General features: G+C 35.5%; 2 protein-coding genes across 4 annotated transcripts; both read left to right on the forward strand.

Moving 5' to 3' along the window:
- The first annotated feature begins 5841 nt into the window (after nt 1-5841).
- On the forward strand, nt 5842-33391 carry SLC2A2_1 (Solute carrier 2, facilitated glucose transporter member 2). 3 transcript variants are annotated; one of them, XM_051214497.1, is made up of 12 exons: nt 5842-6154; nt 7807-8185; nt 9308-9435; nt 9476-9633; nt 9667-9791; nt 9824-9994; nt 10027-10134; nt 10176-10363; nt 18721-19015; nt 21252-21379; nt 26548-26743; nt 32435-33391. In XM_051214497.1, exons 3-12 carry the CDS (start codon nt 9328-9330, stop codon nt 32443-32445), a joined length of 1488 nt encoding a protein of 495 aa, XP_051067682.1. In that variant the 5' UTR covers nt 5842-6154; nt 7807-8185; nt 9308-9327; the 3' UTR covers nt 32446-33391. The 3 variants fall into 3 exon arrangements, with proteins under 3 accessions (XP_051067682.1, XP_051067681.1, XP_051067683.1); XM_051214499.1 differs by lacking the exon at nt 5842-6154 and having other exon boundaries at nt 8016-8185; nt 9667-10134; XM_051214498.1 differs by lacking the exons at nt 7807-8185; nt 18721-19015; nt 21252-21379; nt 26548-26743; nt 32435-33391 and having other exon boundaries at nt 9667-9994; nt 10176-12231.
- Nucleotides 33392-46379: 12988 nt separating this feature from the next.
- On the forward strand, nt 46380-58488 carry FABP3 (Fatty acid-binding protein, heart; the record flags this gene model as incomplete). Its single annotated transcript, XM_012938856.3, has 4 exons — nt 46380-46449; nt 46500-46672; nt 51706-51810; nt 57661-58488. 4 exons carry the CDS (start codon nt 46380-46382, stop codon nt 57709-57711), a joined length of 399 nt encoding a protein of 132 aa, XP_012794310.1. The 3' UTR covers nt 57712-58488.
- Nucleotides 58489-72089: the final 13601 nt, after the last annotated feature.

Consider the following 72089-nt stretch of genomic DNA (forward strand, 5'->3'; position numbering starts at 1 on the left):
TGCCATCTTATGGAACAAAACAAAGCCAAAATTTCACACAACTAAATAAATACATAATAGTTGCAACTTAGTGGATTGATATGATGAGAACTGCAGATCCTACTGTTGACACAATAATCAACATAAGATGTGGTTGCAGTAGATTTATTACACCCAATGTACATGTGTTCAGGAACTTGACTTTAGGAAGATTGAATTCTCCTAGAATAAGGTTATTAGTGTATCTGGGACCAATAGGGCAGGATGATCCCTTCACCATACAAGTATAGTGCTCGGTGTCTGAGGTAGGCTTCCTGCATATAATTTCAACTAGACATCTCGAGGTGTTAGGCGATCTCACTGAGTACCATACAGATACATCAAGATTGACATACTCTTGAGTATGACTTAATGTGCTACTTAGCAAGATCGCAGGTACGAGGCTGTTTGCCCCCTTCCAGCGCTGCAGTTTTTCTGTCTTTTCGGTATAACCACATTTCAGGTATTGCAAGCTCCTATTCTATGATATGATAACTATGTTGCAAATATTCTCATCAGATGAACATTGATATCGTTACTTAGTTCACTAAAATCATTTATTTTGTTCCGTTTAACCGCAGGGTTCATATGTCGGGAGTCTATGCATTCGATCAGAAACACATGAGTTTTTTGTCCCGTTTATCTGAATGAGCCTTATGTGAATGAATAGGAAACTTACTTATAAAGAGTTTACCGAGTGAGCAGTCCCCATTCGTTCCATGTTTTTCCTAGTTTCTTGACAGTACAAAAGTGTGATAGTCGGTTCCAACGTTCATTCGTGCTTATACACCAGACCATGTAGCTTATCGGGATGCATATGGATTTCAGTTACACGCTGGCGCTTATTGGCACGAAGCGATTTAATAGTGGCAACTGTAATGGAGTTAGCTCCTAATCATGCGATCATCGGAGCTGGACATAAGATAACTGAAAAAATTAACACTCAACATTCAAAATAGAGAGAACGTCAAAAGTGGTGAACACAGCAACAATGAATCGAGATAGTATGTTTCGGTCATGCGGGCGTGGTTACTCTTCATAGCATCTTGTTTTTCTATCGAATATATTACTCTCTTCTTAGCTCAAATATGTTCTTTAGAATCGCTAGGTGGTAAATCATCACAGTAGGACAAGTCAGTGTAGACTATGATGTGACTTCTACGTAAAATCTTATAGATTAGGTAGTCACACAATGACAAATTTACAATTTTGGATTAGGTCTATTATTATGTTAGCAACGATAAATGTACTAATATCGAACCACACGATAATTCCACAAATTTTCCTGAATGTTGAAGATCAGTTTCTCATTTTCATGAAGTTGATCTTTTATGGGTCTAATGAGAGACATGCTATTCGGCATGAACTGTCGTTAGAAACATACCAGGCTGTTGGAAGTACGAAACTGCTTTACTGTAATCGGTTCTGGGTGGCCGCTTTCCTTTGCAGAGCACAAGTGCTTTGAGAGCTATTGGTATATCTGAGGAAATTTGTAGAGTACGTTCCAACCTGACGTTTTTTAATGCTTGTAATAATGCCGTATTTTTTGGATTCGTTGGAAAACAAGGTCCAGGTGCTGAAGATGAGCCTTTTAAGGTGGCTGCAAAATTGTGGACGTGCTACTACGAGAAACGATCAGGAACGGTTTTCATATTCCGTCGCCGATAATCACGAGTTGAACTCTCATCGTTACCGTCATTTTTAGGGACCGTTTGCAAATTAGATGCCCGTGGGCCGTTCAATGACTGAATAATTTTTAAGTCTGTCATGTGCTCGAATCCTGACTAACCTTATTTTTTCTGGAGATGGTCGGCGCGCTTTTGAAAGCACAAATGGTTTTGTAGTCGCGATGATGCGTGTAAGATTTTTGGTTACGTTTGGTACAGCTCGGGATACTTAACAAGTGTCCGTTCATGGAATCTGCCGATTACATGCTTAACAGTGACCGGAGATAACCTAAAACTAGAAGATAAAATTTCACAAACAGATAATTTGCTATGTCCGTACACTAACCTTCGTTTGCATGTGTCGATGAGTAGATTATAGTGTTGTAGCAGGTCTGTGATGTGCGCTACTTATATGCACATAAGTAGGATATGATGATAATCCGGAATAGAATGTATTTCAATAAAAGATCGAGAAGGAAAGAACGGGAACGGAAGGCAATCGGTATGGAAATGTGGGAACAATGAAAGCTGAGACGATGGACTGATATTCGCAAAAAAGGAACAGTCAAGTTTGAGACAATTGATTTATATCTTGCAAATTAGGTATTTACTGTATGGTTTTCAGATTTGAGCGAGATGTTCTGTATTTTTATGTTCAGATACATTCGATTTTCCCTACTCGTGTTCTCGTTCACTATAGGTCTATACCAACAATTTGCATGGAAACATCTGCAATGACAAAATTTCAGTGAATTTGTTTGCGTGAACTTACGTACGGATAAACATATCGCATACCATATGTAGTAATCTGTTTTCCACTAGCCATCTATAAGTTGAAGACCGTATCCTAACGACAGTGGTTAGGATTTCCGGGAAGAACTCTAACTTCTGTGCAGGTTTCAACGAGAGAGACCTTTCATCATCAAGATAGTGATATGTAACAGAAGGTTATGTCCACCAGTTACGGTTGTCATTTCTCGAAAGGTTTACTGTGTCAGAACCTTTGGAAATTAGGAGGCTCCAGGGTTTCTTGCAATTTCTAGAAAACCGACCATATTTACTTCGATACTAGAATTAATCAGGATTATCTGCTTCTCGCTGCTTTGAGATAGACCTTTTTCGTGGAAAGCTGTCTTTGAGGAGTTTCAGAGCGCCTACGATTACGATGAATATTTGGATAATGAGCGACGATATGTCAGAGTTCTGTAACGTCGTTTTGTGTTGTTTGTGGCTTTTCGTTGACAAAAAAACCTCGGCACTGGGGGTCCTGTTGATTCCCAGAATTCTATCAGCAGGTGCAGCCAGTTCGTCTACGGCGTTATTTTGAAATGAGACGAGAACCACTGGCACCTGTTGGGGAATTTTGTTGACCAATGACATCTCTCATATGTGGCAACATTCCTGTTGCAATGCCATATTAGGGAAAAGCTAGTTTGACTTTTGATGGTAGTTTAGGTTTCCACATTTAAGAATAGCCGTTTTAATATGTGTGTGCCTATTAAAATTAATGAGGTCAGGAACAAATACCGCTACACGTTCTTATGTGTAGCACCAAAATATCAAAGAAAAGGTGAGGTGTTGAAAAAGCCCGATAATACACTTCTGTTGATGACTGAACTATGATAGTCACTTCTATACTAACACGTTCTAGAGGTCGGATGTCAAACACAATTATCTCATAAAAAGTAACTGAAGGTACTGAATTCATTCTAAGTTACGTCAACCTTCATTCTAGTAAAATGTTAGTTACGTCGCATATTGGCAGTTCTGTAGGTTCGGATCGTATACGAAAGAACCAATGGAAGTCAGATAAAGTCAGGCAGACTATTCAAACCGTCATGGTGTAACGGGGTTTAAATCATCATGTATGGTGTTGTTATTAGATTCTGTTGTTCTTCCTATTACAGGGCAACCAAGAATAAATGCTTTAGAAGAAGAAGAAGAGCAAGCTCTGCGTGCACTGAACCTACAGGATGACTCATAAGACTGTTCTGTAAACTAGATCTCCCTTCTGTACATAACCCGCGAATTTTCAAATAAACGACTGGTAGTTCCCATTCCGTGTTCTCTCTCTGGTGTGAAGTGCTCGGTTAACATTGTGTGTGTTGTGGTTTTAGGTCTTCCCGCCTTTCAGTGACTGCTGACTACACGTGTTCGAACTGGTGATGGAGGTGTCTACGTAAAAACGCGACGATAATTTAGATAAACCCCCTGTGATTCCAATCAAGGCTGCACCTGGTTCAACCCCTCGCCAACCACCACTGCTCGAAACGTCGTCAACTTACGTTGTCTGGAAATTTAAAATCACAACGTATCTAAAGAGAGTTCCAATAGCCGAACATTTCAACGACCTCGTATCCTATATTGGCTACAGCCAATGACTTCGCGGCATGTAACACGCTTCCACAAAACTGGCGACTCTTAGATGACTGTCTTACCGTGCCCGTGGACACACAACAGGTGACGATCCGGTTCTTATCACGTCACCAAAAAGCAAGCGAGAGCCTAATCGCCTACCTTAATTCCTTGCAGCAAACGTGGTACAGGCACTCCCTGGTTTAGATGTCGTGGGACAAGATGAATTAGTACGTTCACGTTTTGTCAAAGGGCTGGTGCCGGGTCCGCTAAGAGAACATATTCTTCGAAGCCCACCAACTGATACATCTGAATTAAAAAGAACAACACTAAGTTTCCTGGCTGAAGACAAACTAGCGAATTTATCAGATGCACAACCACCATCAGTCATGACTGTGGAAGGAGTCACAGAATCTAGTGGCCCGGACAGTTTCCAAGGAAAAATGGCTATTGCCGACTTTTCCAGCGGTGGTGCCAGCCGCGGGCAGCCAAGTTCGAGATGGAATAGACGACCAGCATGGAACAACTACAGTGGGCGTCAAGCCGAATGTATATATTGCAAGAGGCTTGGCAGGGATGCCAGGAGATGCAGTCATAACCAGTCCCGTAAACCAGGTAAGCGGCGTCTTTGCTATTTATCTTCTTATGTTAATCATGTCAATCCGATTACGTTTAGCGGTATAGTGCAAAACGTTGAGATAGAAATACCACTAGACACAGGAGTTTCGCTATCTGTTATCAAGGAAGAGCTCTTGAAGAAAATTAACCATAAGACTCAACAAAATCGATGTCTTTCTACGTTATTCATAGCAAGTGGTGATCCGCTGAAAGTGTGTTCTAAGGCGTGGTTTGGCATCACGATAGAAAAACATCAGTTTCGTCATGAATTCTTAGTTTGTCCAGCATTAACTTGGGACATGATTCTCGGCGTTGATTTCATGTTAAAACACCAAGTCTGTATATTCATGGATAGATCGGAAGCATAAATTGGTGAGGCTACAGTACACCTGCGCCACTATGAAATGACAACTAAATCTAAAGCCCATGTGAGGATTTTAGAACTAGTGCTTCAGATACATAGCAATCAAGTAATCTCAGAGAATGATCGTTGCGCAACGATTGCAGTGCTCAAGCAGTTTAGTTCTGTGTTTGAAGAAGGTATTTCCGGAAATAGAAAAACTACATTACAATACCCTATCTCCACAGGTGACCATATGACACTTTGACAGCCACATCTCAAGAGACCAGTGCACTACCAAATGCAACTAGATGCATTGATAAAACATAGGTTGGACAATAATATTGTAGATCACCAACGTAGACGATCTATGTCGAAAATGATTGCAGGCCTACTCGAGTTAGACGTGAATGGTGTGACAAACTAGCTAACATCGAAGTCACACCTCATGGTCAGCACCTTACGTGGACTACCATATTGACGTATCAAGGTACCATAAATGCTTTGAAGACCGTACAACACAGAGGACGTTATTACAGAAATATATTAGTTAAGGTAGATACAAGCGAAAGTAAGACCATTGCCGCATGGGCCAGTCCATGGCATATGATTAACTAATGCGCGTTGCTTGTACATGACCTTGGCAGGGAGCGATGATCTGTTCGACATTCAGTGATCCAACTGCCGGGTGATTTGGCTAGGGCTCAGTGACATTTCACTGGCCCTACAATATCATAGTTCTGTAGTAAAATACTCTCACCAAGAGAACGCAATTGGTGTAATGAAAAATTATTATTATAACTAATTATACCAGGGATTGTTTTACCGTACTTGTTTGTTTAACTGTACCAAAATGTGCATGTTTCCCCTTTATGACCTTGCGTGAATTCGGTTAAGCTCAGCAACCGCACTTGTGACCTGGCACGATCTCGGTATTCTTTCGATACCACGAGGTCGCCAACAAATACAACTCGACTACAGCCATCAACTGCCTTCTGATATTCGACTTACGGGGATATTATCGGTTAACTGGTACGTAGTCATCCTGTAGTGCTGATCATAGTCAACCGCGACTCGACACCACACTACAACTGGTGAACCAAATCTAAGAATAAGTCTCAACCTCTGGTCAAATCTTCCAAAGAAGCCGATTGCGGTGAGTCTATTACTTATCTATCCACGTCTGTTGTACATTGTCATATTGATATTTTTTTCAATATATAATATTCTGGTAACAGCTTGAGATAACGGATAACGATAAGAATAGTATTAATATAATAGACTCCGATGTACGCGTACTGAATCTTATGTATCTTTCATCCGCATGACGATATGTTCCACGCTTTATTCGAGAAATTCCCCAAATATCTATTCTCACTGACCCGGCTGCTTGGTACGGAACGCATACTCACTAGCGCTTATCACCCAGCATCAAATGGTTTAGTTGAACGGTTTAGTCGCCAACTTAAAAGTGCTCTTCAGGCACACGAAAACAACAGTTGGTACGAAACCTTACCGCCCGTCATCTTAGGTATCAGAACGAGCTTAAAGGCAGATATTCAGTGTTCCGCCATTGAACTTGTATACGGCACGACATTGCGTCTGCCTGGGGAATTTTTCACAACACGGAGCAGTAACGATTTCAGTGAATCAGACTACGTCCGTTGACTGTCTGAATTTATGCGCACACCGGAGGCAGTGTTCGCGAACACTCGAATACAACGTCGACAGGTCGCTCTCCCTCGAGAGTTGTATACCTGTTCATACGAGTAAATACAGTACGCAAACCTCTGCAACAGTCTTACGAAGGACCTTTTCGCGTGATTTCTCGCCACGAAAAGACCTTCAAGGTCGATCGACATGGCCGCGTCAAGATCGTCAGCATTGATCGTCTCAAACCAGCACACGTCGATGACAGTGCCCTATGTGAATTTCAAGTGGTGCCTTTTGATTTAACAAGTGCTCTAGCTACTTTCCAAAGACTAATGCAAATAGTTTAACAAGACATATTACCCCACAAATGCTTGGCATATATTGACAACATTATTGTGTATGGTAGCACACCCGAACAACACAATACTAATCTGAAAGCAGTTCAGCGCCTTAAACAACACAATTTAAAAGTAAAACCGTCCAAATGTCGCCTGCTGCAGAAAGAAGTAATCTTCCTGGGACATCGTATCACTGCAGATGGGGTAGGCACAGATAAAGAAAAGACACGTGCGATTTTTAATTGGCCGCAACCAAAATCACCCGAAGACGTTCGTAGCTTCCTTGTGCTAGCTTCTTATTACAGACGCTTTGTTCGCGACTTCACATCACTAGCAACACCTTTGCATCGTTTAACACATAGGACGAAAATTTTTATGAACCAGCGAGTGTCAACAGGCGGACACCAAAAAGACATTTATGATCGTCAGGTGCGAGGACCGATGTATACAGTCGGAGATCGCGTCTGGCTACGCGTTAGGGAGTTGCAGTAAATTCCACCAGCCCTGGCAAGGTCCTTTCGAAATTGTCCTCATCCGATCCCCCATTACGTTTGTATTGCGTAACATACAACGACCTAAGGACGACCTGATAACGGTACACTACAACCAAATAAAACCGGATCGAATGACAATGCCCTTCGATGCTCAGTTCGCCGGCCACTAGATTTTATGAAGTACCATCAGAAGGAGGAACAGCATACCCATGCCCAAGACCAGGCACCGAGGACAGTGCTTCATTAGGGAGGGGGCAATGTAACGGGGTTTAAATCATCATGTATGGTGTTGTTATTAGATTCTGTTGTTCTTCCTATTACAGGGCAACCAAGAATAAATGCTTTAGAAGAAGAAGAAGAGCAAGCTCTGCGTGCACTGAACCTACAGGATGACTCATAAGACTGTTCTGTAAACTAGATCTCCCTTCTGTACATAACCCGCGAATTTTCAAATAAACGACTGGTAGTTCCCATTCCGTGTTCTCTCTCTGGTGTGAAGTGCTCGGTTAACATTGTGTGTGTTGTGGTTTTAGGTCTTCCCGCCTTTCACTGACTGCTGATTACATGTGTTACAATGGTTATCGACCAGTTTGACAGGTTGATCTTGAAGGGATCGGTAACCTACAACATTGGATGATACCACTGAAGCATTACCTCGACCAATCACATTGTTCATAGTCCCCATGTTTGCGTTGTGATGTGGTATGTTTCATTTATCAAACCGTTTAATGCTATTGATATACTACATGATATACAAACGTATACTGCTGTATATCTGAAAAAAGAAATGTTGCTAATAGCATAACTATCTGTTTTTAAATGCTGAATCTAGTTGTTTCGGCCGTAATTGCATACTCTAGCCCTCCTGAGGGCGTATATTTAGGCGGGAAGTAGACAATTCGGCACACATGTAGGCGAAAAGTAGATAATTCAGCAACATAGATAGGAAACTCCGTGTTATTTCCCCCGGAAAGGCAAAAAAGCAGACATTTTGGCGCGTTTCCTCTTTATTTTCTAACGCATTTTTCCCCTTATTTCTCCTTTATTGGTTGTTCGGGTCATCGAGTTCTTTGAAATAAACATTCAGATTTGTGTAGTAAAGACAGAAGGCCTATGGCCTATGTTATTCCTTTTCTAGTATGCTTCTGTGTCTCTTAGATGAGTCATTTGGAGATGCAGACACCACTACTTCGGGTAACAGATCCCAAGAATTGATGACTCGGTGTGAAAACCTGTATGCCACTGGTATTTTATTCGTTCTTGGCTTTTCTATTCGTTTATTATGTCCTTTGAGTTGTCTCGAACTAGTGAGAAGAATAAGATGACCGCATGGTCACCCCTTCCTAGAGGTGGGGGTAAAGTTACTTGACTGACATCGTCACCATGTGTGAACATTAGATCCAAGAGACGGAGAGCCTCATAAGTCAGATCCAGTAAATCTCTAATGTGTTGAGATTAAGCTAGGGCAATTGTGGTTTTGAACAATTTGCCATCAAATTATGTTGTTGATGACCCTACTTCTAAGTTTCCCCAGTTACACCGTTTTGATCAAATCATCAACAAACTATTGCTTGCTTTAGGATTTGTAAGAACAAACATCATATGTGTCATTTGTTCTGCAGTCCTTTAGTGAGAAATGGACGCGGACCTGTTTCACCTTTTCTTAATAACCATAATATTACACCAAAATGTGTAACCATCAGATGACGTTCACTTACGTCTACAGCATTCCCAGTCCCATACGAAATTTACGCTTTATCGTTTTACCTCTAATTGGATCATATTTACCTACAACTTTTCACCGTTTTGTGAATCGTTTTTCAGCTTTATGCATTTTGAATAAAATGCAATCAATGAGACGACTGAAGTTCTTTTTGCCATATTGTATCATAACATTGGGGAGTGCGTTTCCTTTTGGATATCACAGTGGAGTGATAAATGCACCTGCTGACGTAAGTTACCGTTTAATAATAAACAGAGAACTTTATTTAGCTGATCAAAAGCTTCATAAATACTACTCTGGTTGCTAGGTCAGTCACATGTGATGAACGTTGCATCGACTTGATATGGTCACTCTGTGTTACGTCCTTCCTCCTTGGGGGATTTTTTGGAGGCTTGATTGGTGGTGTTTTGGCTAACAAGTTGGGCCGGTAAGTTGTTTTTATTCTACAGTTTACTGTCAGGAAAAAATCACTATTTCTGCTTTCTATCCCAACTGTAATTGGGTCACTCCTGATGATGTTTTCGAAAATGGCACAATCTTTCGAAATGATTATTGTTGGGAGATTTACAATTGGGATAGCTTGTGGTAATTCTATCATTTATGAAATATTTCAAAAGGCGCTCATACAGTCGTTGGGCCTATGTTTTTGTCAGAAATAGCTCCTGTCAATTTCCGTGGAGCTGCGGGAACTTTCAATCAGTTTGTGCTTGTTTTCGCTATATTGTTGTCACAAGTGCTTGGTCTGCCTGAAGTGATGGGGACAACTGAATTATGGCCATATCTACTTGGTATGATAATAAAAATGCTCATATTTTGAAAGCTTTATGTACCGTTTCCAGTGTCATACATATTTTACTTCTGTCCACTTGTCCTGAAAGTCCTACTTACTTATATATTATTAAAGGTGATCGTCGAAGGTCAGAAAATGGTAATGTACTATATATTTTATCATTCACTTTACATGTTTAGCATTGGTTTACCTTCGAGGGCAAGATTGCGATGTACATGCTGAATTAGAACTACTAAAAATGGAGACACAACAGTCATCTACACACAAATCAAATTTTTTCGACCTACTACGTATTCCATACTTGCGATGGGGACTGATTGTAGCTTTGGTACTACATATTGGCCAACAGTTTTCCGGTATAAATGGAGTAAGTAACTTTGAATTCCAGGTGTCACTTTTCCTAACAACCCTTTTATTTCCTGAATTATTTGTTGTCATGTCCACTAGCTTTATAACAAGAAAATAATTCAAAGATTATCCGTTGTTGCTTTTTGATAGGTTTTTTATTTTACAAACCTCTTTCACTTCTGTGCAATTATGAAAGGTACCTAGGACCGTTATTTTAGTCAAAGGATCTCCGATTCAGTTTCCATTCATTTATTTGTAGCTAATCAAGTTAAAAAACAAGTGTATAATTAACTTAACTCCGTCTAAGTGGTAGCGTTCACAAGTCAAAAGCAGATTATTTGCCTTAAGCATTAGGTGCTTTGTGCTAGAATGTCTTTGTGTTTTCAGAAAAGGTAGGTGATCTCTCAAAGTTTGGGGATTCTTCCTTCACAGCACTGGTTAATCAAATCTTGATTTTAAAGTGTGAATATATGTGTTTATCACACTAATGTGGTTTTTAAGTTGTTTTCAACTTTGTTTCTATAATTTTCTAATTCCAGCCATGGTTGTGTGTGTAAACTGAGTTTTCTAACCTTTTATTTAGCCTACGATTATCTCCAATTTTTCACTATCTCGATTTCGTCTATTCGTTAATTTTTTCGTCCTCACTAAGTTGTTCCTTTATACTTCACTTTATAATATGAATGTTCGAAATTTTTGAAATTCTTACACTTTTCTGTCACTTGTACCTCTTAAATTACTATGTAGTTAGGTCGAAGCTCATGAAATTCATTGCTCAGTAATTGAGAGTCAAGCTACTAAATTACCTAGCTAAAACTTCGAACCTGCAAAATTTCAAGCTTAGAAATATTGGTCAGTCAGTCAGTCAGCTACAACGTAGGACCAGGCACATATATGCATCGGTCCAAGTTGCCATACCTCATTATCACAAGATGGACACTGGATTCATAAAAGTAGTTAATTCAGAGGTGGTAATATATAAAAGAAAGATTGCAATCAGGATCATAGTACAGGAAGAAAGAATTAGTTCGTAGAAAGAATGACATGAAGCAGATATTTTGGCGCGTTTCCTCTTTATTTTCTAACGCATTTTCCCCTTATTTCTCCTTTATTGGTTGTTCGGGTCATCGAGTTCTTTGAGGGAAGACAGAGAGTGCATACACCGACGCCATTGTGATCGATTCTGAGCCATGTCACCAAGAGTCTCCAACCATCGGTTACGAAAGTCACGCGGACCCCAACCAAGTAGTCTGCATCTACCAACAAGGCTCAGATTAGAGGTTAGTGTCTTCAAGCACTGATGCCACGTTTTGGTTTGGCCGCCCCTAATTCTCTTCCAACCATCTCTAACACCCGTTAGCATTGCACGACGTGGTAATCGGTGTTCAGGCGTACGTAACACGTGGCCCAACCATCTCAGTCGATGAAGATTAACAACCTCATCAACTGATTTACCATCATTACCTAATACCCTGCGTCGAACCTTACTATTACTTACCCGGTGATCGCAGCAGACGCCAGCAATATTTCTAAGGCATCTGTGGTCATATACTAGTAGCTTACGAGTGTCTTCTACTCTTAAAGGCCATGTTTCGCTACCGTAAAGTAAAAGAGAACGGACTGCCGCGCAGTATACTCGTCCTTTTATTGATAGACGGATATCTCGCCTTCGCCAAAGGTGACGTAAGTTGGCAAAAGTCAAGCGAGCTTTTCGAATCCGTGCTGAGATTTCGTCAGACACCAACCCATTAGGACTGATCAAACTTCCAAGATAAGTGAAGTTGTCAACGCGTCCGACTACTACGCAGACCAGTCCTGAAGCAGCAGCTTGCATTTAGAGGGAGAGAAGCGCATTCCAAACTTTCTGGCATTGTTGCTGAGTGCTACCAAAAGACTCTACATTTTATCAGCGTCTTCATCAAACAGAATTACGTCATCTGCGTATTCTAAGTCGATAATTGGACCTCCTGGAAGGAGATCAATGCCCGAGACTTCAGTCGACGAGACTGTTATTTCCATCAATAGGTCTATGATAAAGTTAAACAAAAATGGAGAAAATGGACAGCCTTGCCAGACACCACTTGAGGTTGCAAAAGCAGATGACAGTTCGCCATAAGCTCTGACTCGACTGGTAGTGTTCGAGTAAAGAGCCTTCACAAGGTTTATGTACTTCTGAGGTACGCCTTTCGATGACAGACATTGCCACAGAATCTCGCGGTCTACCGAGTCAAATGCTGCTTTTAAGTCAAGAAAGACCACCATTGTCGGACGCCGATAAGTATGCCTATGTTCTAGAACCTGACGAATTGTGAATATATGGTCGATGCAGCCACGACCAGGTCTGAAGCCAGCTTGATTCTCTCGTGTTTGCAGTTCACGAGTCTCAGTTAGGCGTCTGATAATTATCGAGGCTAGTATTTTAGATACTATATTAGTTAAACTAATTCCTCTATGGTTGTCACAGGATGATTTTAACCGTCTCTTATATATTGGGACGATAAGTGATTGTGATCAGTCAGATGGGATTACGTTTAACTCCCAGATCTTAGCTAAAATTGGACCAGCTGCCCTTCCTCGTTTCAGATTAACTATAGCCTTTTGAACTTCTGCTAGAGCTGGGGGACCTACTTCAATGTTCCATTCACACTGTGTGAGAATAGAGAGTAGTTGTAAAGTAGCTGAAGGCCAGCTGAACTGTTCTCTAAAATGTTCCGCCCATTGTTCTAAACGTCTGGACTGGGATCAGATGAGAGTGTCGTCTTTTTCCGAAATAGTCTGACTTACACTTGACTTATTAATTCCAGTTTCTTTTATTAGTCTGTAGAGCTATCTTGTATTCCCTATAGCCGCCGCCTTCTTCATATCTTTTGCTTTCGTTGCCCACCTCTGCTCATGGTCGTTCCTTAGACTTTTGCCTAACCTAGATCTGATTTGTTTTCGCTCTTCATCGTGTTCAGAGCCTGATGAGATGAGTTTACGAGAATCCATCAGTGAAATAGACTTGGAAGAAATCCATTGGTGTTTTATAACCCTGTGGTTAAAATCACTAATAGATGCCACTGCTGTTTCCACAGCTGCTTGTATATCTTTCCAAGCAACATCTGGGTCAACCTCGTTTTCAGAACTACTGAAGGGTGACCTCAGTTGTTCCTGGAACAGACTTTTGGTTTTCTCGCTACTCAATTCAGTTCTAATGGGTCTTTTTAGTGTGACTTTTTTGCGTCCAGTGAGGCGCAAGCAGATGCGTGCCCGTATTATGGCGTGGTCGGAGTCCAAGCTGGTACTCCAGAATGAGCGACGATCTTCTACCGACCCTCTCCAACGATGACTGATGGCAATATGGTCAATTTGAGTCCATCGTTGGTTTGGTGTAGGGGGTCGCCATGTTAGACGATGTCTCTCCGTATGCTTAAAATTTGTGTTTGCTAAAAATAAACGATTGTCTAGGCACAGTTGCAGCAGACGATCACCATTATCTGTTCGTTGTGCCGGAATACTAAAATACCCACCTAAATGCCTTTCTATTTGGTTTAAACTACCTATCTGGGCATTAAAGTCACCTTCTACGAGTACTATGTCTGAACGTTTAGCTTTCTGAAGAAGTTCAGATAGCTTTCTGTAAAATTCATCTTTCACTTCATCTGGGCTGCAGTCGGTAGGAGCGTAGACAGAAACGACAAAAAGGCAACGACGTGTGTCCTTATCCTTCCAAGTTCTTACGGAGCCGTTTAGCCGAACAGCACGTAGATGACTGTTGACGGGGATCCACTCTAGCAGTGATTGTTCCGCCCTCATGCTTAGTGCTATGCCTACACCTGCCAGTCCACGAGAACCGGCCATAGGCTCACCAGATACACGTAGGGTGTATCTCGTTGGCTCTCCGTTTTGCCGAGGTGAGGTCAAGTGAATGACCACACTGGAATCCTGTATGCGTGTTTCGGAGACACAGCATACATCAATGGTACGAGATTCTAGGGTTTTAGCCAAGGAAGCCTGCTGACCGATTTGACATAGGGTGCGTACATTAAAGGCTCCAATGTGTAGTTTTGAGCGAGGTTTCAGTAGACGTGGGACAGTGTTTTGAGCACTAGAATCGTTGGCCATGGTAACACTTGAGGGGGAAGCCGAAAAAGGAAGTTTAGAGGTGAAAGTCGATGTAGGGAGGACAATAAGAATTTAAGAGGGAGGTTGATTATGAATACAGTGGTCTTGAGTGCTGTTAGAGGTATGAGGGCGGTTATCACTTCCCGGTTGCCCGCACCATGGAAGGGTTCTTCTGGAGGTACCTGAAAAGGAAATTGGAGGTGGTCTTAGTGACGTGGGAGCGTGACCGCAGGGCCCAAGGGACAACTGCTTGAGGTCGGTCACACACGACCATTTAATGGTTAATTTTTGTGTTAGCTCCGTACTTCTTAAGACCTTACCACCGGAGACGGATATCTGTGGGATAAGGCGAGGTGTGCATTTTTAGGGTCGACCTTTTCTAACCCCACCCCTCCTTGTGAGAAGGCAGCATCGCTGTCATGCTGGTTGTCTAAAAGAAACACCTCACTGCTGTCATACCTCTGTACAGTCAGCAGTACGACTTCGCCTTCGAACCTTGTGTTTGTTGCTTTTAGTCTTGCCGCTCTTCAACCGACCTGTCTGACATGGTAGGACCTTGAGGAACGGTTGTTCTAGCCAGTATAGCTCGGTTGCTTCATCACGATAAGCAAGCCCGACCACCACGTCAAGGTAGCAACAACAGTCGGGCAGAAATATTGGTAACGTGGACACATTCCCACCGCAATATATATTTAGTCTTCTAATGTGCCTTACTTATTCTCAGCGCTTAAGAATAAACAAAACGAGGTACCGTATGCTGATACATATACGAATAATAGTCTTGGAAGCTTAAGGTAGTCGAGAGTTATCGAATTTGCGTCCCGGCAGTTTAGTCATTCATTTCTCAGAGATTGAGTTGTAAGCCTTACCAATACATTGATTTGTAGGTTGTATAATAAAACTTTAAAAAGTTCACGTGATCTGCAATCTAGTAGCGGTAAAGTTTCATATAATTATCACGTATGCATTCAGAATGGCAACTAGAAAAACTACTCATGCTTTAAAGCTCATTCTCGCAAATCATGCTCAAAACTGTTTGTTTATTTTTATTTTGCACTGCGTCACTTGTCTATTCCTATTTTTTCCATTTTGCGTATTCCATCTGGATGCTTGAATGCGCAGGTCAAGGGTCTATGTACAAGGGAGTGTCGTTCAGGTGGCTAATGCGAACTTGTTGGTCACAGGCCAGATAACGATGACCGTCTATTGCAACTTTGCGCAGACTACAACCCGTTTCTGGCTAACAATCACTGCCGATGTGCTGCTTAGCGTCCTCCCTCTTCATCTCACCCTGAAACCATATTGTTCACTCTTTCAACTCACTCGAATCACTGGCAGCAAGAAGTCTTGTATGAGTTAAACAATGTGTTAAGCTCATGAGATGTCAATCAATCACGTCTACCGACGTCTTGGACGATGGGCAGAGTTTTTCGAGGAGCATTTCAACTTGTCTGCTGCTCCGGTGACATCGATCAAACTGTCCTGCTCTTCCTGGTCTTTGACGACTGATCCACCTGACGAGGCAGAAGTACGCGTGGAATATCAACTCTTGGAGCGCCACAAATCACCAGACCCAGATGACTTATCTTCGGTCCTTCTTAAAGATGGTGGCGACCTGGTTAAGGAAATGGCTTAGTTGTTTACAGACGTCTGGTGGTTAGATAGTGTTCCAACATCGTTGAATGAGCCGATAGTTGTCCGTATCCTTAAAAAAAGGTTCACGTTACCTATGCAACAACTATCAAGGAATAACTCTGTCTCCGGTTGCATCTGAATTATTGGCTTCAGTCATGTTTTGCAGATTGCTCAAAACCTGGAACCGATTGACTCGCGAGGAGGAGGCTGGTTTTCGTTCTAATCGGGGATTTATTCGTCATATCCTCAACCTCCGTCAAATGTTAGAACCCCTCCATGCTTATTGCATACCAACAATCAATATGTTTCTTGACGTCAGGGTCACCCTCGATTTGCTGAACAGGACTGTTTTCTGGGATCTTCCGTTGAAGGGTGTGTCTGAGAAGTTTATGAACATCGTAAAGGCCTTGTGTACAAACACTTCAGGTAGAGTGAGAGCATACAGCCACCTCTCTCTATTGTTTCATTCAGCTAATGGAATTAGGCAGGGTTGCTCAGTCTCACCTTTCCTCCCCTATTTTACCATTGATGACGTTCTGAAAACAGTTCTGATAGATGTAGGTAATGGTGGTGTAGATCTTTTACCCGAAGAAAGACTTTTCGGTATGAATTATGCGGATGATATTGTCTTACTGTGCTATAATACCCAAGCCAAGCAATCTGTACTTAATCAGTTGACAATCAGTATCCGTAGGTATGGCTGTGCTTTACACCTTCCAAGTGCAAAGTACTTTTACAAGACTGGCAGGACCCTGAATCTTCACTCACTCTTGGTACTGCGCAGATAAAAGTAGTCGAGAGATTTGTGTATTTGGGTAGCTGTGTAAGTGCTGGTGGTGACATGAGTGATGAGATCAATTCATGTTTAATCAAAACCAGAGCGGCTTATGCCATTCTGGGCCATCTCTTGCGCCTTCATGTTGTTAGTCTGGCCGTAAAAGGTCGGATCTATAATTCGTCGATAAGAGCAGTTTCACTCTATGCTTCTGAAACCTGACCTCTCCGAAAGTTGAGTATGTTAAGCAACTCTCTGTGTTTGATCATCTTTGTTTCCGACGGATTGCCGACATTCAGTGACAACACTAAGTGCAGAGGTTTGGCAATGTGTGTTAGGGCATAGTAACGGTAATTCAATTGGTGTCACCATTTTAGAACACCGACTTTGGTGGCTTGGACATGTACTACGAATGTCCTCCCAGCGAATTCCACATCGTGCATTATTTGCCGACGCTGGGACTGGTTGGAAAAAGCGGAGAGATGGTCAATGCATGACATGGTGCCGTAGTATGCAAGAGAGCTGTACATGACTGGCTTCTGTTAACTCTTCATTACTCCGTGGTTGGGGTCCTAGAGATTATACATCACCTTGGTTTCAGACGTTATCAGACATGGTTCAGAATAGAAGCTAATAGAGATCCTTCTGTAACTTTCTTTTACTTTCCTCATAACAGTGAGAGTAACTTTAACTGAAAGAATCCTTTCTGATTGTATTTTTGTTAACTGAAAAGCTTCCCCCGTTATTATTATTATCTCGCTCTCATAAACTATTTTCTATTCATTGTTGTTGTTTTTTATTGTACTCACTTTCCTTTCTCATTCTCTTCACAACCTCATTTTTATTGTTGGTGTATATATATTTTGGTTCCACCTTATATTAATGTTTATGTACTTAAATAATAATGATAATTGGTGTTTTATAGCATAGTGGTATAGTTTAAATTCTTAATCTTTAGTTGAAAACAAATCCAACTGCTTTCAGTCAGTAAAAATCTGCTAGTTGTCTAATCTTTAAGTATGTTGAAAGAGAGCTGAGGGTAGCCAAACCGAAACGTCAGGTTAGTACATGAAGGCTTTAACTGTTGGACTAGGTCATGCAAGGAGATTCAGACTCTCAAGCTGAAATCCTCATGAGATAAATGGCTGAAACTCGTTTTCGGTGCTACAGGTACACTAATTATTTGTCTTTTTCTAGATCTTGAGTTTCAATATTATATCATACTTTTTATTCCTCAATTTTATTTATTTCCCGAACATGTTCTCCTTGATCGTTTTCACAGTTTTAAACATGTTTATTATTTGGATTCATTGTTATTCTCATCTCGGTCTGCTGAAATGGTATAGCAGCTTAGGCTAATGAACCTTTGTACCAGGTCCTACGTTGTTTTAACTGATCGAATTTCAAATTATACCAACTGTTATCCCTGAATATTTCTGTTCAACGAAGAAATGAGTGAATAGATTTTATAGTTTATCACTTATAAAATACTCATTCCATACATTTATTTGACTAATCGTTTAATAAAAATGATGTCTTTTTCTTCCTGTCACTAAGGTCCAGACATATAACTCAGTCAACTATACATGTTAGTTTTAGAACTTCGAACTTACGGTAATCTATAAATTGTATTCTTTTATTAATCGATGGATAAATGCTATTCAGTTAAACTTATTCGAAATCTAATTATTAGTCAGTGTAAGTAAAACCCATAAAAATTAATGTATTGGGATGCAGTTTCCGATCTATTTTTGTCGTATAATGAATTTCCATCTATCCTCTTGGCTTTTTTCTTTTCATCGAGTTATATCATGTATGTTTTATTCACGGTACTGCTGAAATGTTGTTATTTTTTACTTCAGATTCTTTACTACTTCGTAAGTTTATTCATATCGAATGGGTTAACAAAACAAGTTGCAAGCTATGCGAATCTTGGTACTGGAGTTACTATTCTAATTGGTTCATTGGCATCCATATTTATTATCGATCGGAAAGGCAGACGTCCTTTATTAATGTTTGGAATATCAGCTTGCCTTTTTAGCCTCTTACTATTCACTTTAACTTTGATTATTAAACGAGTGACTGAAATCAATAAACTCACAATTCTATCTATTGTATTGACGTATACGTTTCTATTTGGATTTTCAGTGAGTTTAGGTAAGTCAGTAAGCAAGTATTTTGATTTCTGCATAGTTTTCCCATGTATGGTGACAGTATTACTGTGTATACTACTGTTGAAGAAGCAACTTTTCAATTATTGTATTATTTAACGTTGATAGTATCTATGTTGAAATTGAGTGTACATTTTGCGTATTTGCATAATTTTTCTTTATTTTATTCATCAGTTACTAGTAAAGCAAATGCATTTTAAGTGAGTTGAGGCAATCGGTAGGAAACTATAACCTAGTTTTTGCGTTAGTTGGCACTCGTCAGCAAGGCGTAACTGTAATCTTGAGGGTACTGATGCCTCCTAGGGAGTTCAAACCTCCGTCACTCAGCACCACATCTTAATATGTTATCACTGAAATGTTCGAGTGGCGACCGACACTTAAAAGGACTACAGTATTTTCAGTTATTCTTCGCCAATTAGTAGCCAATATCATGCTTTTTTAGTTCTTGATAGACTAGTATTTGTTATAAGTAAAAGTAGTTGATAATAACAGTCAGTTCGCGGATTGAACTACTTCTCAATATTACATCGAATAATGTTCAGGCATCTCAGAACAAATAACTGCATCATTTTGCCCCATCTTTTACACAGTATTAATTTTTCGAAATTTGATAACAAATTAGATAACTGTAAAATATCTGATAAAAATGCTATCAGGATTCAAACTTTATTTTTCAAACTGCTGCATTGTTTTTCATCTAGTGTTACAGTTTATTATTAAAATATTCTCTTAACTTTTAGGTGACCACTAAATTTCCTCTAGAAAGTCTCTAAACAGATATTGATGTCATTTAACTCTTCATTTCCTTCCCTTGTGATAGCATCAGAAGCAATTATTGTCTAAACCTGTAGTCTTCGTACATTGTGGTATTTTCCAGTTTTCATGACTACAGCCGGCGATCATCTGGAATCAATTAGATATGCTTGGATCGGTATAATTCAGCTAAAAGTCCCTTTAACTGAATATTCGTAAGCTTAAGAGTACATGAAGTTGTTTCGTAGAGATGGTAGCTTTTTTCACACTCAGATTACTTTCAGCATCGATCTTCCGGGAGTAGTAGCTGAAACTAAGTTTTTGAATCCATTTACATAAAACAGAGTAGCCAATAAGTACATCAAATTATACTTAAAAACAGGATGAATTTTCATCACTATCTTTCTGCGTCCCAGAAAATCACAACTGCGATTCGGTTGAAAGGATCCCTTTCAGCATGAAAAATGATGCTGTCTCAATAAAAACTGAGTGCTCAATCTGTAAAAAGAGGAATACTGCTTACACAGAACCAAATTACTTTGCATTTAAGATCAGTTGAACGACCAAACTCTAGTCTTGTTTAAGTACATCATAAACACAGAATTCATCCATAATATTGATAAACCCCTCAATAATTCTTTCTCATCCACTCTACAGCATAGACGTTGAGAGTCTCGTTGTGCATTGAATGGCTCAGTTTCAGGAGATTAAAATACACATTTAGTAGTAGGCTTACATTGTTATCTCTAAATGAATATACAGATATTGAATTAAATGTATGAGTATGTGTTGGTAAAAATGAGAGATGAGGAGAAGGGAAATGAATATTGTTCAAAACAGATTGTCGTTGTACTGAAAGTTTGCATAGAGAATCAATACTTTATAAATACTAGTATCATAGAACTATCTATACTCCTAAGGAGACTGAAAGAGAAAATGTATCAACTAATAACGAGAGACTATAACACTCCAGACTCGATCATTTTATTTTTGCAAGTATTTAACAAATTATTATTCTCTATGAAAAATTAACACCGACATTGGAAAGTCATTACAAAATGTAAAATTTCCAGCTTTCTGTATGTTCCCAGTTGACAGAATAAAGAAGCAATGTTGTTGAGAATCTTGTTGTTTACACTTATCGGTAAAGTTGGTTTTCATTATTGACTCAAATTCGAACTAGATGTAGGAGGACACATATTAATAAGTTTTACATGTGTCCCCCTGGTGGGCAACCTATGCTCCTCCACGAAGGGTAACGGGCGTAAGTAAGTAAACATGTCTTTACTATTAGAAAATTGTACTAGTTATGAAACTTAGTTTCATACATTTGATTTTATGTTTAAACTATTACCCCTTAGCAATTGATACGGTTTAGAAACAGTACAATATTTCAGATAAAGTTGACTTTAAAAACCACCATTCCTTTTGAATTTCTTAAAAGATTCTTTTGAAAAAAACTATTTTAGGTTCTATTCCATGGTTTTTGGTTTCTGAATTGTTTACGCAAGAAAATCGTGATGCTGCTGTCTCTATCGCTGCAGCAACCAACTGGTTATGCAATGCTATTGTAGCATTAATATTCCCACAGTTGGTTGTAAGTTGAATCAGTCTAATTTCTGTTGTTATTTATGAGTAATGATAACGCTTTGTATATGTAATCTTTTTCTATGTTTATCAGTTGTAGATTTTCTTAATTATTTCGATTTTATTGTTTGTTTGTTTAAAGCATAAGATTAGTATTATATAAGTGTAGAGTAATGTAATGTACCACATCAGATGAAATCCTACATTATGGATGTACAAATAGGATAGGGTTTGAAATAAGAATTATCAGATAAACAGTTGTGATTTCATAACCACACTGGGCATGTAAAGAAAGTTATCCGGAAACTTGTAGCATTATAAGTCTTTTTCAAAATACATGACAGAAATGTTGTCTAACGGTCGTCCGATCCCGATACTGTTATGCACTCTCTCCATACGGAAGCCTAACTTGGTAGTTGAGTGAACAGACTAAGAATGAATCAGAAGTTGTATTGGGAATCCAAGTGAAAATGCACGCAAACTTGATGATATATCAGTATAGGGTTGTGTGGATTATTGAGTTTCACTGAGATCATAAACCGATCGATGTTAGATCACTATTGGAAATCTGGATGCACCGGACAGCTTATTCGTCCTTGTATAGGACTCCTTAGCAGTATACATCCATAATTCCACACGCGGGACTCAAACTCAGGACCTTTGGTTTCGCGCGAACGCTTAACCTTTCGACCACTGAGCTGACACTCACCGGTATTAATGTCTAAATTCAGTCAATCCATTATATTGCGTGACCATCTTCCATTGTTCTCGATGAGTTACTTCCTCACAACCAAAACGGTTGAACTTCACTGGTTGCGGCTTCTCACTAGAACTCTGAGAATTACCTCTCGAAGTTAGTCACTAGTAAGCACATCATAATTATCAGTATAGGGTTGTGTATATGTATACATGTGTCACTCAGATAATGTAGCCAAAGCCCAGCCAGCAATGTTGATCCATCAACGTCTCTCAACTATTATTTGGCCTTGAACTAGCATGTGCTGCGTCTGTATCTGCCTAGCCTACCATTCCTCCATTTTGGAGCTCAGCTACAAAATTTGAGGTGAGAACACATTGCATACCCTGTTGAAAAATATGTCGACAAGTATGTTTATATATAGGTTTTTACAATTATAGTTTGCGTTTTTTAAAGTCTTCCATTAGCTCAATGTCCAAATATTATGCAACTTTTAGTTCGAATATATATATCAATGTGGTTTGTAAGAACTTTCGTCGAAATTCGAACTAATAGTTGCATAATATTTGGGCATTAAGTCAATGGAAGGATTTAAAAACGGAAACTATAATTGTAAAAACCTCAGCAGTTGAAGTCGAAATAACCCAAACATTCCGCCCAACAGTCTGGAAAATAATCATACATAAAAGTTATCAAATACAAATATATGGTTCAAAAATTCTACAGCCAGCATTATTAACATGGTTGAACGATATGCTTAGCATACAGTTAATTTGTGAACCATCTATCTGGGTTCGATCATTTTAATGTATGCTTTGACACACGTATCTGCTACTTCCATAAACCATGTTTTATAGCCATAAAGTAGGATACGGCCAACTGCTGGGAAGTGTACTCATCTTTTGGTTAGCATATGGACACTGCCTATCCCACAATTGACTCCAGTTGTCAAAAGCAAACGGGGATTTCTGAATTCGTGACAAGATTTCTCCAGACACCAACCCATTAGGACTGATGAGACTCCCAAGATAGGTGGAATGACCGACAATAAGCTATTTCACTTCCAATCATTAGTTTAAATGCTAACAATGACCAATTCTGAAGAATCATTTTGCATTTAGAAGGAGAAAAACCCTTTCCAAATGTGCTTGCATTGCTGTTTGAGTTTATCAAAATACTTTTGATGTTTTCAATGTTGTAATCCTTATCCAAACTTCAGTTGTAACATAATTCTTATTCAAACAACGAACTAGTTTTAGTTATCGTCTTTCACAGTGTTACTGTTATGATTAGAATTCAAATATATCTTTTCAACGAGAAAATTCATGTCGTTCCATTGATCTAGACTGATAAACTATCGCTCAATCAGATTTTGCTAAACGCTAGAACTTTATCTATCATGCTATTGCGTTCGATTATTTCATATAGTCCGGTTGTAACAATTTTGCAATTAATAGTAAAGTTCAGTCGATGTTACTTACTGGAGTCTATGTAACAACTGATTATTTTGTAGTTTTTTTGCGTACTTTAAAATCATAAGTTTTCTCTGAATATTTGATGGCTAACTGGGCTAACTTCTGTACTATTGTTCGTTGTGAAAATAGTTCACATGTCCTTACACTGTATGGTCTACTTATAGAGGGATTTCGATTTTCGTGAAATTAACAGCATTCAAATTCATCAGTCAAGTTTTAATAAAGTTTGCTATTCCCAAGGATTGGTTTATTTCTCTGGAAACATTTCAGATCACAGATTCAAAACTTTGTTTCCCACTTAAGAAAGTTTGGATGACCTAGTACAGCTTTTAGTTTCTACAATAGATGCGCTTAACATCTCATATACATATTGAGTCTCATTTTTCTATTTACCCGTAGAGCCAGTTGATTAAGAAGTTTTGATAAGTAGTCACTATATTAAAGAAAGCTAAGATAAATTCTAACTAGTTAGATGACAGCGATCACGGAATAATGTTTCGTTGTTACAAACCTAACGAGGTTACCTCTATATTTCAATTTACTTTATGCTTATTATAGATGGTTGCAGTGAGTTGAAAGCACCAAACCAGTTTAAATAACTGTCTTGGACTTAGTTTTCAGCACTCGCTCGATTATTGCCATATGAAATTTAGGTAACAACTGAATTGATTAATGTTTGTGTGGTATATTTAGCTTTCTGGTTCTAGTTATCAAATAAAATGTCTAATTAATAAATGCACATATTCAAGTGATACTCTTTACATTAGGTACCACTGTCAGACCTTGCAAATACTATTATTATTATTATTATTATTATTATATTATTATTATTATTATTATTATTATTATTATTATTATTATTGCCTTCCAACATAACACTTACGCAACTAAGCTTCAACTGACTCATGATCTTAACCATTGAAATTACTATAATATCCACAAAACCCATCCGATAAGATTACATTGTTATTTAACGGAATAACCTTTATTCCTAATTAAGTTATAAAGAAAGAATCCTGTAAACAACAATGACGAGGAAAATGTGATCGGAATTCAATAGTTAATTTAACATTTTTTCAGCATATTTCTGGTGTTTTGTTTTAATTAATAATATTGATCAACTGTCTTATAGTTCAAAGTATCTGTACATACTTTTTTATATCTTAAAACAACAAAGAACACACACATAATAAGAGTAAAGGTAGCTAACACTGTAAATTTCATTATTTACTCACAAACACTAATTATCATCTGTTAATACAAGGTAATGATTTTTCGTTTAGACAAGTAAATAAATCACTTTAAAGTTTTGTGCAGATTACAGAATTTTCTTATTTTTTTAGATCATGAACTAATCTTAGCTAAACTACCAAAAAACACTAAACAACTGTTTCGTTCTAGTATGGGACTCAACGGTGCTTATGCATGACCCTATGTTGATAATAATCATATGCTTACTGGTAAGTAGCTTTAAGATACAACTCCTGGAGTTCTAGTGGGAAACCCTAACCAGTGGAGTTCAACCATGACGGGTGTGAGACAGTTATCAAGATAATGGCCAATTGTTTGAAGCTAGATATGTAAAGCATTGGATGTTGTATCTGTGTTCTGAAGGTTAAGCGTTAGATGCAAGACAGAAGCTGAGTTTAATTCCTTGTGGTGAGGTTGTGGGTGCACACTTTCGAGGAGTCCCATTCTAGGACAAACCATCTGTCTAGTGCTTCCTGGTTTTCACTAGTCGTCTAGCAAATATTAGTTCATGATTTAAAACCATGAAACATATAAGTGTTAGGACTAATATAGCTGTTGACAGATCAAACAATATTATTATTACTTACTACCAGACGTTATTTACCTAACTTTATTCATAAGCATAATGATAGCATGATGTTATGAATACATATAACAATCAAATATGTTAAACACTAATAATTAAAAATTAAGGTACACGCAATGTTCGAGTAGTATGTGCGTCTAGATAGTTATGTTGAATGTTGGCAATATAGAGTGATCTATTTTTGTATAGCAAATAACCATAGCTTATATCAATCTAGGCAACCTTTAGGATGACCAAGATGCTAGATTGATCAGAAATAATTGAATTTACAACGTATCGTTCCCAGTAATTTTGTACTAGGTTTGAAAATATTAGTCTGTTCAAAATAAGGATATTTAGCAACTCTGTATTCCACGGTCATCTCTAAATGATCGCTTATTTTAAGTAGTAACTTTGTATCGCTCTTATCGATGGCCGGTGAAGTATGTTGAGTCATAGTGGAGATGGTAACCCACTATATGTTATCATCTTGAACAGATCAATAAATAAATCAGTATTCAATATTTAAAAGATGATCAAGAGTTAATCCATTTAAGTCACAACCATAGATTGTAGTAGTATGATCGACTCCAAACTAAAAATACCTTATCTCTCTTCACAGGGATCATGTCAACATTTTATGACTTAGTAAATTAATGTCATATCTTGATTTGACTTGTTCATTTTTTAATCTGTTTTTATGAAGGTCACTATATATAATACATCGGCAGATGTTGATTAGTTATATTTCCAACAACTTCAGTCAATGAAGGTTGACACCTTTGCTAAATGGTTTACCACCTTTTATCCCTAGTACTTAATGCTTAGTATTACTCAAAATTGTCCACTTACTTGTTCTGTAGCACATAAAAAATAGATAAAATGTCAGTAAATCATCACCTTCAGCGACAATCTGTTGAACTTGTGTTATGATAGATTGGAGATTTTATATACTAAACACTCATAATGCTGATACAAACAGTGGTAATCTGGACTAACCCACATGTGCTCTAGGTCCTACGTTGTTTATTTGAATATTTCTATTTGCTAATTTATTTGAAAATGGAATTATGTATTCAATTATATTTTAAGATGTCCGGTCTTCTATTTGTGAAATAAAAAATGAGTAGCTTTTTCAATGTTTTGATCTTATCTATTTAATTTCTTGTGTTTTCCTTTTTTCTTCACAGATCTATATTAGTATTTATGCTTTTATACCGTTTATATGTGTATTGTTGGCTGTATTAATATTTGTCGGATTGTATCTACCTGAAACGAAAGGGAAAACGCCAGCTTCCATCGAAGCTTACTTTATGCGTCTTTATGGTTTCCGTGGGACAGAAGTACATGAAAATCCAACATTTGCAGATATAATAGATGATACAAGTAAGTCTATTTAAGCATAATTGTCATCAGTTGTCAGAAAGGCTTGAGTCTTGTTTTTGTACTATTTAGCACATGTTAATAAACAATATTCGCAATATTAGGGAAACTTGTACTCCCCATAGTATTCAGACCCACATTTTCTAATGTCACAATCAGTGACGACATTTAAGTTTGTGCCGATAATGTCGTTCAGAAGAACAATGAAAGCTCCACGACCAAACCATCCAGCTCAGAGAACAAAACTCCATCAAAATCATCCACCTGAGTTACAAATCCCCACCATCTCAGTGTCAATACTTGCCCATATATATCAGAGCAATTGGAGTTTTCGTAAATATAAGTGATTTGAGTATTTTAAGAGCATTCTAATGTTTCATTCTACTTATGAATCACACTATATCAATGAAGATTAGTTTCATCCAACAATCTTCGCTTTCCGGCAAAATTCACATTGTTACTTCTGCAGTACACATTTATGCGAACTAAGCCACATTGTTCTAGAAATTCTCATTGATATCCATAATTTAGTGTGTTTATTAATTTTTCTAAGTACGTTTATCCAAGATACTTTTATTCTGTTATGCTTTTGAAAAATATGTTCTCAGAGATAGAGCAACCGTATATGATCAATTTATTCGCGTGTTTATGTTCTAATATAACTGATAGTTATTCTTTAGAGATGATGTATCCTAAATAATGTAAAACTTAATATTCTGGTCTTATTTCATCTGATGCTTTAAATATCTTTCGTTTGACTTACATTAATTATGCATCGAGCCTACTAGAGATCTAATCCAATTTTCATGCAAATCTCATTGTTCCTACTTACTGAGGTTAAATATTTTAAAATCTCTCCAAAAGACCATGTTATCGTTATTATGCATATAAAATGTATTACCTTTGCGCATCGAATTGCACCGATATTCAAAAAAACTATGAACTTTGTTTCTTTCATATGTCCTCACCTGTTGATTGCTTATCGTATCAGATTATTACGCGTATTCCATGGTCAATGGTCAAAGCACTTTAAAGTTTACCTTTTTTCATGATTTGGACAGTCAAATCTCAAACAAACCAACATTTCTTTTCCTGATGTAGTCAACAATCTGAAATGTTTTTTCTGTCTTAAAAATGTATTATGATAACACAAGTAACGGTCATGGGTTATTTTTTGTCCAAATATTACTTTATAGCTCGACGATTTATTATTGTAGAAACACTTAAATTTCATGGTTAATATTACGAACTGATCTTAATTAACTACGTAAAACCAAGAAGCACTTGGCAGTTGTTTCGTCCGTGTATGTAAATCCTCGGGAGTGGGCTTCCACTATCCCCCCAAACACTGAACACAAGATCTTATCCTTCAGACCAGTGACTGACTGACTGATCCAGTAGTTTGATTCATTCGATTCACTATATCGCAGAACCATCTTCGATTGTCATTGATCAGTAACTGTCTCACACTCAACATAGTTGACCTCCTCTGGTCAGGGTGCCCTCAAAATCTCCGGTACGGCCGAGGGGAGGAGATTCCGCTCTCCCTCTCGAAATGCTCTCATATGGCCATGTGTATACAGTCACTACCATGGAAGTCCTACTCAGTGCCTTGTGGGTCAGACCTTTAGGTCAAAGGCTCGGAGTGTGGTCCCCTAAGAAAACCACCTGCTTCGGTCCGGGCACCCGAGCAGTATCACAGCCCACACATAAATATGATGAAATGTCGATATTTATGGAAAATACTTGTCTTGCTTCAATTAACAATCAAACGATTCACATTATTATTATTATTATTATTATTATTATTATTATTATTATTATTATTATTTACGTCATTTATTCACTCTTTTTTATTCCCACTCTGTGTATCTTTATTTTTCGACTTATACAGCAGCTCGCCTATGGCGGAAACTCGATTCTATCTAAACGTTTTTGAGTCACTGCCTGGTTAAAAATTGTACTCTACCACCAAATACGAATACTGAAGCAGTTTTTCTGAAATCACGTGAACCATCCAAACTAGCTGCCTTCAATTTTCGCACACTTATGCAGGTCAGACAACAGATAGGGCTGGCTATATCTTTAGAAAGTCTTAATATCGATGTTTGTTGTCTATCCGAGACCCGTATTCAAGACTCTAGCGAAGTACTACAAATTCGCTCTCCATCTGTCACTTCAAAAAGCTTGTTTTACGTGCGTTTATCCGGGGACCCTGTGGCATCTTTGTCTGGTTTTGCTGGCATTGGTGTCTAACTAGGCGCTAGAGTTGAGGCAGCACTAATCGATTGGATCCCCAATAACAGTCAGTTATGTGCTGTTAGATTAGAAAGTTCCATCAAAGTGAGAAATGATGTCTTTTCGTCATCTCCGCCTATGCCATGACAGATTGCAGCCCGGATGCAATCAAGGATGAATTCTGCCACCAGTTAACTGTTCTTCTCCAGAAAGTGCGTTCGAAAGATATTACAGTACTAGCCGGAGACTTGAATGCTCAGGTCGGGCGTCTAGGCACAGAAGAGAGTCGTTTAGGTGGCCGATGGGGACTCGTTGGTCACAGGTCAGATAACGGGGACCGTCTACTGCAACTGTGCACAGACCACAACCTGTTTCTGGCTAGCACTAACTTCCGGCACAGTCATCGCCGATATGCCACCTGGCATCCTCCCTCTGCATCCCAAGCCTGGACTCAGATTGATCACATCACGATCAGCTACCGCTGGCGTGGTTGTGTACAAGACTGTCGCTCCTTTTGGAGTACCTATCTGGACTCTGACCATGCCTTGGTCTGCGCCAATCTTACCTTACTTTTCAGTGGACAATGAAGTGACCGCCACCAAAGGATTGATGTTAGCAAGCTGGTTGCAACTTCTGTTGCTAGTAAGTATCGAACCAAGCTAGCCCATCGGTCTACTCCGGATGACCGTGAGTTTGACCACAAACGAAGGATGCTACGTAATGAAATTGGGCAAAGCTTGCGTAAGGACCGAGAAGCCTGGTGGTCGAAGGGTGCTAATGAGTTGGAAGCAGCAGCTGCATCTGGTAATTACCGGAAGCTCTTCCAACTCATCCGAGCCACTGGCAGCAAGAAGTCTGGTGTGAGCGAAACAATTTGTGAGGATGATGGGATGCCAATCACTAACGTCTGTCGACGTCTTGGACGATGAGCGGAATTCTTCGAAGGGCAGTTCAACTGGCCTGCTACTCCGGCAACATCGGTTGGACTGTCCTGCCTCCATGGCTGGTGACGGCTGATCCACCAAATGAGGCGGAAGTCCTCAAGGAACTCCAACTCTTGAAGCGTTACAAATCACCGGGCCCAGGTGAATTACCTCCGGCCCTTTTTAAAGATGGTGGTGACTTTCTGGCTGAGGAACTGACTGTGTTGTTTACAAAGGTCTGAGAACTAGAGAGTTTACCAACGTCATTGAATGAATCGATAGTTGTCCTTATCTTTAAAAAGGGTTCACGTCGTTCCTGTAACAACTATTGGCTTCCGTTATACTTCGTAGGTTGTTCAAAACCCGAGAAAGATTGACTCGCGAGGAGCAGGCTGGGTTTCGTTCTGGTGGAGGATGTATTGATCATATATTCACCCTCCGCCAAATGTTAGAACACCGCCATACTTATCAAAGGCCAACAATCGTAGTGTTTCTTGACATCAGGGCTGCCTTCCATTCGTTGGAAAGGAATGTTCTCTGGGATTGTCTATTGAAGAAGGGTGTGCCTGAGAAGTTTATTAACATCCTAAAGTTTTTATATGCAAACACCTCGGTTAGAGTGAGGGCGTACAACCACCTTTCTCCATTGTTCCATTCGAGCAGTGGGGTTAGGCAGGGTTGCCCAATCTCACCATTCCTCTTCAACTTTGCCATCGATGACATTCTGGAAACAGCTCTGATGAATGTAAGTAATGGTGGTGTGGATCCGTCGCCTGGAGAAAGACTTTTCGACCTTGAGTATGCGGATGATATTGTCTTACTGTGCGATAGTGCCCAAGGCATGCAATCCGCACTTAATCAGTTGACAATCAGTGTCCGTAGGTATTGTATGTGCTTTGCACCTTCGAAGTGCAAAGTACTTCTACAAGACTGGCAGGATTCTAATCCTGTACTCACCCTGGATGATGAGCATATAGAAGTAGACGAAAAGTTCGTGTATCTGGGTAGCTGCATAAGTGCTGGTGATGGTGTGAGTGATGAGATCAATGCACGTATAGCGAAAGCCAGAGTGGCTTATGCCAATCTGGGCCATCTTTGGCGCCTTCGTGATGTTAGTCTGGCTGTAAAAGGTCGGATCTACAACGCGTCGGTGAGAGCAGTTTTGCTCTATGCTTGTGAAACCTGGCCTCTCCGAGTTGAGGACGTTAGACGACTCTCTGTGTTCGATCATTGCTGTCTCCGAAGGATTGCTGACATCCAGTGGCAACACCATGTTAGTAATGCAGAGGTTTAGCATCGTGTGTTCGGGCGCAGAGACGATAATGCAATTGGTGTCACCATCTTGAAACACCGACCTCGGTGGCTTGGACATGTTCTACGAATGTCGTTCCAGAGAACTCCACATCGTGCATTAGTTGTCGACGCTGGGACTGGTTGGATAAAGCGGAGAAGTGGTCAATGTATGACGTGGTGTCTTGGTATAAAAGAAAGCTGTAAAGGCCTGGCTTGTGTTGGTCCTTCACTACTCCCAGGTTGGGGTCCGGGAGATGGTGCAACACAGTGGCTAGAGACGTTATCAGATATGGCTCAGAATAGAAGCCAGTGGCGATCCTGCTGTAACCTTTTTTTTCTTCATGAAAATGGTTGTTTCTTCCTTAACTGAAAGATTTCTTCTGATTGTACCTTTCCGTTTCCCCCATTATTACTATTATTATTTTTATCACTATTGCACTACCTTACACTAATCTGTAGTTGTTATTGTTCATTTTTTACGCTCCTTACCTTCTTTTTTTATCTTCGAATTCTCATTGTTTTGTGTGGCGCATATATATTTGGTGCCCTCTTGTACCAATATTTATGTGTTCAAATAAATAAATAAATTTCTCACTAAAACTATGAGAATTACCTAACAAAATTAGTCACCAGTGAGCACCTGATTATTATTACTATGTAGGGAATTTGTGGAGATTGTTCAGTGTGACAGTTAACATCACTAACTGATTTTAGTTGAACAATTATTTATATTTCAAGTTATCTGTTTCGTATTCCCAATGAGGTTTATTTACCAGTGGGATAACTAAATATCTAAGTTTGTTTATTCTACACCTTGTATAATTTTTAGCTTAATGTACAAATATGTCTTGTGGGTGTTATTGTTATCATTAATCTGTCCATTCATTTAAATCTCAATCATTTCTTTTTGTGATTTTCAACCATTGATTCACAAGTTCCTACTCTGTGTTCTTCATTCTGCTTCAGTTTAGGACAATTACATAGTATTTTTTACTCAGCTAGCTCTCATACAAATCATGTAATCAAAAGCTCTGACTACATGAGGATTGTATTTGGTTATCGTGTACAGTCGTATTACTTTTTTTATCAGAGTCTTCAAAAAATAATGATTAATTGAAGTGTGTAATTATTGGATTTAAATGTCACTACTCTGTTGTTATTGATTAAGATCTCATAGTTTTTCAGTAAAATACTTATTGATTCGTGCAATTCTTGTGCTTTTTTATGTATTTTTTTTCAGCACAAGCTTAGTTTGGTAACGGTGGCACTGATGATTTAGTTCACAATTCACTTTGACAAGAATATTATATATATATATATATATATATATATATATATATATATATAAATTAATCCTTATTCATATCGTGTACTATTACCACTATATATTTTATATACCATTATTTTTTTGGATATTATGCCTCTCCTGTATATACATATACAAGATTGCCAAATGTTCTAACACAGTTCTATTTTCTGCATACATTATGTCAGTATGTGTGACTATTCTCTTTTGAATTTTTGTCTAAGTTCATTGATTCATTCTAATATCTTATCGTTATCTATCTAGTTGTTATTTTCTATTTAAGGTTTATCTTATTATTTAAAACTATTACATTATGTCTATCTCATTTGTATTCATTGACTTTCTTCTTTGAATCTTTATAGTTTTCTTGGTGTTTTTGTGTTCCATTTCTCTAATGCCTAAAAAAATTTTTCATTTACCCTTGGATTTTCTTTTCATGTATAAGATAATATTAAATTTTAATGATATATTAAAACATTACTTATTTTTTTATTTTCTTTTGTTCCGATATTAAACATACAACAAGCATATCAATAATATTTCTAATTTTTTTCTTTCTGTGAATTACTAAATCATAGCTGATAACTGTGTTTGTTTTTTCGGGCGCTCGTTTTGTATTCTCTTATTTTCACTGAAATAAAACATACTTTTTCTGTCATCAAAAGTCTGTTGTATTGTTTTAGAATTCAAAGTTGTGAATATTGAGCTTTCATATATATATATATATATATATATATATATATATATATATATATATATATATATATATATATTACAGAAAAGAGAGCACATTATTATTTAACTGTTTATACTGAAACCAGTAGTCACTGTTCAATGTCAAATAGTTTTTGAGTATTTTCACTAGATAATATCAATCCATAATGATAAACCATTTTTGAATTATATTAATTTTCACTAATAGTTTATCCAGATTGTAATATTTTACTCTTTAAGGACTAGTTCTAAAATGAAGTTCAAAAAGTTCGAATGGAAGTCGACCAAATTAGATGTGGTAAACCATTTATCTACTAATACGGATCATATTTACATAGTAGATTGAGAAAAGTTAAGAAATGATATCATGTTCTTCATAAAACTTGAAGGAACTGGGTTCAATGCTTTACAGGTTATTGGGTATACATTACTATGAGGTTCCAAACTACAATGGAATGGCTATCCTGTACTTCATAGTTTTAAATGTTTGTCCAGTTTGGTGTCGGTCTGATGCTAACTATTCGGGTTCATGAGACGTTATTCCTGGTCTCCCAAAATCGTACTGTAAACTGCATGTTTGAACCTTGTGTTAAATAGAACAGCAGGTTTTCTTAGATAAAACTCTAGAATCCCTTGATATCTAAATAAGGTTTCTCCGAAACACACATATGGGATCTAAGTGTCGTAATTCACTGGATTGTATACCATTAGGTTTAAAAGCAAAACAGACTGGATCCCAATGGACAATCATTTATACACAATCTGAGTAAATGAGGGGTTAAGAACACGGAGAGTTAGGGATATACTCAGATAACTTTCTATTAACTCTCAGGCTCCCACTAACTACTGTTCAAATGAGTCGTAGAGTAAGCTTTCTGCTTTCCTAAGAAAGGCAAACCCTCAGATGTAACCGTAGAAGAAGGTTTTACTGCTAAAGTAGATAGTCTAAACCGAAGTGGAAGATTTTAGGTGGCCTTACAGTGTTCCAGCTCAATGGACAGACAACGACAGCCGTTTGATTCACCGATAATCAGACAACCTTTGATTCTTAACAATCACCAAATTTAAGCCTAAAGATATCGTCCTACCTGGGGACCCCAACAGTCAACTCAATGTTGGGTGCAAATAGACTATATCGTCCTCAGCCGTCGTTGGAGAGGCTAGAGAGAAGACTATTGGTCATTCTGAAGCACATTTCTAGACTAATCATGCTCTAGTACGGACACATGTTTCTTACCGGATGCAGAGAAGTCAGCAAGAAAACCTTGAGATTAGCTCAACGATTAGAAAAAATCAAGTGTATTTCAGGAACAACTAGAAAAGCAGTTAGTCACCCAAGTTATGTTCAACCCAATGTATGTTGGGATAGCTGCTGGAATAGGAGTGATATCCACCACTTTATAGGCAGACGATTAAGAGCCAGTGGTTTTCAGCGGCGTCCACTGGACTGATAGAGACTAGTGAACTCATCCCGACAAACTCAGAATACGATGGGGAGAGAAGGTAACTTAAACGTAAAAGTGATAAATTCTACTCCCAACCCAGGAGATTGAAACTATAAGTGGGAAATCGTGAAGAATAGTTCAACTGCTCTCGAATTACTTCTCAGTTGCGTAATGCTGCCAAACAACCTGAATGGGATATTAATACAGACCACTTAAATCTTGATAAAACTGAAAAAGCCATAGCTAAGCTAAGGCGAGGGAGTGCAGCCAACCTGGTGACCTTTCAGGATTATAGTTCAGTTCTAATTGTTAGATTGACTGAAATACTACTTGGAATCTGGGAACTGGACTTGATTGATGTTTGTCCTGGTCTGTAATGAAGAATAAAAATACTCTTGTGACAGTCACAAAGGAGTCCATTTGACTAATATATTATCCGAAATATTAGCCTCAATAATCTTCCGACGCTTAACTAGGGCTCATGAAGGGGAAACCAGGTTAGTTTCTGACTTGAAATTGGATGGGTAGATACTGATAAAGTGCAGAGTATTCTAACAATCTTAAGCAACCATGTTTGGAATGAGTTTGTCTCCCTCTAAATGCAAAATGTCGCCTTCGGACGGGTTTACGTCACGACCTGAACAAATGATAGGGAGTGAAGTAGTTGAATGTATTGACCCATTCACTTATCTTGAAAGTCTCATCAGCTATAGTGATTTGGCGTCTAATGCAATTTCAGCGTAAACTCAGAAACCTCGGTTTGGTTTTCACCAATTTAAATCACGTATGCGGTAGGGAACATGTCCATCTGCTAACCAAAAGACAAGTGTACTACTCAGAGATTTGGTCCGTTATATTTCATGGTTTGTAGAAATAGGTATTCGTAGGTTACTAGTATCCGATCGTAGATACCTTCGAAGCATTACTTGTATATGTTGAGACCATCGTGAGGTTAGATACAGTGCACTGGGTAAAGACATTGAATCGATTGATGAAGTAGTGAACCTTGACCAGCCGATATGGTTGGAACATGTATTATATATCCCCATCCACCGCCTACTTTGATACACATTACTGTCCGATGTGTGGGTAGGTTGCTAGAAAGCTAAGAGCGGACAAACCAAGACATGGCATCAGTCCAAGAAGTTACTGGCTATTGGACTATTACTTTACTGTTTTGGAATTTACCTTGACCATTTCATCTCACTGTTGATGTAGTGTGACAATTCACAGGTATGCCAGCTTATGCGTTGCATATGACTTACATACTGTTAGTCCATAATGAAAAACGTCTTTAAACCAACATTTTCTCCATTATAATCGGATTAAATCAATATATATGCAGAATAAGCTTAATGATTTTCCGGTCGGATAAAACTTAATTAACTTACACTATTGTATAGATTAGAATATGTTGTCAAAGGATTTATTGTACTCTCACATCTTTATTCTAGTTTATCAAATGTACTTACTTTTTATTGATATCTCTACTTAGTTCCTTTCCATATTCATATGGTGTGTAAAAATGATTTAGTCTGTTAGCTACCATCAAAATTTCAATGATTTACAACTGACCTACAAAACATGTATCTTACTATCACTTATGTTTTAAATGACTTCAAATCCATATTTAATATGTTACATATATGTGTATCATTTCACTGGAAAAAAGCAACTTTTCACTATATTTATCTTACGATATTCGTTCATCAATTCAATTGAAGCGATTAACTGACATTTGAACTCACGTTGTAGTGAACGAGGACAGCTGTGGGGACAACTGAATGTATTTGAATACAAAATTACAGAATCTCTTAGTAAAATCTGAGAACTATATAGTAAACACTTCATTTGTAAAATGCCCATCAATTGTCTCAGACTTGATTGTTCTTTCGTTTTCACACTAATCATTTTCTGTTATCGGTCTCTTCTCTTCCCTCTTCTTAACCTTCTACCATCAGGCACTTCGCTTGCAATTGATGATACATACTACTTATATCTGTCGACATCAGTAGCACACACCAAGTCATCTCAAAGCTCATTCACACATAGATGTATACCATTTTTATTATCGAGATAAATATATCAAACGAAATTCAAGCGATCTCACGTATTCTTTAATAGTATGAATCTGTCATTTTTTACAATTTTTCGAGTGTATTTATCAAACAGTTCTATGTGCTGTGACATGCACGTTTATGGCTCGTGCTTCGTTAACTTAAACTAAAGTTCTACTTCATGAACATAACAAACTAGGAGAAAAAAAGGCGATTGTAAAAGAAAATAATTCATGTGTATCAAACACATCGTTATTATCTCCAAGTGATCTTGTATAATGCACAGAAAAATGTTGTCCATCCACTAATAGTTCACGACAGGACAGAAAACAAACTGAAGATATGATGAACAATTAACTTAAGACCCTGAATAGTTTGAGACACAATTTGATAGCCTGTCTCTTCTTTGACTCAAATTTATTCCCAATAATGAAAGTATTCTGCCATTGTTTATACAAAGGTCCAGGTTTGTCAGTGTTTGATGCCGTATTCAGCTTGTATTGGTATTTTCACAAAATATATGCAGTTTGAAAATAATCTATTATATTTTAGTTTATATTGTCTCATACATCATAATTCACCTATGGATCCTATCGTTATATGTAAGTGAATTGTCGTTCTTATTTATGGACAAGTCATAAGACTTGTGCTTATCAGGGAATATATGAAGTTGGCTTCGCAGTCTTAGGTATGCCAACAAACGTAAGACGATGTTTACGTGGGATTGAATGCACTTTCTGTCACAGTTGGTTTTGGACGTGATAACATATTAGTTATTATACGCGCTTAATTGTGCCAAATTGTGAAGCGTATCAACAAGCATAAAATGTTGCGTGTCCGGTTTGTTATTATATGTTTCCAACGCAATGATTTAAAACAAGAAGGTTATGTTCTGTTTTTATAACTGTTTACATTTTCGATGGTGACTCTTATCAAAATATTTGCAGCAATTTGATTCGTTTGTAAATTATTATTATTACCATTATTATCACTTCGTATGATAGTGATATGACTGAACGAAAAGTCAAAATTAGATTGACTTACTCATTATAATTTCTGTTCAACATTACTTCCGTTTTAATTCAATGTGATAATTACTAAGTGTAGTATTTGTTTTGTTTCCCAGTGTGATATTTTATTTTGTATATGCTCATCATGACATGTAGCATGTGATTTGTTATAACTGTAAGTGATTTTCATATATATGATTTCATCCTAATTATTGGTCAAAATGGGTGTATAATCAATACATAAATGAGTGTATTTTCGACTAAAGTCGTCGTGTTTTGAGATTAATAAATCTTTACTTGTATCAGTCTTTGTGTTCTTACTTTCGCGTCGTGAGAATTGTAATGGGTCCTCGCTTTACAAGTATAAATGATAAGCGATTCCGTCATAAAAATTAGCAACAATCAGATATAACAATTGGTGACTCAGTCATAACAGATAGACGGTGTGATGGTTTAAAATTTAGTATATTAACTGTGAATTTAATACTTGGCCAAAAACTTATTGTGACGTGTGTAACAAATAGTCATATATAAATGATATTTAATCAGTTGTTTTTGTTGGATCTAACCATTTATACAAACAAATATTTTGTTCAACCAGAATTCAACTGTGAAAATGCTGCTATCTCCACAAGTCCAACATACTAATAATTATTTTATAGCTAAATACTTTCTCTGCATCAGTGGGCGTCAACATACACAAGGGGAAAACCAAGGTCTTCAAATTCAAAACGGAGAACAGCAGTCCAATCACTCTTGATGGCGAAACTCTGGAAGATGTAGAATCCTTCACATACCTGGGAAGCATAATTGATGAACAAGGAGGTTCAGATGCAGACGTAAAGGCAAGGATTGGCAAAGCAAGGACAGCATTCCTACAATTGAAGAACATAAGGAACTCAAAACAACTTTCAACCAATATCAAAGTGAGAATCTTCAATACCAACGTCAAGGCAGTTCTACTGTATGGAGCTGAAAATTGGAGAACTACTACAACCATCATCAACAAGGTACAAGTATTTATAAATGGTTGTCTACGCAAGATACTCAACATCCATTGACCGGATACCATCAGCAACAGCCTTTTGTGGGAGAGAACAAATCAGCTTCCAGCTGAAGAAGAAATTAGGAAAAGGCGATGGAAATGGATAGAACACACATTACGCAAATCGTCAAACTGCATCACGAGACAAGCCCTAACTTGGAATCCTGAAGGGAAACGGAAAAGAGGAAGGCCGAAGAACACATTACGTCGGGAAGTAGAAGCAGATATGAAAAGGATGAATAACAACTGGAAGGAGCTGGAAAGGATTGCCCAGGACAGGGTTAGATGGCGAATGCTGGTGAGCGGCCTATGCTCCTTCACGAGGAGTAACAGGCGTAAGTAAGTAAGTTAGAGAGAGAGAGAGGTTATTGTTGTGGTGACTACTGTAGAATCTCGAATTTCATTATGAGGCATTATATCGGTTCTTATTTAAGGGTTAAAATGAAGACAATGGTTAGTATTAAGTGATTATCTGGTATAGTAATTAATTTCCATCAGATATATCACTATTTTAACTGACAATAAATGATAATTCTAAAACAATAGCAGTAATCTAATTCAAGAATCAAGACATATATAATAAAACAAAGATATATGAACGAAGAATATTCTTTTCAATAAATTCTCTTAAGGTTCTACAATTATATATCCAAATTATTAATCCAAAAATAGTGGATAGATTTCAGGCAAAGTACATCATTTAAAATTATAGCATGTGAATTAAGGATTGTTTATGATATAAAATAATAAAAAATCGTTAATGGGTGAAGGGTTGTGCAAGATCATCGATCAGTTGAAATTAAATACTAAGACCGTTGGATGCTGGTTCAGTGGTCTAGAGGCTAGGTATTCGCGCGAGAGACCGGAGGTCTCGAGTTCGAGTCCCGCCTGAGGGACCGTGGATGCACACTGCTAACGAGTCCCGTGTCGAGATGAAACGACCGTCCAGTGCTTACAGGTTTTTCAGTGGTGCTTTAGCTTAGATCGAATCATGAATTCAAGTAATAAAGTCGTTAGTGTTGAAATGACTAATATGAAGTGTTGTCTTGACTATGTTTATACGTTAAATGAAATTGAGATAAATGATTAAAATAAACACGGTTAATATGGGGTTAGAGAGATAATAATATAATTACAAATCAGAAATCACGAAATATGTAGAACAATATGAATTGGTTATGCATTAAGAAATAGGGTTGCATGCCGAGTAAATTTCTCAAAAATGTTTGCGAGCATAATAATGATAATAATGTGTGAATAAGATAAGTTTAAGCTATGAAAATGAACATAAATCGAATTACGTCACCATATCATAAAAATGATTATTAACTTATCAGGCCAGAAGTTAGCCGTGGTAAAAGGAGTGATCGAACACATTTCTTCTGGACACAAAGCTCCGGCTTTTTTTATCCAAATAGCTATTACTTCAGCCATCTGAAGGATTCTCAGTCTGATGGATTTAGGCAGATTGCTGTTAACACGATATATTATTGTAAATGATTGCTCCATGTTGATTGTATGACCCATTTATACTAAATGGGCTATAATCGAGTTGTTAACATTTTTGACGTTTGCTTAGCGTGTTAACAGCAATCTTTCTAAATCCGTCAGACTGAGAATGCTTCAAACAATTATCTACTAGTTAATAACTTTTGATAATCCGTCTACTAATATCAATTTACGATAAAAGCGTTCTTCAGGAAATATGTGGTTGTTCAATACGTACAGAAATTTTTTTTAACTCTACACTGAACGGTAATTGGTTCAGTAATCAAATTACTAAGTTTCAAATTTTAACGTTGACAAATCGTTCACTGGATTTTCATTGATGAATGCTTAAGAAATTTCAATTATTAATATTGCTATAAATTTCATCCCTAGTTTCACAAATTCATGTCAGTTAAATAAAACACCTTAAAATCAACTGAGTAGATATGGAATCAGTCACTTATTCTGTTGTATTTCGCTCTATTCACACTGAAATGCATAGATCCAGAGAAGTAAAGGAGTAAAGATAACTGATAATATAAACCGATTGGTGTTAGACCACTATTGAAAACCTGGAAGCATTGGATGGCCGTTTTGTCCTATTGTTCGACTCCTCAGCAATGCCCATCCACGATCCTGCTCGCGAGATTCGAACCTAGGACTTTCAGTCTTGCGCGCAAATGCTTAACCTCTGGATCAATGAGCTATCATCCAACGGTGTTAATATCTAACCTCAACCAATTCACGAAATTGCGCGACCATCTTCCATTGTCCAGTGCTTCCAGGTTTTCAATGGTAATCTAACATCAGTCGGTTCATGATCTCAATCAAAAACTTAATAATCTCCACAACCCTATACTGATAACTGACAATAGTTGTGGGTTTCTCATCTACACTATAACCAACAACAAAAAACACCAAACAACATTTTCGTTGTATAGCTTTTTTTGTTTTTAAAACTGCAAAACAATTTGGAAATTTTCACCAACAATTATCAGTAAATATTTAAATTGATTCATGAAAGTTTAGTTTCACCGAGCTTCATCACAAATAATAGTGAAGTTTCACAGACGAACTTATTATGATTTATTTAGCTGAACACTAATATTAACATACTTTACTAAAGAGTATTTAAGTAGTATACAACCATGATAAATAAACTCCTTTTACCTCCAGTAATCTCATATGAGACTAATTAAATAAGTAGAAAATAAAACAAAAGTGTTGTTTTGTCTAGTATTAGTTCTGTGAGGACGGACGGACGGTGAACTCAAGGAAGCTGTAGGAGGCTCAGAAGGAGCCGAAGATATTCCATCCAATCACCTTTTGGAAGAATACTCTAGAATTCCTACGTGCAGCTTCCCGATTGAACAATGCTAATAACCCCCTGTATACGGATTGGAGGACTGTAATGATGATTTTGTTCTTACTAAAATCTATAAATACCTGACAATTTTGTACTATAATTAACACTGTCTGGGAATAATATTCCTTCCATTAGTCTTCTGTCTTCTCATTGTGACTTGGAAGGGTTCTGGCATTCTAGTGCTCCCGTTATACGCGGTATATCAAGAACAACCTTCTAGATATAACAAGTTCATAAATATTACAAAAATTCTAATCATCAATATTAGAATAGTACTAAATGTACAGTTGTTTGTTTGTTTTTTCTCACAAAAACTATATACACATTGAATTGATGTATGTGTTTTCATGTTACCAAATTCTCTATGTTTACTATATTATCTTTAATATAAACAAAATCAATCAGAACATTTTAATTACAGTTTTATACTTTAATTAAATACAAATTTTTATGTTTATATTAATTAATTAAAATTTATAAGGAGATAAGGATCATGGTAATAAAAATTTAAACAAGAGAATCTATGCATTTATTATAAACATGATATTATTCATAAATTTTAAATAGTTGACATTCCATTTCTAATTTATTAACTAATAAATCTTATTTTAATAATGTGATTTGATAAATGTAATAAAGTAGAGAGAATGTTTAATATAAAAGATACTACTTATAACTTACTTAAGTCTATAATTATTCATGAAGTATGAGTGGACTGAATAGGGAAAGAGTTTAGACCAAATTTGTTCTAGTCTCTCATTTCCAGTTTTTCACAAATACCATTCATGTCCGACTCTGACTCTCTGGCTGAGGTCCGAGAGATGGTGCAACACAGTGGCTAGAGACGTTATCAGATATGGCTCAGAATAGAAGCCAATGGCGATCCTGCTGTAACCTTCTTTTACTTTCTTCATAAAAAGTGGTTGCTTCTTCCTTAACTGAAAGATTTCTTCTGATTGTACCTTTTCGTTTCCCCCATTATTATTATTACACTTTCTTACACTAATCTGTAGTTTTTATTGTTCATTATTTTACGCTCCTCACTTTTTTTCCTTCTCTTTAAATTTTCATTTTTTGTGTGGCGTATATATATTTGTACCAATATATATGTGTTCAAATAAATAAATACGACTGCAAGTTCCAATGCTAATTGTCTACTGAATTGCATCATTTACTATTCATTTTAACATTCCTAGTTAAGGATTGCCTCATGATACAGTCCAGTGATTTCTGCAATACATGTTTTATCCACTTCCAATGTTTTCTCCTAATTTCATCTTCAGCTGAAAGCTAGTTTATCCTCTACCATAGTCAATTATTTCTGATAATATCTTCCAAATAGATCTAGAGTTCGTTAAGTAGACAAACGTCTAGTTTTACTCAGGAGATATTTTTTGTTACAAAACATTAGATAGTAGCTAGTGGTGATTTTAAATCGTCCTACTAACACAGAAGATAAAAATTTTCACGGTAAAGTTAAGAGGTTACTTTTGTTTATATATTTTATTAGTTTAATAAATACATTCAATAAATAAATTTACATACTCTTTGTTACTATAAAATAAAATATTAACTGAAAATAACTAAGAACTCAATAACAATGTTCGATAATTTCAAGAAAGTCAAACAGAGTCCCAATTTCCATTTCAAAACTTATGAGTGATTTATTCTAAATGCTAAATGTAATAAGATTTCATTTTGTATATGCTTCTTTGTCATAATGGTTGTACAATTAAATTAAAGTAATTTATTTTCTATTTGTAAAATATTTGTACAGTTGAAAGTCGATTATTCCCGATAGTGTCTCACAAATGGATCTGGAGTATCTTGAGTAGACAAATGTTTATAAATACATGTACCATTTTGATGATGGTTGTAGTAGTTCTCCAAGTTTCAGCTCAGTACAATAAAAATTATCTTGACACTTGTATTAAAAATTCCGTCATTTGTGTTGTGTGACAGTTGTTTCGATGTTCACATATTCTTCACTTTCCTTACCAATTCTCCTCTTTATAACTGTATCAAATCCACCTTATTTACCAGTGATACTGACAACTTATGTAAGTGCTCACATATCTTCCACAGCATAACCATCAAACATAATCCGCTTGGTACTTACTGCACTGTATTTCAGCATCTCACTTCTTCTCTTATGAATGTCCATGCATACTGACGTAGAAGCCACTGCTGCGCTCCCTCGCTTCAGATACATTTGTTACTGTGTATGTGCTATAAGTGCCGAGTCATTTGCAAAGTGGTAAACATCATGTTACATCCAATCTGTCCAATGTTTTGTGTGCTTCTACTCACATTTCGAGGTCTTCATAATCCATTCGACAATCAGAACAAAGAGAAAAGTTGGCAGTAGACAGTCTTGTCTCACACCGATCTTCACTTTGAATGGATCTATGAGCTGCATGAATTCTCACTGTAATCCATTGTGAGAATTCCATATCATGGTGACGACACTCTCAGACACTCCATAATGTCGAACAACAGTTCACAAACTCCTACCATCCACCCTAACGAACACTTTCTCATAGTCAACAATGTTCACATATAGTAATCAGCGTGCTTCAATTGATGGTTATTCAACAATGATCTTCAGTGTCATGGTTTAGTCAGTCGACCAATCCTCACTAAATTTAGCTTATTGTTCTAGATTTAAACGTCTACAGAATCTATCATACGATTCAACAACACTATTGAAAACTTTAACATCTTGACAATAATGTGGTGTCTCTGTATTTCCCACACTTACTGAATTCTCCTTCGGTATCCTGATAAAGCATCCTTCTAATGGAGAAGATTTGTAGCTCAGATGGTTCATTTAGGTGGAAACTTGTTCTCTAAACTGGGTGGTTTGGTAGTAGAGCTTTCATTGTCTTTCTAAAAATCACTAGCACAAACTTCACATAGAAGTAAGATGTTGGTCAGAAGACCAAACTATGATCCGTGACAAAATCATCTAGCTCGGAGAACAAAACCCCACCTAAAGTATCTTTTTTTCTAGTCTCTGTTATTGCCGCCAAATCTTTCTAAATAGTGTGTGGACCATTTCCGTATATACGTCTGTGTCCAACTTCAATGCTTCAGCTGGCATGTTGTCTGGTCTTACTGATGCTTTCCCAATATTCATTTCACTTTTGGCTATTCTGTCTTTGTTACTTGTTGGCAGTGTGATATTTGTAGAAACGTATGTGTGTGCTGTCTCTATGTCCATCATTTTCACCAACGGTGGTCTATTTAACAATTCGTCAAAGTGTTCTACACACCTGTTGCACTCCTATATATCCCACCTCAGTGGTTGGCTTTCCTCATAAATTATCATAACTGGTTATATTGGTCTGCTGGACTTTCCTGAGAGATTATTGTTTGAATCACATTGTTCGTGCACACTTCCTTCATTCAAACTATTTTATGAGACCTGATTTGCTACTTTATCAGTAGCATTACAAAATATCATACAATTTTCCAAACTCAACTGACTTTAGAAACGTGAATTATTGAGTTCCAACTTATTAGTCTGGAGATATCATACTCATCATAAGGCCTAAAGGCAGTGGGATCAATTTGTGTGACACAATGAGTGTATATTGATGTGGGGTTCAAAATTGGGTCGAGAGAAATATCGGCTGACCTCTTGCTTTAAAGTGGTTCTCTAGATTATTTCAGTAGGTGTTAAAGGTTAAATTCAGAAGAAACTCATCAGACTGAACTTCATCATTTATGATACAACCCCTGGCGATTTGCTTGTAATAAACTGAGGTTGTTTGAAGAAAATTAGTTTAGATAATACACTACGATTTTAAGTCAATTTCTTGAAAAATATATCCCTATTCATCGAAATTTACATTTATTACTTGTGAAAAACAAATTTTTTATGGTATACATCATGAATGGATTTTAGTGAGACAAACAGTGAAAACCAGGAAGCACTGGACAGCTCTTTAGTTCCAGCATGTGAGTTCTATGTAGTGTGCATCCAATACCCTAACAGGGATTGAAACCAGAACCTTTAGGCGTCAAGGCGAGCGCTTACCCTTTAGACCACTGAGTTAATATCGAATGGTTTACACATCTAGCTACAATCGTTTCGCAATATTGCGTGATCATTACCCATCGTCACTGGTAATATTTATCTTAAACTCGACACAGTTTAGCTCACTAGTCACAGCTTCTCACTAGAATTCTGGATTTGAGTATCTAAATAAGTTACTGGCAAGCATATAGTGATTCTTAGTATAAGGTGTTGTAAATTCCACATTTTACATGCAACAGCCATCTATTGCTTTCTGGTTTACAATGTGCTTGTATAACTAAGGTCAACCTGTGAAGTACAGTGTGAAATTCCATAATCTTCACAAGACTATGATAAAAATATATTTTTGTTTGATACTAATCCTTGAAAATATTTATTCATTTATCCATTAAAATGAACTCTGAATAAAACTAGTACACATATAGATCTATTCTGAAATTTAAGTGTTTAATAATTACAGACATTGTGAACCTCCATTTCTATCATATATATATACAACGTACTTGAATATATGTTTATGTTTTTCCTCATTTCACTTAATAAGTCAAGGTTATTTGTCATGGTAATATGAATTAAAATCCAACCAAATTCATTCATTTTAAAATTATAAATCGTAATTTCAAAATTGATATAAAATCATTCGAACAATCTAATGTAGTATTTATTTCACTTAAAACTTTCTTTCTATATTAGCTATTACTCTAATTAATAAATGACTGAATTAGTTGGAACATGGAAATATCTTGAAAGTTCCAATGTGGAAGAATTGTCTAGTGAATTAGGTGATTACTTATAAAACAATTTTTATTTTGCAATTTTAAAAAATAATCAGGAACTCCTAATGATGTATATAATATTATCAATAAAATGAAATCAAATATGATCATAGATTTGAATGATAACGAAGTACGTATAAAAATGATAATATGTGATCAAGAACTGGATCAATCATTTGAATTGGGTCAAGAAGTTGAAGAATTAACATTTGATGGACGAATCGTTCGAGTAAGTAAAGTAAAATAATAATAAAAAAAACAGATTTTTAAAAAAAATTGAATTCAAGGATTGTCATCTTTTTCCTCTGTTATGATTGATTTACAAATATTTTTATTTCATTGAAATGTTAATATTCATTGTGTTTTCTAAATAGTGGTTAATAGTGGGATCTTAGGTATACATTTTGTCCTATTTGAGATTTATCAGCTAAATGTGTTTGTATCCCAATATCGACTTTTATACTGAGAATTCAACCTTATGCCTGTTTTCGTTAGACGTTACCTCATTATCCATTTAACCATCTAGGCATGATGCCTTCTAACTTAGCAAGTATTCTCTCAAGGATTATCCAAACCTTTACGAGTAATGAGTTAGCTAAGCATGCATTTAACTACAATATTCTAGTTAATAAATCATGACGGTAAAATTGAAGTTGATTTTGCATGATCCTTCTGTTGGAATAAGATTGATTAATTAAATGGGAAATATATCTATTTTGTAAGTACTGTTGTTTTTGTGAGTTTAAAATACTATCATCTAAACATTGTATTGTCAATAATTGGTCATTCTGTTATTTGTAATCATTTTATATTTAGATACCTATTTCATATTAAATGAGGATGAGATCTAAAAACGGTTTATCATCTAATTTACGACTTTTCAACTGAATGTACATAGATCTCCGTAGATATAGATGCAGTTACATTCATCTATGCATCTCAATATAAAATGAAGTATATAGACTTGAGAGGTTATATGATTAGTATAAAGCTGAAGACAACAAGACATCTAAACAATCAATCCATCAAAAACAAATAACACTTGGAATGTACAGACTTTAATAAATTCAAATTTCTACATTCTTTAATTCTTAAGCTATACTGTATAGAAACAAAATACTGAAAAGTTACATTGATAAATTTTTATAATTAAATATAATTATTAAAACGAAATGACACTTATTGAATGATAGTTGAAAATCATTAAGACATTGGAAAGTTATTTTAACCTACTTTGAAACTTATGAAAAGTTAATATCTACAACTGAAATTTTTTTCTACAATTAAGTCACAACTAAGCACATCATTATTATTAGTATCAAATTATTTGTGGAGATTTTCAGTACATATGGTTAAGAAACTTTTTATTAGAACAAAATAACTGAACAGTATTTCTGAACTTTCAATAGTTTTCTAACTGAAGTTATTCAGTAATTTAAACTACTTTCGAAGTATCGTCCATTGTTAGTTAAAAATTAATGACTATAGAACTTAAGTGAAAGGAATTAAATTAGACTTCAATGATATAGATACACAGACTTTCGATCCTAGTTCAAATATTGAATAATAAGGCACGAAAATGTAATACATTTAATTCGTTCTCCGTTTTTAATCGATTTATTAAATCTTACTAATTAGTTGGGGTTGTTTTTTTTTAAGAACGATGTTATTAGTGTCAAACTTTATTATAAAGCTTTCTTTCCATTCGTCCATAAATTTTATACATAACACTTAAACCCTGTTTAATAAAGATCATCATTAAGGAACCATTATTCGGTAGACAAACGACTCATTTTTTTTGCATAAATATAATAAATATGAATGGATCAAGCGAGAAATATGCCTACTATTTAAACAGTCTACTATACTTTATTCTATGAGATTTAATTGTGTTAAATTTACGATCTATATAAATATGTTTGTTGAATATGTATTTTGCAAATATCCCTCATCAAATGACTAGTTCTGTTTGAAGTTAATTTTTATCGTTGACGAACGTCACCAAGATGAACATTTTAAAAAATTAAAAAAAAGTGATAGACAGTTATTTCCTCTTAGTGTTAAACTCGTTAGCGATATACACCACTGATCTCGTCATGCATTGAATCTTGCATCATCAGATCTCAAAATGATAACTTGGCTATGTTATTTATATGTTAATTTTGCTAACTGCTGATGATATTGTGAAGGAAATGCATCATATACATTATGCTCATCAAAGTGACATGTTCTTCAGCAATGATTATTCTATAGAATAAGATCGATCACATAAGTTCCTCAAACTAACTGATATCAGGTGATAGAATAAATGATTCATAAAACATTATTCTGCTAAAATAATACACACACTGTCAATCGTTTCATGCAAAATAAAAGTAATTAAAAATCAGATAAAACACTTATACAATTGTAAGACAAATGTCTTTGCGGATTACTCAAAAGTCAAGAGAACTACAACCTTAACTGCGGTTATCATTGTTAGATAAAATATAAGCTTTCAGTATCATTGAAAGTACTTATTCATAATACTAGGATGAATTTTGAAAAGGATAGTGATTATTCCATAAATTTAGTAACAATCATTTAACCTAATTTTATCATTTACACCACGAATTGATCTTTGTTGAATAATTTTGAAAACCAGGAAACAATAGACAACTGCTTCGTCTTAATGTAGGACTCATTAGCAGTATGTTTTCATAACTCGGACAGTGATCAAAGTATAGACCTTAAAGTTCTCCAATTCGCGCATGACCTTTAGATCACTGAGTCGATAACCAATAGTTTACACTCATTTAATTTAGATTCAATTTTAAGTGAATTTGAGAAAACTTTTTAAAAAAATTATAAATAAGATATTCCATAAACTATCAGCTACTTTCAATTTTACCACTAAACATTAATTGATATGCTAGCTTTGTAGTGAACAGAACACCAATGGGCACAACCGTATTACAGAGCATCTCACTGAAATCTGAGAACCATATAGTAAATCGTTAATTTGCAAAATATCAATCCACCATCTCAAACTTGACTGTTACTGTTTCAAACATCAATCCATTGTCTCGGATTTGATTGTTCATGCGTTTTCATGCCAATTGCGTTCCTTTCCCGTTCTTTCCTCATCGACCTTCTACTGAAATACATTTTATTGCCTGGCCACCGTTATATACTACTTGTGTGGATATAAGTGACCCACACCACAGCCTAATTAAATTTATTTCTATATTTAAATACGACAATAAATTGACCTAATTATAGTAGACCTAATTCATTTTTCTTTTACTAAAATAAAAATCATTATTTATCTTTCTATGTTATCTGTTTATGAAATAATAATAATAATAATAATAATAATAATAATAATAATAATAATGGTGTTAAATAATTAACTATCCAAATACAATTTACTAAGAGACTGATCCTATAATTATCAAAGTGCAACCCCCATAAAATAACATATATGAGTATACAAAATAAATGGATTAAAATGATAGATTATTGTATCTATTCATTAAAAGCCAATTTTGCAACATTTAGACAACACTAAATATTGATATGGCAAGTAGATCTAAAGATGAAGTTTTATTTTGTGAAAGAAGAAACGTGTTGGGGAGATCCAGATTATTCCTCGAAAAAGTTTAGAGGGGATCTGGAAATGCTGGGATACATTTTATCCAGTCAGCGTTGAATAGAAGTTTCTCAGAAACATCTAGGAAGTGAAGCGTCACATATCACACTTCTGTTTCAATGGTTACCGATCCTACTACTATTTTTAGTAGGGTTTCAGAAACCTTCGGAAGTTCAAGGCCGACTGAAATACTTTAAATACCCTCGATTTTCTGTACATAAACTAATCTCTAAGTAAAGGGTTCTTTCCACACCTCTCACCTATTCTCTCATTCAAGTTGTCGTGTAGACTTAGCCTGGAGTTTTTAAAAGACTCACCAAATACGTATAAGTTATGAATGTTAGAAGGATAATTAAGCAGTCAGTCAAAAGTATAATCATCCGTAAAATGAATAAATTCTTTTATTTTAAATCTTTGCTTTCAAAATGACAACTAACTTGTTGGATCAGTAATTTGTTCTATTCCCGAGTCTGCATAAATAATTTAGTTTATCCCAATGGAGTCTGCAATTTTCCTTCCAACAACGTAATTTACCAGACTTGTGAAGCACAAATTTACCTTTGATAACCATTTTACAAAAAAAAAATAAGATTGAATTCTAAGGTGATATAGGAAGTGAACAAAATAAAATAGAACAGAATTCATTATTATGCAATAATATTTACTTCAGATTCAAATGAACGTGTTAATTATTTTAACTGTGTTAAACTATAAAAAGTCTATCTATAATTATGATTTTTCTAAATTCTGAGTAACTTTATCGTCATGGTCGGGTAACTATTTGGGAATCGCAAGAAATCAGTAGATAATGAATGGCCAAATGAGATAAATAGTATAGATAATAATCGATCATGATCAAACAATATTACGAACTGACTAATGTTCAAAATGCAAACCATTAAATTACAGTTTTATGACCAAATGATATGATGTGTTTCGGGAACTACGTAATACCTATTTTTATGAACACTTTTTGCAAGACCGAATCCTTATCTTGTCAGAAAATCTTATTACTACACTTCTTTAAATCATTTTTTCTAATGACAATATGTCGAAGAATAATCAATATACATAATAGGTAGATACATCTTGTGATTTCTCTAGAGTAACATTCTCTATCACTCAACATCATTGTCAGCTCCTAGTAAGCTATTGGAATTGTTCTCATTTTGAATTACTAAGTATGAAATTTACGATCGCTCTGGGTTTCAAAAGTAAGTAATTTAATTCATAGAATGGAGAGAATCAAGTCTGGTGTTTATAAAAATAAATTCGTCAGGCTGTTCATTGGTGTTCATTTAAAGTAATTTGTACTTGTAGTTACAAAATTTAAGGCTTACAAAATAATAACACATGAGAACTTGTTGAGTTTAATTACTCTGAAGATAGCTTCTATTACAGACTTTGTTAGGTGGAGGATATTTAAATACTATGAAACATTGAATAGTTGTTTCATTCTAGTCAAGGATTTCCCAGCAATATTCAGCTAAAACTCTATATAATAGCCTCGAATCAGTAGTCCGCAGGTCCCTCCGTTAATAAATTAACACGAAAAATTTAAATTAGACTGTGATTATCTCGTTTAGTTTCAAAATTTATTCTAAATTAACTATATTTTTCCTGTCTAATAGGCTATTGTGACCATTGAATCAGACAAGAAAATGGTACATGTACAAAAACATGGCTTTACGGAAACTGTCATTACACGTGAAGTTGATGGCGACACACTGATGACAGTGAGTTTTACATTTTTTAAAATAATAATTGAATAAACTTAATATAATAATCTCACTATTTTAGAAATGCAAAGTTCAGTCACTTGCAAGTTAGCTCATTCGAGCTCACTGTAGATCTGATAATTAACATCATGAATTGATATTAGTTAAACAACCATCGAGAACCAGGAAGCACCAGGCAATCACTTCGTTATAGAATAGGGCTTTCATCATTGAACGTCTTCATTCCCACCGACTATTGAGTCTCAAGAACCTCGATCTCGCGTCGAACACTTAATCTTTAGATCACTGATTTAAAATCTAAGGGTTTACATGTCGAACTTTAATCAATTATCCATATTTTACAACCACCTTCCATTGTCTCCAGGTGCTAACAGTCTGACATTGGACATAAATAAAACCTACCAGTCACAGCTTACTACTAGAATTCCACGAATTATCACTCGAAATTAGTAACTAATGGACACATAATTAACACTACAACATAGGCGGTTTGCAGAGATTGTTAAGTGGTATTAAAGTCACAGACTGACACTTTCATAGTCATCCAAGTAACACCAACCACACTTGAGTTGTATTGAAAAAAATGACATTGAAACCCTTTGATTTCGAATGTATCTAAGTAATAGAGATTCTTTTTTTTAAATGACCCTTGTAATTCTTTTTTCAAATTAACTTCGGAAAAAGTATATTTTCAATAATTTTCTAGGCTGCAAATAAACTACTAATAAGTAAAACGAGTCATTTTTAAAAAATTTATTTCATCAACATTTTCTTAAATTACATCTTCAGAACGTACATTCGCTTAATATTTATTAGATTACACAACAGATATTATTTGTTTGCAACTAGATTAAACCAATCACATCATATGGCATGATTATCAAACTAAACAATCTATTATTGATATAAAAAGTGTATTTTATTACATGACTGTATCGGTAAATTTAATTCGTAATCACAATTAACATTTCTGATTCGTGTATAAAATTCTTCGTTAGCTGACGAACAGTCAACTGAATAAATCATGTAATTCACAAAAGAATTCTTCTAATGAATGAATGCAGATAAATCTGAGTACATAATTATAATGTATATCATTAAGGTTTCAAATAAACATTTTTTTATGGAATTCACATAAGCTCAATAATTAGATCACGCATATTTTATTCATTTATCATATCTGCAGAAAGTCATATTGTGAACGCTTCATACCTAAACATTTTTCTTGAGTTGATCATGTCTGATATTACCTAATTAATTTTTTGAGCACTCATATGTAGTATATTTGTTCCAGGTTTAACTAAATACTATAAACCATTAGATAAATAGATTCTAGAGTTTATAACGATCTACGATGAAAACCAACGTAGATATAAACTATTCTACACAAACCCTCTGGAATAAGTATAGTTTTATAAACTGAAAAGTTACATTTATCAGTTAGAAGAACAATATGTCGAAAAAGCATATTTCTATGCAAATACTTACCCATTATATATCTGAACAAATATACAAGTTAGAAAATCCTTAATTTGTATGATGGAAATTTCTATCTCAAAATGGCACTAATTATAGAAGTGATGAGAACCAGAGATAAGTGGATAGCTATTTATTTCTGTTATTTGAAGTATCAATATTATATATTCGCTAATTCACACGAGACCCCATTAACAACCTTTATGCCTATACTGATTAGTTATTGTATAATGATAAATATCATGTTCATCCGATCTTAGTCCTCATTTAATTCTATCGATCAAATTCTGATGTATCCACTAGTCAAAGTAGCGTAACACGGTATGTACTGTCTTGGGTTATTAAAGATAGATTTTAGTAGAACCTGAACTAGAGTTTCCTGACAATCGGGACTCCTGATCACGACTTGCCAGCGATTTCGGGGGAACTGATGCGTCCTGTTTGATACAAACGATAGATTGAGGGTCTCCAGTAGATCACATACCAACCAAATAACATCTTTATGTCCAACAAAGAGTATAAAACTGTTGAGTCATTAATACAGCATACGTTAAATTTCATTCAGTTTATATTATAGACCTAAACATATTTCATAAAAATCATCCAATAAACTACTGTCTTGTTAAATAATTTGGCTGACTCGATCCAAGACCGTAGGTATGTAGTGCTAAACATTCCTCTAAAGTAGAATGAGTTAGTTATTCAGTTTTCATGAAAAGTTCTCAGTTTTCGCTAGATTAAAAAAATTGCTATCGAATTGTACACAATTTTCAAAAGTCAATCAACAGTAAGATACATACAAGTCAAATAATAGTAAGTTCATTCAAAATTTGTAATTACTCATGAAGATAACAACTAATAACGTCATCTTAAAAAAGTTACAATTAATTAGATTATAATCAAAGACGGATAGTGGCTAGCAGTGGAATCCAGGACGCACCTTTTGTCCTATTCGGGACTCGTCAGCTGAATATACCTGCATCCCGGAGTTGATGTACACCCCTGGACTCGAACCGAATACCATTCGCTTCAAACGTCGTCACGTTATCCACTTGGCTACTGAGTCCTGATATCCAACTGTTTGTATAGTGGGGTGACTCAGCGGCTAAGTGGATAACGCAATGGCGTTCGAAGCGAACAGTACTCGGTTTGAGTCTTAAAGTGGACATTAACTTTGTGATGTCGGTACATCCACCTGACGAGCCCCGAATAGGACGAAACGCGCGTTATGGATTCCATTACCAGCCACCATCCATCTTTGCTTATAAAGCTTGTGACTTAAGGCAATACCAAGGCAGTCCGCACTGGATGCACATATGCCAACAACAGACTGGTCATTTATAGTACTAAATATCAATGGGAAGATTCAAGTAAACAATAAGTGAATTTAATTCATTAGATTAATTATAAAATTTAACAAACTTATAAAATAAAGAAATCAAAAGGGATCGTTAGGAAACTGATTGATTACGTAATAAATCGTGAAAGTAAGTGTAAGAAGTTGAAAAGCTTTATCAACAGACTAAGTATTAACTAATATAGTTATGTAAGAATAAAGAAAGAGATGAAAAATACTACTTGGAAAAAGGAATGGAAGGTCATTTGTAGGCCAACTTAACCCCTAGATAACATCCGGAAGAAGCATTAACAGTTCAAAAGAAAACTGTTTTTATGAATATCGAATTTAAAGGAGATACGGCTGCTGGATAAATGGATTTCAAAGTCGCTGAATAAAACGTTCTACTCGGCTAAACTCCATATTTTTTCCCTCAAGCCGGCCTATTATTCACGGATGTGTTGAGGATAACCTTCCGATTTGGGTCACATCAATGTGCATCTATAAATTTACTTGCCCCTGTGGGGTAGGTCACATTGGCCGCACAAAGCAATCACTTTCTAAACGCATCTCAGAACACTTCCCGTTATGGCTTTTAAGAGGAAAATGTAAAACAATTACTAGTTCAATACAGGACCATTTAATCAGCTATGGATACATCGCTCTGAATGAGCTTCTTTTAAAGTAACCAACACAGTCAAAAAAGTTGGATCGAGGGGAGGTCGAACCAAAATCTTATACATCGCTGAGGCATTGACAATCTACCAACTCAAGCACGAACTCTGAATGTAAAAAGTGATACGTGTAACCTCTCATCCTTCCTTGACCCTAATTCCCTTATGTAGTGTGTTTTTGTTTGTTTTTATTGTCATCCTTTTTTATTATTTTAAAGTGTTTTGTAATTTGAAACCGTAATTAGTTACTATTATCCTTAAACAATTTCTCATGATTATTATTCAGTTTTTATTATTATGATCTTTTGTGTTTTTCATATCTATCAAGTGGACAACTATCTTTCATAATTCTTAGGCGTAAATCCTTTTCATTTTCCTATTCTTCTTTAACGCCTTGACTGTTACGCAATCTTATTTGATAACTATAGTCTTGAATCATTTTATGATGCAATCTTTTTTATCCTTATCTAGATGTATATACAACTACAAATACGAATGTACAACTTAAATGGTTTCGTCGAAAAGAAAATTTCCTTCACTGAATTCCCTTTATTTTTATCTAACTTAATCTACTGAATGGAATGTTACGTAAAAGCCTCTGTTATATTCATAACTAAGATAGTAAGAGCAATTTTAGTTGAATACAAAGAGTCAGTAAGTTATGATATATACAGTTTATCTGTAAGTCATAAAGTAAACTGAATGTTATGAGATAAATTACTCTAAATACTCAATTTAATACCAAAGAATAAAGTACTGACGTTAACCATGATGAATGATGCTCGAAAATACAATAACAGTAATCAAGTGTACAATCGATGTAACTAGATTCACATGAGAAGTTAAGCTGGTAATTTACAAATATAAAAAGTGATTTTGAATAGCCTGTAAAATCCAACGATTGTAGATTAAAGAGTACGATCTGATAACACTAAATATTATCATGACTAAGCAGATAACTTTACTTCCAAATTGTAATTTCAAGAATATTTCCTTAGCAAATATTGTTATAGTGTAAATTCCCATTTTGACATTTGGTAAATAAAGAAGGAACGAATCGAGCAAAGAAATTTCTTTTCAATCAAGTTTTTTTTATTACAACTTTCTGCAGACATACTAGCATTTCCAGTGAGCTAAAATTTGTACATCAAAGATATAACAAAATATTCCCATACCAAATGAATAAATATTAAGATTTCTCGTTTGACAAATGAAATTATTTCATTTTAACATTTTACATTCTAAAGTCTGATTTAAAAATTATCAAAATAACATGGAATTACTGGTTCACAAGAATATTGAGATCAATATAAATAATTATGTACGTTACAATTTGAAATATCCTCGTTCGGAAGTACAGCGAATTACATGAAAAAGAAATTTGTATAAATTTGTGTATAGCACTGAGTCATGGCTCAAAAAGCCTTCAAATATATTCGTCATATTTTCAGCATGCAATAATACAGACTAAAGAATTACTAGAAGTCAGGAAGTATTTGACAGTTGTTGTGTCTTGATTTATGGCGCCACAGAGATGAGCATTCATGACTTCATGTGAGATGGAATCCAATACCTTCAGATCTCTCAGAGAGCACAATGGTCTATATTTCCAACTTCAGTTCAGGATACAATGTGACAACCATCTGCTGACATCGGTGATAGTCTTCCCACTACATATATGACTGAACTTTACTAGTCATAACTTCTCACTAGAACTGCGGGAATTTATTTCTGTATTATTAAACAAGAACCATGTACTAACTGAGAATTAATCATAGTAAAAATAAAATTGACATTTCTTCTTTCCTAAGTTTTTTAAATTCAATGCAAGCCTAATCGATAGAATTAATCCTATCCTGATGGCTAGGCAAGATGAACATGATTTCTACTAACATAACGCTTAATTTAAGCACTCTATTCCTGACAGGCATCGATGTCAAAAAAGTTATGGATAACGTCGATGACTGGGATTCAGAATAGCTCAGATTCTTATTTTCCATCAAACACTAACTCCCTGAGTATAGTTAATATTGCCTTACTGATAAATAATAAGTATTAAAACACTTAGGTCTAGAACTTAGCAGTAGTTGCTTCTGACTACCTAACATCAAATCATCAACATTCCGAGTTCACTAGATATATAAATTCGGTTTGATCGGTCATTCTTATCAACAACTTTATGAACAGTTGGTTCATTAATATTGTACAGAATTTCCAGCTACATCGTTGTAAGTAATCGCACATATATTATCATTAGACGTCATTCAGAACTAAAGACTACAATAACAAACTATATTCATGTGATATATATTTATATAATCTCCTGATTACTGATTGTTGTTTCATTTTTCAATTTTTTAGACAATAAAATCTCAGCAGCATGTAGCAACTATCAAGTATCAACGTGTTTGACGTGATCATTGGTAAATGTTTCATTGTTTAGTACTTTAAATAAATGATGTTTAAATAAATAAACATATGATGTTACACTACAGTTTACTTATATAGTACTTTATTGGTTACAATGAAATTGTTAATTTATACCCTACAATAACTACTCAATGAATATAACTTTGATAATAGAATCGTAATTTTCTAATTAAAAGTAAAATAAAATCAATTCAGGAAATATTATATTGATTTGTATTGATTTTCAATATGTTTGATTATGTTTGTAAAGATGTGATATTGTAGTGAGCGGAAACATAAGCAGAGAATACAGAAACCCATAGTAAAATCTGAGAACCATACAGTAAATGCTTCATTTGTAAGATGTCTATCAATTGTCTCAGACTTTATTGTTCCTTCATTTTTATACCAATCACTCTCTGTTCTCATTCTCTTTTCTTTGATCTCAACCTTCTATTGCCAAGCATCCCACTGTCGATTGGTGATACATATTATTTATATCTATCGACATCATTAGCACACACCACAATATAAATGTGACTTTACAACGTATTTATAAATATTGTCAATGTTTAGGATTAAAGTGTACACTAACTGATTACGGGATGGTAATCAACGTTGTATTTATCTAGTCTTTTGTATTGATCAAAATATACTATTACAACTCAATAAGGAATTAGTGTGCATATCTTTGTCCTACAAGAGGTCAGTTACCACTCTAATGGTTCACACCTTTCTGGTGAAAGTCTTCAACCAACTAATATTAATGGAGTTATTATAAAAGAAAGTAACGGTTCTTTAAGTTAACTCTCAACAAAAGACTTATTTACCTGTCTTTAACTCAAATGAGGAAAGTTTTTCGAAAGACCATGTATAGAATTCAATAAATTAGTTATAATTGCTAGTTGTAGTAAGTAAATCGTACAAAACCCTAAAAATGAGTCCGTGTAGTGAGTTACTGATTATCCAATGACAAATACTATTCAGTCAAACTTAACCAAAATCTAACTATGAGTCGTTGTAAAGTTATATCAAGCATAATATTGAAAAATATTATTTTTTGATCCTTTTTTTGGTGTAAGCAACATCCCCAAGTTGCCCTATTATTTGTCAGTTTCGTTGAGTAACATCTATCTAGTGACAGTAACATCAACAAGGCTGCAAACGACTGTTATTACAGAAAGTAATTGATTATTTATTAAATCAGAATAAATTGCTAGATAATTTTACGTTTAGCATCATAGATTGATCTAAATTTAATAACCATCGGAAACCAGAAAGCACTAGGTAAATACCTCGTTATAGTATAACACTCATGGCCTCATAGCGACATATGAACCCTTGAATTCTAGATCAGTGATATAAAGATTAAGCGTTCGTCACGAAACTGGAGGTTCAGGACTTGATCCTCGGTGGTGCTACGAATCCTCACCATACTAAAATTTAAAAAGCATTATGGTGCTTCCTGGTTTTCGATGGTTGTGTAACAAGATCAGTCCATGATGCTAACTATCAAATAAAACAATCCCCATTATTCCACTACAGTAATAACAGATAATTATTCTGCTTTTCGAAATTTCAAGTTCGTAAACCAATCCATGGTTATCCACCTAACTTAACAAAACCTTGAAAACGTAATTCTGAAAATACCTAGTACATACAGACATGTATTTCAAAATGAGTGGAATTCAGTCAGTTAAAGTTAATTGAGGTATTTATAAACAAAACAGTAAGAACAACTGTTTCGGTGAAGAATTTCCTTCACTTGTTAAACAAGATAATAAGAGGTTATTCTTATTCATGTAAATCTTGGTGTTAAAATATTTAGTACACTTCAAGAATATCATAAACGTCACTAAAACAGTAATAACTGTGAAAAAGCTCTATAATACGATAAGACGAAATGTTAAAGTTAAAATGAAATTTATCCACAGAACGCATAATAACTGAACAAGCCGAAGGAGAAAAAATGTCTTTAATAAAGCCGAGGTGAAGGGTAATACTTTTGAAGTACCAGAGGTTAAAAAAATGACAGAAGAAGATAATCTTAGATTTGAATGGCACTTTCCATAAGTTCAAGCAATCAAAAAAAGAGTGGAAAATGATTAACATCTCTTAGACAACTTTATTTAAACTTAAACGCTGAAACGGAAATAAATCTGCTTTAAAGCTTTCCGACGATGAAGAGACAAAAACTATAACAGAAACCGATTATTTATAATAATCTATCTTAGCTACTTACTCATTCTCAGTAGACCGAATGATTCCTGTAAAGTAAATAAAGTGTAAAAAGATTTTATCAAATTGTAGGTGACATCACGGACCAAAATCAGTCAGAAAACTATATAAGTCCGAAGTGCATGACATTTAGGTAATTATACTTCCCGACTTATCCGAAGATTTATTCTAACGATGATCCAACTTAGCACATTAACGTCACGAGTGCACTAAACTATTCCTTATCATATGGAAGATGATCTATTATTTGCCACAGTCAATCTTCCGTGATGACGACTCATGGATCTGGAGTATTTTGAATATGCTTCTTTGTTATAATGGTTGTACACCTGAAACATTTTAAATTATTTCTTTTCTAATTGTAAAATATTTGTACAGTTGAAAGTCGATTATTCGTGATGACATCTAACAAATGCATCAGGAGTGTCTTGAGTAGACAAATGTTTATAAATACATGTACCATTTTGATGATGGTTGTAGTAGTTCTCCAAGTTTCAGCTCAGTACAATAGAATTATCTTGACACTTGTATTAAAAATTCCGTCATTTGTGTTGTGTGACAGTTGTTTCGATGTTCACATATTCTTCACTTTCCTTACCAATTCTCCTCTTTATAACTGTATCAAATCCACCTTATTTACCAGTGATACTGACAACTTATGTAAGTGCTCACATATCTTCCACAGCATAACCATCAAACATAATCCGCTTGGTACTTACTGCACTGTATTTCAGCATCTCACTTCTTCTCTTATGAATGTCCATGCATACTGACGTAGAAGCCACTGCTGCGCTCCCTCGCTTCAGATACATTTGTTACTGTGTATGTGCTATAAGTGCCGAGTCATTTGCAAAGTGGTAAACATCATGTTACATCCAATCTGTCCAATGTTTTGTGTGCTTCTACTCACATTTCGAGGTCTTCATAATCCATTCGACAATCAGAACAAAGAGAAAAGTTGGCAGTAGACAGTCTTGTCTCACACCGATCTTCACTTTGAATGGATCTATGAGCTGCATGAATTCTCACTGTAATCCATTGTGAGAATTCCATATCATGGTGACGACACTCTCAGACACTCCATAATGTCGAACAACAGTTCACAAACTCCTATCATCCACCCTAACAAACACTTTCTTATAGTCAACAATGTTCACATAGAGTGATGAGCGTGCTTCAATTGATGGTTATTCAACAATGATCTTCAGTGTCGTGATTTGGTCAGAACATGATCGATCTTCATTAATTCCAGTTTGTTGTTCCAGAATTGAGAGTCTACTCAATCTATCATAATATTCAACAACATTGTCTGAATTCTTTCAACATCTTGACAGTTCTATGCTTTCTCTGTAGTTCACAAACCTAATTAAATCGCTTTCTTCGGTAGCCTGATAAAGTGTCCTTATTTCCACTCTCTCAACACTTGTCATTCACACCAAATCATTCTGAATACGATATGGAGTATGTTTACAATTTCCTCCATGTCTGATTCCAATGCTGCAGTGATTCAGTGCTGCTATGTTGTCTGACACTACTGATACTCCACCAATATTCACTTCACTTCTGGTCATTCTGTCTTCTTCAATTGTTGGGTAGAGTGATATCTGTAGAAACGTCTGTGTGTACTGCCTCGATATCAAGCAATTTCACCAACCGTAGTCCATTCAACAATTCGTCTAGTTGTTTTACACACCTGTTGCACTCTGATACATCCCACATCACTGATTCACTCTCCTCACAATTTATCATAACAAGTTACACTGGTCTACTGGACTTTCCTGAGAGATTGTTGTTTAAAACACATGGTTCCTACACATTTCTTGCAGTTCCAAATTGTTCCACCACAGTTGTCAGATATTCCATACATTCCCATTTGTCAACTCTAATACTTCTCTCCACTCAGTCATTTACTTCTGACTATTCAATCTGTGCTTTAGATTTCCCTACTCTGCTCTTATTCCACTGTTACTCACAACTGTCTTCTTATTCTCCATTCATTGAATCCTAAACAGGTGATCTACAGAGATCAGACCTATATTCTGGTGGGGCATCTCGTGACCCAATGACTCTTGATATGTCGGAATTATTGCTGATTTATTCCCTTCCAACTTGTTCTCCATAGAGATTTCCTCCTCCTCCTCCTCTGCTTCTTCTTCTTCTTCTTCTTCTTCTTCTTCTTCTTCTTCTCTAAATTGGTCTTAACCAGTGTTATCCACTCCTATCTCGGAGTTCAATTCTCCTAACAGAGTATTCAGGTCGTTTCGTGGACATTTGTTGAAGGTCGACTACAGCCTCTCACATAACTGATCATTCCCATTCTCATTATGATCATTGGTGGGCATATTGCACTGAATCATATTCATTGTAATCCTTCCCTTCTTCATTTCGATGAATGTTTCTGTGATCCTACAACCATGAGATTTCCATCCTATAAGTGATTTCACGTTTTGTTGGAGAGAATCAGTGTAATTCGTCGTGCGTGTGTATGTATGTGTGAGGCATCTTTTTCTTCTTCTTCTTTTTCTTCTTCTTTGTGAACAGAATACAACAGAAACTCTCCTGAATTTAGTATTTTCTGTTCAGATGACATTCAATGAATTTTACTTATTGCAAGCACTATAAGTTAGTATCTTCTCATTTCTGTGATTAATTGAGTGATCCTGCCAGTCTCACTCATGTGTGTGGACATTCCATGTACCTATATTAGTTGTTGGTCTGTTTAGAGAGAGAGAGGTTATTGTTGTGGCGACTACTGTAGAATCTCGAATTTCATTATGAGGCATCACAACTCTTCTATTTGAACGCCTTTCATATCGGGGGACTGAGTTTAAATGGATTCATTTATTTACTGTGGTTAGCGTTTGTTTTAGAGGTCTCCTTCTATGGTGCGTGGTAGCTAATTCTAACCTTACCCTTTTCTTTTTTACTGAAGTTTGGAACTGGCAGTAACTGTTTAACGTACCTAGTCGGAGTGGACACAAAGTCATTATCTAATTACGTATAAAGAACATATAATTACTTCGTTCGCTAGTGACGCCTGTTACCTCTTGTGGAAGAGCATAGACCGCCCACCAGCACTCTCCATTCAACTCTGTCCTGGGAAATCATTTACACTTCTTTCCAGTTGTTATTCACCCTTTTTATGTCTGCTCCCAATTCCCGACGAGGTGTGTTCTTTGGCCTTCCTTTTTTCCGTTTCCTTCCAAATTCCAAGTTAGGGCTTGCCTTATGATGCAGTTTGATAATCTCTGCAATATATGTCCTATCCATGTCCAGCATCTTTTCCTTATTTCCTCTTCACCTGGAAGCTGGTTTGCCCTCTCCTGCAGTAGGTTTTTGCTGACGTTATCCGAAAAACGGTCATTCAGTATCATGTGTAGGTAATTGTTTATAAATACTTGTACATGTCTGATGATAGTTGTAGTAATTCTTCAAGTTTCAGCTGCGTATAGAAGAACGGTTCCGACGTTCGTACTGAATATTCTCACTTTGATATTGGTTGACAGACGGTTGTTTTGAGTTCCATATATTCTTCAATTGTAGGAATGCGGCCCTTGCTTTGCCAATCCTCGCGTTTACGTCCGTATCAGATTTTTCTTGTTTATTGATGATGCTTCCCACGTACGTGAAATTTTCCACATCTTCCAGAGTTTCGCCATCAAGTGTAACTGAGTTGATGTTCTCCGTATCGAATTTGAGGATCTTGCTTTTTTCTTTGTGTATATTGGGGCCTACTGATACAGAGGCTGCTGCTACACTAGTTTTCTTTATCTACATTTGTTGAACATTTGCTTGTCTCTTAAAAACACCATGTTCAAGTCTTAAATATTATGATTTCAGGGAAAAGTGTGACATTATGATCTGACTGAATGCTTGTTTTGATTTGTATAACATTGAATTAAGAATTCAGAGATCCCCATTGTAATATCTATCAGCCATTCTCCAGATTGTCCGTAAACTTCACATTATCGCTTTGATGTAGATATATAAAGCTATCAAATAATACTCCGACTATTCAGTATCATATGTTTGATGGAAGTAAGGAATTCTCAGCACAAAATATACAAATTTTAAACGCGATTCCTGTTTAATAGTTATTTAACTAGTAGCTATTCAAATATTGTGTTTAAAAAAATGTAAACGACGATTATCTGACATTCATATTCAATGACATAATGGGTTATTTTAATTATCATTCATAATTGTTTATGATCAATCTTACTTCCATGATATCTCTTTCCACGGCTCAATATATTTGATAAATGAATTCTTTTGTAGTCTCCTCTTCTTTCTCCATCAAGCAGAGCAGAAGGAAAACAAGTGAATCATCTTGGTGCTACTATCTGAATCTGTTAGTAATTAGATTCGCGATAAATTGTAAATATTTTATGAAGGCATCTAAGTACAAGAGGTTGACAGGCGTAAGTAGTTAATTAAAACAAATCTTAAGTTGAAAACTTATGTTAATACATAAACGTTTAGAAAAACGAAAGCGTAGAAATTCAAGTGGGCCTCCTATTATTGCGCATGCAATAGTTCAAGTAACTCACTGAACAAATGAACATAAATGTAATATTTAAATAAATATATGGTATTTGATATACATAAGCTGATAAGCTTTAAATCAAGATAGCACATGAGTCCCAGAATACACTAACAGTTATCAATCAGTATTATTGACTTTATCAATCTGAGTAGAATTCTCGAGATAAGATTTTTTTATAATTCATGATAGCAAACTGTCATTTAACACTTAAGGTTCATTATTTTGATCGAAACAAATTAACAAATGGCAAAGTTTATGAAATTTTCTTGTTTATCTTACTTAGTATGATGATAGTACTTACAAGATTATTTTATAAATTGTTAAAAATGAACATTACTTCAGATCAGCCTGTATTACTTATTTCTGTTAGGAAACGATTATAATTCATTCGAATACAGTACACATTTTACTTAAGTGATAATTTCAGTAACTTTAAGTACGTTAGAAAATTCTTCCTTTTAAAATACTGTCAACACCAGTTGTTGACAAAATGTGAGTTTAAACTTATGCAAACAAGTGTTAGTTTAGCAGTCTAGCATACAATGATAGTATTATATTTGCTATGAAGCTTTAAACGTTTTATACTTGGCATTTGTTTGTACGCATCAGTAGAATTTCCTAACAGTTAAGAGGAAACTTGTATTTCATCAAAAATTCGACCGAATGTAGGTCTGTGCTCTATTCAGTAAACTGTTGCATGAAGTTGAAATATTCGAAATCAAACGGAAACGATGATCTGTTATTAGTATTTAATATTCAATGATTATTCGAATTATCATAACAGACTCCATCCCAATGATATTATGGATGTGCATTGCAGATGAGCCACATATGAAGATGAAAATGATATCCAAAGCTGACCGATTTTTTAGTTATTAATTTTATGTCACTTCATGGTGGAAATGTGTCTTTGATGTATCCTTGATAAAACTATAAAGCCTAACTTTTTGAATCGATATGAAGAATAATGTTCATCTAGTTGACGCATATCGTTACTATTTTAAACCTACAAATAAATAATCTTAATCTTTTAGAGTACAACATTCTTGAACTGAAATTAACCAAAAATTCAATGAAACAATTTTATTGATGACTTAGAAGATCTACTTAATTAGAAACAATTAAGAAATTACCAAGCAGTACCATAATCCTATTACAGAAAGAACTCAGTGTATACATTTAGCCCTTAATAGAATAGGATTCAGAATGATGATACTCGAAACTTGTTTCAGTATATAATTAGATAAATAAACAACCTTATCAGGTCATAAGTAGTTCCTCATTCCTTTGATCAGTAATTACTACCAAGTTATTGCATAATTAACATTTATAATTATCACTTAAAATGACCTGATTCAATTTTTTTGGTGATGAATATTTATTTAATGAGATATCCTTCATCAACTATTTATTTTATCATTTAGAGAAGATACTTAATAGTACATTAAACTTACACACACACAAGATATACAAATACACATAAGGGTTAAATACATTAAAACCTATGATTATGGTTTTTAAAGTTTCCAATGCTCAAGCATAGTAACATTAAAAACTTAATGGTAGATATTGTGTTATCAGATGTTAATTATAACTATGGAATGAATTTTATCACATGTTCAATAGAATAATTAGTTACTATATATATATATATATATATATATATATATATATATATATATATATATATATATATATATAATTAATGTATATTATTACATTAAAAAATCGGGTTATACGCAATTTGTCAACTCTCCTGAGAAAGAAAATTCTCTACACTTTGATTAGCCTCAAGGGTGTTTCATATTCCCATTTATTCACGACTAGATAATTTTATTGATAAGATTATCAATTTTAATTCTTTTCTAAACAATCGTGTTTACTGTGTCATGTTAATAATTGATGATAGAGTATCGAAGCACACACAGTCTATGTTCATTCATACAATCTTGTTTGATTGTGTAAGTATATACAAAAAAATAAAACTAATAACCGTATCAAAAGATTAAATTTTGATCAATCTGATGATTAGTGAAAACAGAAGAGATTACGATTCTCTCTCTCTCTCATGGTACCTCACACCCCCTTGTTTTCTTTCTCTATTTTTTTTGTTTGAAGTGAAGTATAGTGACCTTATTTACTGAACATCTGTCAACGGTCACGAACATCTAAATATTACTGATTGATTGACGGACTGGAATTGTCAAAATTGAATAAAATGTATCTTATGTATTCAAACGTTAATTCATGATTATCCTCAGTTGATTGATTAGGTATACTAAACTATCTAATAAATAACATTTTTATTTCAGTAATTAAGAAAGGTATTATTTCATAATGAGACCAAACGAAATGACTTCTATCATTATTCAACACACTTATTATTCAAACGTTGTCAGTTGGAAAGAATATTGCACACAATCAAATATGTAACTTCCAGTGCTATTGATTCATTATTATAACGACTAAATTTTCAGTGTAGGGTTGTGGAGATCGTTGAGTTTCAATTGATATCATGTATGAATGAATGTAAGATTAGTACTGAAAAAGTGGAAGCACTGGACGGTCATTTCGTCCTAGTTCGGGACTCCTTAGCAATGAGCATCCACGATACCGCATCAAAGGGAGATCTTCGGTCTCGCAGGCGAACGCTAAACCACTAGACTACCGAGCCGGGATCCGATGATGTTAATGTCTAATTCCAGCCAACCCACGATATTGCACGACCATCCACCATTGTTGTCAGTGAGTAACTGCCTCTACAACAGATACGGTTGAACTCCATTGGTCATGGCTTCTTACTAGAACTCCAAGAAACTTATGTTGAAGCCAGTTACTAGTCTTTCCCGTGAGACCGAAGGTCCTGTGTTCCAGTCTCTTTGATGCGGGATCATGGATGCACACTGATGAGGAGTCCAACAGGACGAAATGGCCGTCCAATACTTTCATGTTTTCAGTGGTGATCTACCATTCATTCATACGTGGTATCAATTTAAATTTAAATTTTTTTACATTCTATGGCAGTAAAGATTAGTCCACCAAAAATTCAAATCCTTTCAGCTATCAGAATAGTTTTTTTTCGGTTTACGCTTTGCAACGTAGTGTATTTGAAAATTCATTATTTTGATCGAGTAATAAAAAAACTGCTACAGAAAATCTGCCCATGAAATATGAACCTAAACAGTTCATGTACAAAATTTCACTATGAGCTATACACTAATCTATTAATTTATTCTCTGATGAATTAAATAACAAAAGTGTATATTATGTTTCATTGAATTCATCGAGTCTGTAAAATATTTATAAAGACAGTATTTTATTAGATTTCAAATCAAATTTGTATTCAAGTTTCCATAAATTTTGGTGTATCAAATAAACCGTAAAGATTTCTCATCATAATAATTCTATATTATATTGGTGGAGAAGATTTGTAGCTCAGGTGGATGATGTTGATGGAGTTTTGTTCTTTGAGCTGGATGGTTTGGTCATGGAGCTTTCATCGTTCTTCTCCACATGTGGTTCACAGCTTGTCCTGTAGACCTCGATTCGAGCACTTCACTCCTACCTGAAGTTTGTTCTGATGATGTCGTTGAGAAGAACGATGAAAGCTCCATGACCAAACCATCCAGTTCAGAGAACAAAACCTCATTAAAATAATTCTACATTACAATTTTTTATATGAATAACAATTTATGAGAGATAAATTAATTTGAACATTGTGAATATTTATACTAATAAATCTCTGTTTAGAAATATCTCTTTCTGAATAGCAAGTTTAAGATTTTTATTTCATTAAAATACTAAAAATGAATGTACTGCTAAACAATATAAGTAGTTTGTCGGTATTCAATTACTGTTAATCAACCATTGTTTACATAAAAAAAACTATTTGAAAGATGTAAAAACCTTTACATATCTGGGCAGCATCATTGATGAACAGGGTGGATCTGATGCAGATGTGAAGGCGCGGATCGTCAAAGCAAGAGCAGCATATTTACAATTGAGGAACATCTGGAACTCAAAACAACTGTGTCAACCAACACCAAGGTCAGAATTTTCAATACAAATGTCAAGACAGTTCTACTGTATGGGGCAAAAACCTGGAGAACAAAGAAAGCCATCATCCAGAAGATACAGGTATTTATTAGCAGTTGTCTACGCAAAATAATTTGGATCCGTTGGCCAGACACTATTAGCAACAACCTACTGTGGGAAAGAACAAACCAGATCCCAGCGGAGGAAGAAATCAGGAAGAAGCGCTGGAAGTGGATAGGACACACATTGAGTCAAGCACCCAACTGCGTCACACGACAAGCCCCCATATGGAATCCTCAAGGCCAACAGAAAAGAGGAAGACCAAAGAACACATTACGCCGAGAAATGGAGATAGACATGGGAAAAATGAACAAGAATTGGATGGAATTAGAAAGGAAGGCCCAGGACAGAGTGGGTTGGAGAGTGCTGGTCGACGGCCTATGCCTTATTAGGAGTAACAGGCGTAAGTAAGTAAGTAAGTATATATAAGAGTGATCATTTCATAAAATCAGCTATCAAGAATAATCTCTTTACATCTGGTAAGAGAATCTAAGAAATACTTTTACTGGATCCAAAACCAATAGTTTGATCTATCTATAGCTGTGGTTATATCTCAATGTGTATTCAAAGTAAGTATCAATTGTTTTATATGTAAAATGTTCTTCCATACAGTCACATGGTACATTTGATGGGAAATGAGTAAAACAGTCAGTCAGTCAGCTACAATGTAGGACCAGGCACATATATGCATCGGTCCAAGTTGCCATACCGCATTAACACAGCAAGATGAACACCTGATTCATAGACCACCGGATTCATCTTATGTAGATTTCTTTTGAAAGTAGATTGACTTCTGACTTCCATATAGAGGATTGTAAAATATGCTTATTTTCTATCAAAGAAATATATCAGAAGGGGTTTTATGGTGATTGTAGTAATTTCAATAGTTGAGATCATGAGTCAATTGAAGCTAGACCACCATGGAAAACCTGGAAGTACTAAACGGCCGTTTCGTCCTATTTTGAAACTCTTCAGCAGTGCACATCCACAACCCCGCCTCAAGAGATTCGAACACAGAACCTGTCAAAGAATATAATTAGAAAGGTTTTATAACTGGTCATAACAAGTTCAATATTTCACTTCCATACATAATATACCTATTGGAAAAGAAAACAATGTTCATCTATAGAACAAATTCTTTTCTTTTTAAATGTCAGAAATTAAACAAATAATCCTATTCATACAACGGATTCGCTTATAAATCAGATCAAAAATGGTAAGAAACATAAGTAGGGAAAAATTGATGTTATATATATATATATATATACATTGCACAATGACCTAATAGGGTGTGAGTCACAATGCCAGTAGAGAAATTCAAAATGAACCAATCATAATATCATCACAACATCTGGTATTTGATTATTTCTGAGGTCAATCATATTCAGTATATTAGTCATTGTTCTACAATCGTAATTATTATGTATACATCATGTAATTAGGTGAAAATTTATTTCTTTTTTCCCTATTTATATCATCAACCTTCAAAATAAAGAGAGGAAGAACAAAGTAAAGGTGAGAGTAACGGACAAGATGTAAAAATTAAATGAATAAGGATTGTGGGTTGGTGCATATTGGAAATTTTCTTCCTTTTGAAATGTACATAGTTGCTAAAATCCAACTTAGAACTAATTCTTGATTAAACTATCTAAGGTGGTTTTATTGAATGAACTGGTTTTCAAATAGAGACTATCTTGATAGGACTTAAGAAAATATTGTCATGTTGCTTAGAGTTCAGTAATGAAATTATTTACTTAGTATTCAACTGAGAATGATTTACATTGTTTAATTAATAAATTATTCAGTTTTCACTTTACGTAATACAGTTAGATTTTAGATGGTAGTTGGAGGTAGTCAACAGGAAACCCTGGACCCGGGTTTCGTGCTACTTGGCACCCGTCAGCAAGGTGTACCTGTAATCTTGAGGGAACTGGTGCTCCCTGGCGGATTCGATCTCGTGTCACCCAGCTTCACAGTCAGAGACGTTACCACTGAGCTATCCGAGCCGTGACTAACCGCCTGTAGATTTTAAATAAAACGAAATCACTTGGTTAGATATCTAGTGTAATCGAATAGAAACACTAACTGACTAAGTTGAAGTTGAGGATCTGTTAACAATTGAACGTGATTACTCAGTTGGTAGACTATTAGAGAAAAAACTTATGGGATAACAGAATAATTCATACAATGAGTCAAGTTTTCGTTCATTTTTAGTGATTTAATTGGTTTATCAATGAAATATGTTTATTAGTCTATCAGTAAAGCTCACTTCATCATTTTCATCAAACCTATCTAGTTAATGGTTGAACGAAGAAAGATTAGCTTGGCTTTACTAACTTACACTACAATGAAATACTCAATAGTTTACTGAAAGATTAAATATTTCACTCCATTCTAACACAATAAGTGTCCACACCAACTTATAATCCAAAATTGTCTTCATTTACTTATTAGATGAAAAAAGAACTTCTGTTATCCTACTTAGTAATCTCGTAACTTCATATGACTTTAAAATCCTACCTTTCACAATTGCTGTGTAGTATTCAATTATTTAAGCACTGATAATCCACCTTATATTGGGCAATATGAAAACAAGAGTCGGTTACGGAGGTTTAAAAAATAGTATATTTCATACAACTGGTGAAACTAAAGAGAACAATCGATGATAGATATTACTTCAGTCAAGACAGAGAGTAAATATATCGTTAGTTTTATAAGCAAAGATGGATGGTGTCTAGCAGTGGGATCTAGGACGTGCGTCCCGTCCCATTTGGGATTCATCAACTGAATGTACCTGCATCTCAGAGCTGTTGTTCACTCCAAGACTCAAATCCAGCAACGTCCGCTTCAAACGCCATCACGTTATCCACTTAGTTACTGAGTCATGATAGCCATTAGCTTGTGCATTTGTACTTATAATACTTGTGACTTAAGACAACGTCGAAGCACTCCTCACAGGATGCGCATATATCCTAAACATCAATGGGAAGATTCGAACAAATAATATATAATGAATATCATTAGTTTATCCATTTTTAGATTCCTTTTTGTTGAAATATAAACATACTACATAGTTTACCTCAATATTATCATTTAGACACAAGTTTTAGTGATACGTATATTGTAGTCGCGATCAACGAAACTCTTCAAACAAGAATACTAAAAGTACGTCTCGTGTAAAATAGATAGTTTTTTTTAAAAAATAAACCAAGTGCACTGCACTAAAATCGGAACACAGTATAAATAATTCAAAATAGCAACAAAGATCAATTTAAAGTAGAATGAGTCATTAGTAATTTAACAATATACACATAATGAAGAAAACTAAATTTTACTAATCTCTACTTTCCACCTAGAAAATTTAATAAAACATGTTTCCGGTTAATGATAATTTTTTTAAAAAATAGATAACAATTATTTATTTCAGATGGGTTTTGTTGATATTATAGTAATTCCAATCGTTAATATCATGAGTCAGTTGAAGCTAGACCGCCATGGAAAA

This window comes from Schistosoma haematobium, chromosome 2 (genome assembly GCF_000699445.3).
Source record: "Schistosoma haematobium chromosome 2, whole genome shotgun sequence".
Classification (NCBI taxonomy): domain Eukaryota; kingdom Metazoa; phylum Platyhelminthes; class Trematoda; order Strigeidida; family Schistosomatidae; genus Schistosoma; species Schistosoma haematobium.

Bases quoted from the DNA above. Each gene is read 5' to 3' on its own strand.
- SLC2A2_1 (XM_051214497.1), top strand. From the start codon at position 9,328: ATGCAATCAATGAGACGACTGAAGTTCTTTTTGCCATATTGTATCATA. The intron at 19,016-21,251 runs GTAAGTCAGTAA...AAACTATTTTAG, and splicing joins TGGATTTTCAGTGAGTTTAG to GTTCTATTCCATGGTTTTTG. The intron at 21,380-26,547 runs GTAAGTTGAATC...TTTTCTTCACAG, and splicing joins TAATATTCCCACAGTTGGTT to ATCTATATTAGTATTTATGC.